The 72,089-nt window shown below is 37.4% G+C and overlaps 3 protein-coding genes across 4 annotated transcripts; all 3 read right to left on the bottom strand.

The window, feature by feature from the left end:
- Positions 1 to 30,828: 30,828 nt before the first annotated feature.
- LOC133802465 (uncharacterized) lies at positions 30,829 to 32,043 on the bottom strand. Its single transcript, XM_062240777.1, has 5 exons — positions 31,904 to 32,043; positions 31,472 to 31,521; positions 31,235 to 31,349; positions 31,073 to 31,135; positions 30,829 to 30,961 (listed from the first exon to the last, which is right to left on the bottom strand). The coding sequence occupies exons 1-4, from the start codon at positions 32,003 to 32,005 to the stop codon at positions 31,073 to 31,075; spliced, it is 330 nt and encodes a 109-aa protein (XP_062096761.1). The 5' UTR covers positions 32,006 to 32,043; the 3' UTR covers positions 30,829 to 30,961.
- An 8,713-nt stretch (positions 32,044 to 40,756) lies between these two features.
- On the bottom strand, positions 40,757 to 42,854 carry LOC133801112 (pentatricopeptide repeat-containing protein At4g21065-like). Its single transcript, XM_062239257.1, has one exon. It carries the CDS (start codon positions 42,742 to 42,744, stop codon positions 40,906 to 40,908), a length of 1,839 nt encoding a protein of 612 aa, XP_062095241.1. The 5' UTR covers positions 42,745 to 42,854; the 3' UTR covers positions 40,757 to 40,905.
- Positions 42,855 to 58,649: 15,795 nt separating this feature from the next.
- On the bottom strand, positions 58,650 to 61,251 carry LOC133801111 (uncharacterized). 2 transcript variants are annotated; one of them, XM_062239255.1, is made up of 5 exons: positions 61,101 to 61,251; positions 60,501 to 60,699; positions 60,300 to 60,372; positions 59,355 to 59,520; positions 58,650 to 58,924 (listed from the first exon to the last, which is right to left on the bottom strand). In XM_062239255.1, the coding sequence occupies exons 2-5, from the start codon at positions 60,652 to 60,654 to the stop codon at positions 58,817 to 58,819; spliced, it is 501 nt and encodes a 166-aa protein (XP_062095239.1). In that variant the 5' UTR covers positions 60,655 to 60,699; positions 61,101 to 61,251; the 3' UTR covers positions 58,650 to 58,816. The 2 variants fall into 2 exon arrangements, with proteins under 2 accessions (XP_062095239.1, XP_062095240.1); XM_062239256.1 differs by having other exon boundaries at positions 60,501 to 60,708; positions 61,101 to 61,211.
- Positions 61,252 to 72,089: the final 10,838 nt, after the last annotated feature.

The following is a 72,089-nucleotide window of genomic DNA, read 5'->3' as shown; positions in this document are numbered from 1 at the left end:
GGAACTTATGGTTTTTAATGTTTGGTTTTAGGAGTTTCCGATCCCGCAATTGTCTCCAATATCTCGAATTCGGTAAGGAAAATTAGGTAGTTTAGTTTATGACCTAGTTTATGTTTTGTATGACCTAACATTTTTGGTACAATAAAGGGGTAAGTGTGGCTGGACCTAAGATGTCCAATGATGTATGACAGACTTATGTTTGGTAGGATCGGTTGCCAAAATTTTATGACGGACCTAAGTTGATGTTCGGTGTATGATGGACTTATGTCCGGGGCTTAATTGCCACCCCTGTATAAGCACTTATCTTTTTATTATATCTGACTTGTTATTATGACCTATGACCTATTATTAGACTTATGATCTATGACCTATTATTAGGACTTATGATTTATGACTATGAACTATGATTTAGATTATGATTTATGATTATGCCTTAGGCTATGTTATGACCTAGGATTTTATGATGTTGTATAAATAAGTTCTGTTATGACTCTTGTGAAATTTATGATATGTGTTGATTATATGATTATATGACTAACTCTTGTTTGTATTTTCCTCACTCGGCTTAGAAGCTCACCCTTTATGATGTTGTTGATTCAGGCAATTAAAGATAGAAAGACTGGTGACGAGTGGGACCTAGGAGTTTTGTGATGTACTTGTGGGCAGAGGTGTAAATGTGGGCCGGCCCGACCCGACCCATTTTTGAAAGAGTAGGCCCAGCACGGCCCATGGGCCCAGCCCATGTCGTGCCGTGCTCGTGCCGTGTTGGGCCCAAGTCGGCCTGGCTCACTTTCTATATTCGGGCCCAAATTTGGGCCCACTTTATTATTGCCAAAAAATGTGAGGATGGAGAATTGAACCCTTCACCTCCTGTTTAACCATCAATGGACTTACCACAAAACCAAATACATTTACTTGTTTAAATTATAATTTTAGATATTTTTATATACTTTTTAACAATATTTTACACAAAATTATATCAAAGATAATTATTAGAATTTTAATACCTACTAATAAATGCTAACAAATTTAACTCACAAATCTTAAAATAAATTAATATAATTATAAAAATATAAACATTGAGAAAAATAAGACTTCTATTATCATTTTAATTTATTAATAATTTATAAATAAAAATTTATTATGATTATTAATGTCAAAATATCGGGTTTTTTATCGTGTCGTGCTTTCGGGCTAGTTTGTTCGTGCTTTTGTGTCGTGCCTTCGGGCTTGTCGTGTCGTGCCGTGCTCAGGCCCATGTCGTGCCGTGCCAATTTTCAATTCGTGTCGTGCCTGGCCCAGGCCCATATTTTTTCGTGTCGTGTCGTGCTCGTGCCTCCCGGGCTCGTGCCGGTTTCGTGTCGTGCTAGAAAGCCCGGCCCGTATTTATAGCTCTACTCGTGGGGACCATATAGCCAAGGATTGATCAAGCGGGCCTATTTTTATTAAAGCATGTTTTATTTTAAAAGTTTTATTTAATGTTGCTCATTTTAGTATGTTAAAGATAATTATTTTATTTTTGTAAAATCATGGATCCATTTACTTATTTTAGTTTACATTCAATAAAAGAGTAATGTTTATGTTTGTGATCCAACGCTGTGTTTTCGATAATTCATGAGAAATTAGGGCGTTACATTATTTCTTAAACAAATGTTAAATAAAAAATTAGAAAAAACCACAAAATAAAGAAAATAGAAGATTAGAAGAAAAGGGTGTCACCGCATCTCCCCAAACCTCTATTTTATATAAATATATAGATATATATATATATTATTAACCATAAATTAGAAAAAGTAAAATAAAAAATGATAAAGAATAGAGATAGAGTAGGATTAAAAAAAAGTAAGAAATTATCCGTTTGGAACCTTTATTTTTATAGATATTAATAATCATATAGATAGATATCGATATAGATTTTTATAGATATAGATTATTATTATTAACCATAAATTATAAAAAGTAAAATAAAAAATGATAAAAAATAGAGATAGAGTAGGATAAAAAAAAGTAAGAAATTATCTGTTTGGAACCTTTATTTTTATAGATATTAATAATCATATAGATAGATATCGATATAGATTTTTATAAAAAAAATCATTAATTAATAACCATAAATTAGAAAAAGTAGAGTAAAAAAAAGAGATAATAGAGATAGAGTGGTTTGAAATTTTTTTAAAGTGGCACATCACCTATTATTATAAGAATAATAGTACTATTATTTTCTATTAATTAATTATATTTATATATAAATATAGATAAATAATAACATTTGTTCAAAATATAATATAGAATTTATAAATTTAAATGATATAAAAATATATACTACAAAAGCTAAATGCGTAAAATATAAATTATAAATTTAAATTGATAAACACAAAAAAATATAACTATTCAGTATTTGGGTAAGATTGAGTTAAATCAATCACCCATATAAGAAAACAATACTAATGTTTGGACAAATCAAAGTAATCAAATGATACTTTATTTATAGACTAAATGTATAATACTGTAACACCCCAAACTCCAGGGACTGTTACGGTGTGCCTTATAAACAGTGCTAAACTCGCTAATCGAGTCATTTGGCCAAAATCGTGTAACTAAGTATGATTAGAGGTTTGGGGATTAATTTTTTTTTTTTGGTTAAGATGTAACGTTTCATTAGAACGTTTACTATATACATTGGGATCTCAAAAATATAATTTCAGAGTGTACTACAAGAAAATATTTACAACAGGCCGATCTAAGCGGTAAAACAGGGTTTAACCCTAGTTCCTCTTTCAACCCTCGGCCGTGGCGGTCGAGCAACCGCATATGTACACTTCGTCACCTAAGCTCTCCAACTTAAGGATGATCCAGCTTTCTTTTGCCTCTACCTGCACCACATAGCACCCGTGAGCCGAAGCCCAGCAAGAAAACTTAATATGCTCATGAACAGTAATAACATGTCATCAAATCATAAGGCACACGCCTAGCAGATATAGCTCTATACCAGTAGGCAAACGAATCCACGTAATGTTGAGTATAACACATCAACCAATGACCATAATAGTCATCTAGGACTTTTAGCCCCAAAATAGAAAAGTGACAGTTGTACTAGTCACTGAGGTGGGTTCCGTTCCCAATACCCATGTGACGATAGGGTCACCGGGGCTTATAGATAAGTGATCCTTTCACTAGCTTAGATAGGATAGGTGCATGATGACTAGTCACCAACATAACCTTCCTCATGACCATAGAGTCATAACCCTGGAACATTGTTCCCTAGCCATGTGACAAGCAGTCACCTAGGCCTTAGGGCTTGGCTCTGAGTAACTAGTCCTAGACTAGCCAAGCGCTTATAAGTTTCATGGACCTTAGGGTCGGTCCAGCATTAATACCCCATATGAGTCATTCAATGCTGATATCGATTAGATCTAATCTTCATTCGACCCCCCGTTCAGGATGCTTATGAAGTTTCTGACTCTTAGGTCAGTGTCCCTGACTGGTTAGTGCCATATACAAGTAAACAATGCCACCAAACATATATCACATATTCAATATCCGAATACAGGGCATTCAGCATGCTTACTTAGCAAATACTAGCACAATTAGGATCATGCATAAACACAGAGGATCAAGCTCTGAACAATATCATACTCAGTATACATAGCATGTCCTAATCACATGTTTCTCGTGCATTACATTTTAAACATCCAACATGCATCAAGAATAGCCATGCATGTCACATATACACAGGGTGCAGTTTTCTTACCTCCGGTTCGAGCGAGAATTAAAACAAGAACGACCCTTGAGAACGATTGATCCTTAATCCTTTAGCGATCACCTAGTCATAACCAAATACAATCTCTAATTAATGAAAATCAACCAAGATAGGGTCTTGACCTAAACCCCACTCTCGGGACCTCGAAACATGCCCGCATGGTGGGTAGATTAGATCCCGGGCCTTAGGGATTGAAACCCCGAACCAAAAACCCTTAAAAACACCCAAAACAGGGTTCTGAAGAAACAGGGTAGCGCTACAGCGCCACCCTCCTAGATCCCCAGCGCTATACTCAGAACCAAACCGCCCTAGCCTCCTCTGCAGGTAGCGCTGTAGCGCCCTACACTGGGCGCTGTAGCACTACCTTCAGCCAGCATCTGCCCAGAAATCTCTTCCTTCGATTCCACCATTTCTAACCCAAACCAAAAGCTTCCAAACATCAAATTAAGTCCCATATGAACCTAAATACCACCTCCACATGTCCTAGGCACCACAACCCTAAGAACCCTAGCCAAAACTCCAATCAATTCCCCACTTTCCAACCCAAAAACCAGCTGGAACTTAACTAAGAAAACAGAGAAAAACCAAAAGTTCTAATGGCTAAAAACTCACCTCAATCTCAGCAACACACCCTCTTCAATGGTGGAGCACAACCTTAGCTTATCCCAGCTTAGTTCCTTGGCTTGATCCCTCAAACAAAGCTTGAAAATCCAAAGAGAAAATGGAGGAAAAAGACCATCGGGAGAGAAGGAAGGCAACACTCTGTTTTCCTCTTCTTTCTACAACCTTAATGGCTTATATCAATCTCTAAGGGTGAAAAGACCTAAATGCCCTTAGGTCTAAAATAAAGCCTTAATAGCCACCAAGGGCAAAACCGTCCTTTCGCACGTATTTCGTTAATCATAATTAACACCCTCCAATTCCCACTATTCTCAATATCTCAAACACCAATAAATCATATCCCATTACCCTTTAATTCTCGGTAATGCTCTAATCATTAAAATCACCCCGAGACTCACCCCGAGCCTCGAACTTAAACCCGTTATGACTAGACCGAACACTTGCATTTCATGATCGTCTCATGCCGAAAGGCTCGAACAAATCCACATATAATGTGGTACCAATCATAACTCACCCACATGCACGAAAATACACAATTACGCCATCAACGGGCCAAATTACCAAAATGCCCTTATAATTATAAATACACCCATATGCATGCATTTATCATCATATTATAATATAATTCACATAAACAGTAATTAGCATCATAATTCAATTATGGCCCTCCCGGCCTCCTAATCAAGGTCCTAACCCTTATTAGGAAATTCAGGGCATTACAAATACCCACAATGACTTGTAAACCATGTAGGACTATAATGATTTTTTTAGTGGAAAGGATTCTATTACCCAATTTAGTAGAATTCGAGGTCCTTGAGACTAGGACTCGGTTTGGAAGTATTTATTTATTTGATATTGATGGATATCACTAATTATGGTTGTGACTAGGGTATCGCTAGGGCTCGGGACGGGATCGTGCTCGGGAGTCGTTGTTTATTATCTCGTGCTTGGATCAGAGGTAAGAAAGCTGCACCCAATACGTGATGTATATGATTAAGGCTTGACCCAATTGTTAAATATAGATATGATTAGGGCTCGGACCCCTGTGAATGAGCATGATTATGATTATGTTTGTGATTACTTGATTAAGTATGCTTGAATGCTCTGTATCTGGATAATTGTTAAATGATGTATGCTTATTTGCATTATTTTGACTGAAAAAGGGCTTGACTTATGAGTCAAGAACGTCAATAGCGCGCTGAGCGTTGGTCGAAGGCTTGACTTATGAGTCAAGGATGGCAATAGCGCGTTGAGTGCTGGTCGAAAGCATTGACTTATAAGTCAAGGGCGGCAATAGTGCGCTGAGCGCTGGTCGATATGGTTAGGCCTAATCAGGAGCGTGATATAGGCTTGACCAACCCTATGGTCGTTGGAAAATTAAAGCGCCAGGTACGGCGGGCTAGCTCTAAGGCTGGTTATATAGATGATAGGGCAATAGGCCCTGGGGTAACTTTATGGTCCTATATCCTAGGGAAACGGGCCCCAGTATGACTTAATAGTCATTTATTTAAGGCAACGGCCTCAGGGTGACTCTATGGTCACGTATTTAGGGCAACGAGCCCCGGTGTGATATTGTAGTCACTTATCTGAATAGAATGCATGCATGAGTAGGGTTATTAGTGCTAGACATGGTTATTATGATTCTATGATATGTTATTAACTGTTTATGAGCATGTTTAAGTTTTCTTGCCGAATCTTGGCTCACAGGTGCCACGTGGTGTAGGTAAGGGGAAAGGAAAGCTGGACCAACCATAAGTTTGGAAAGCTTTGGTGGCGACGTGTACATATCGGCCGCTCGACCACCACAATCGGGGGTTTCTCAGAGGAACTAGGGTCAAACCCTATTTTGCCGCTTAGGTCGGCTGGTTATAACTTTTGTACTGTAATTAGCCTTTTAACATTATTTTTGGGATCCCATGTATGAACGTAAATATTTTAAAGAAACGATTGTTCCTTTTTACCAAAAAATTTAACCCTAAATCGTTAATCATGTTTAGTTACACGTTTATGCCCAAAAGACTTGTTTAGAGAGTCTAACACTATTTAAAATACATAGTGTAATGATTTTGGTTATCTAGGGCGTTACAATATTTGACTAAAATAGTGTGGATCATAATATATAGTCTTTTATATTTAATTTATAAGCCATTTTATTATATATTTATATATGCATGCACATTTCATTTTAATGATAATATTTTTGAAAAAAAATCTCTCATTTAAAAAGACACTTATATATTTCTCATTTAAAATAGTTAATTAATTTATTATTATACATAGATAGATATTTAGAAACTAAAAATAAAATAAAATAGAGTTAATTACTATTTTTTTTTTAAAATAGAATAAAAATATATTTTTTATGGAGAAACTTGAATAAAAAAATGAGAAAATAGATAGAGTAATTTTAGAGTGCAACATCTTCTCCTTGAAAATAGAATAAAAATATATTTTTTTATAGAAAAAATTAATAAAAAATTTAGAAAATATAAGAAAATAGACAGAGTGATTTAGAGCAATTTTAGAGTGCCACATCATCTCATCGGTGCTCTCCTTTATATAAATATATAGATACTAGGTAGAAGCAACACGCAATGCATGTTTGCTTAGTTTTAAAGTTGTAAACATTTTCTATAATTTTAATAAAAAATGGTTCATTGTTTTAAAATATAGGGTTTATACATTTTTTGACCATGTGTTTTGTCCCATTACGTGTTTGGACCTTGTGTTTTGACAAATTACTTTTTGGACCCTATGTTTTGTAAAATGGTTCAAATAGAACCTAAACTTGATTTTGGTCAAAGTTTTCTCAACTGAAATCACAAATAATTTACCAAACTAACAATTCAGAACAAAAATAAAATCATTCTGCTTAAAAACTGTATTGTTATATTTAATTTTTTCTTCATTAAAATTGAGTTTAGGAGTCTATTTGAACAATTTTACAAAATATAGAGTTCAAACATGTAATTGAAAAAATACAGGGTCCAAAAAATTATATACCCTAATATATATATATATATATAATAGAATGAATTATAGTTCTATAGTATATATAAATATTTATCAATAATCTCTACATATATGACATCTAAACAACATTAACATAGATATATATTTACATGGTTACATGACATATATATATAAAATACAATAATATTTAAAAATAAATTAATAATAGAAATAAAATAAGAATATAAAAAGTCATAGTGTAGACAGTAGTATACATGTATCAACTATTTTTAGTTTCTAATGTATCTCACAATGTCTTTGGTGAATTTGATGAATAAAAATAACGTCAATCACTTGATAAAAAATAACTATCACACAAATTTATAAGATAAAAAAAATGATATGTATGTCAATATTATTTTTAAATAAATATGATTTAATTATTTAAATTATCATAAAATATCTTAAAAATATCCTATTTTAATTAATTAATTAATTTATTTTTATTTAAGTTTATGTTTGTTCTAGTTTTTGAATTTGGCAGTGACAACAAAAGATTATATATTATATGTTTAATATAATAGTAAGTTTAAGTTTAATTAAATTTTGTTTAAGTTATAAAATATATGGTTTTATTATTTTTAAATAATGATCATTGTAAAATATCTCAAAAATATCATATTTTAATTTATTTAATTATTTAAGTTTAAATCATGTTTACAATCTATCATTAAATATAAAAATATTCTGTAAAATATAAGAATATTCCATTAAAGTTAACGAAAAAAATAAAAAACTATTAAAATTAAGAATTTCCATTATCTACACACTTTTTATATAGAAGAGATATAGATTTTTTTTTTTAAATTAAGTAAAAAAAAAGAGTAAGCGTGTATGATATTTTTAATGATTAAGTAATTAATATATAAATACTTTATAAGGAGTAAACGTGTATGGTATTTTTTAATAATACATAATGACTTAAATTAATTAATATATTGTGTTTAATAATATATTTATTTTAATAATTGTTATGTACATATTAATTTTTAAAGTTCATTTTTTAACCGATTATTAATTACCATATTATTTATTAACCGATTATAGATAAATCATAAAATATATAATGATGACTTAAATTAATTAATATATTTATTTTTAATAATTGTTATGTACATATTATTTTTTTAAATTCATTTTTAACCGATTGTTAATTACCATAACATTCATTACCCGATTATAGATCATAAGATATATAATGACTTAAATTAATTAATATATTGTGTTTAATAATATATTTAATGTTAATAATTGATATGTACATATTAATTTAAATAATAATATCTTATTTAAATTTAAAAAATATGTAACTACATTTTTTTAACGTGTATGGTACATTTTTTTAAATTAAATTTATTTTTATTTTTTTAGTAATTTTTAGTGATTAAGTAGTTAAGAAGTAGAATTATAATTAATTACTATTATTATAAAAATAGATAGAATAATTTGAAGAGTTTTTAGAGTGCCATAATTTCTTTTGTGCTCTTCTTTTTATATATATATATATATATTTATAGATAGATGTTTAATAATATATTTATTAATCGATTATAGATCATAAAATATATAATGACTTAAATTAATTAATATATTGCATTTAATAATATATTTATTTTTAGTAATTGCTAAGTACATATTAATTTAAATAATAACATCTTGTAAATATCTTATTTAAATTAAAAAAAAACATGTAACGATTATAGATCATAAGATATATAATGATTCAAATGAATTAATATATTGTGTTTAATAATATATTTATTTTTAATAATTGTTATGTACATATTAATTTAAATAATAATATATTGTAAATATCTTATTTAAATTTTAAAAACATGTAACTATATTTTTTTTGAACGTGATGGTACATTTTTTTAAAATTTAAAATTAAATTGATTTTTTTAGTAATATTTAATGATTAAGTAGTTAAGAAGTAGGATTAGAATCAATTATTATTATTATAATCTATAAAATGAATAAAAAAGTCATATTAAAGGAGAAAATAGATAGAGTGGTTTGAAGACCTTTTAGAGTGCCACATCATTTCTTTGATGCTCTCCTTTATATATATATATATATATATACTAGATACAAACAACGTGCAATATGCACATTTGCTTAGTTTTATTTATAGAATTTATTTATTATTTTTATTAAATTTATATTAATGTCATATAAATTTTGAAATAAATATCTTATTTTAATTAAATAATTTATTTATTTTTGTTTAAGTTTATGTTTGTTCTAGTTTTTGAATTTGGGAGTGATAACAAGAGATTATATATTATATGTTTAATGTTGTTGATGCCGTTTTTCGTCAACTTAAATGTAGAGCACATAAACAGTAAAGAATTATGGCTAGAAAAACACGATAAAGCAAGGAGAGTTTTTTACGTGGTTCAGCAGTTAACTCTGCCTAGTCCACGAGTCTTTGTTATTAGAACTTAGGAAATTTATGGAAATCCTTCAGGGATGAATTCTCTAGAGTTTCTCTCAAGATCACAAAATTTCGGTCATTTACAAAGGTACATGACTTCTCTATTTATAGAGGAAGTCTCAGAATACTATCCCACACGTTCAGGGAAGTTATTCTGCATATTAATAAATTTAATGGCTTTAAATCCTGTAACTCTTATATACAAGGAAACGTCCCCTGAAGACTAGGGGGTGTGTAACCGACTAATAAATATCCCTTTATTGTCGGGAAGTTACAACAATAATATCTCTTGAATGCATGGACTGTGTCTCTTCAAGTTACCTATTAAGTCGTTCGAGGTCAGCAATCAGCACCATGTCCGTCTAAGTCTCTGAGCAAAGTACAAGTTGTCTTCTTCTCCCGAAATCAGTTCGGAGAGGGTAAGTACCACCAAGGCCGCCTTACCCCGAGCTCACACTTATGCCAAGCTCGGGCCACTTGATCCGAGGTCATCTGACAATGGATGTACTCCGATGTTCTGTCTTTCGAGCTTGCAAGAACTTCGAGGCTGCCACCTGCTTTGAAGGTTCGGTATCTAGGTTACGAGCATGTATTTTGACCATCTCGAACTCACCCCTGACGGATCCAGCTTTCGAGGTTACAACCTCAAGTCTCGAAATCTGGGTGTAACATTTTGCTCCCTCAAAAGTATTTGTTCGAATCCTATGAGAAGGAAACTTTTGAACTACTTTCTTTGGGAATCGCACCGTCACACATACTCGAGTGTGGACACGCGTCAGTTGAGTATTTCTTATTCAAGGAGTGCCTCGGTAATCAGCCCACGATCGTTCGCCTGCCACCTTTATGGCACCATCTTGTCTCCTATCCCTGACCGTTGGATTTGATACGGAATCTGGCCAATGGCGCAGATTACTCCTTCTATTATCATTTCTGATAGCCTATATATAAGACTTCAGTCGTCCTCTTCCTCTCATTTTCACGTTTACCAGAAGAGAAGAAAAAAGAGAAGAGAAACCCAGAGGCAAGCCCAGAAAGTGTTTGGTGTTACATGTTCTCTCGGCCAAAGAAACAAAGGACCACCAACTTGTTCGAGACCGTGAGATCATACCTGCAGCCTCTTCTTCAGTCATCTGTTTTTTTGCAACCACCATCTTCAGTGTGTAAGTATCTGATCTTAACTTTTATGTATATCTTCTTTTTTTTTTGCGCCAATTTCTGCCTTTGTTGCTTTTACATTTCTGGGAATGTGCTGGCTTATTCTTTAGTTTGATATACTAGGATACTTTGATCGATATATATTAGTTTAGGTTCCCCATTACTGGTTTTAAATCCAGTTCAGATGTAGGAAGGCCCATATATGGTCTTTTTTCTGGGTTTTCAAATTTTGGAGGACATATCTTGCACACCAAGATATCGGGTACAAAATCTTGATTTTAAAGAATACACGATACTCAAAGATACCATTTTTGAATAACCGCCACCTTTTTCCCTGATATTTCTGGATTCTCAAAAATTAAATCCACTTTTCCCTCCCTTTATCGTGAAGTACACGTCGTGACACTTAATCAGGTCTCCAGGATCGAACTCATCTTGTATCCAAGAATTTTCGAGCTTGACCCACCAAGATCGCTATTCTTGATTCCTTGCATGCATGGCCCTCACCACTTTTTTCTTTCTTGCTAGATGTCATAGAATCTGGAAAGACAGTGGGGGTCATTGCTTGCCATCCCGTATTCGCCAAAAACTCCAAGCCCGGAGTCGTTGTTTACCCGGAACCAACGTCTGATTCGTGAACACGAGCTAGCTCACGAACAAGAAGAAACCCGAGCTCATTATTGTCGTCAAATCGTCGAGGTTTAGAGAAGAAGAGAAAAAATCTTCGAGAGTCTCTTTATCCGGAATCTGACTCAGGACCCAGACCGATCCCCCTTGATCCCAAGCTGAAAGTGACAGTCGTGTACAACCCGGGAGATCTTCGATTCTCACTGATGGGGGAGCCCTCTACCTCACAGTCGAGGAGGGAATTTTTCGAGGTCGAGCACTATTGGAGCTCGGTTACCTCGCTAGGTCAGATAAACGATATCCTGGCCTTTCATGGTATAAGATTATCAGGCTCGCTAAGGTGTCGAGCCCCTACCTCCCACGAGCGAAGCTGCCACACTCCAGAAGATGGAAATCTTGACAACGAGCTGAGATATGTGGCTTGGAACAAGGAGCACATGAAGGCAGGAGCGATACTTCCTTTGAAGTGTTTCTTCAAGGACTTCACAGACTTCGTTGGGTTGGCTCCATTCCATCTCATCACTAATTCTTACAGGGTTCTGTCTGCCCTGAGGTTGCTATACCACGAGCTGAAGTGGGAAGGACCATCGCCAGAGGAGATCCTGTATCTTTTCTGCTTGAAAAGCAATCCCTCCCGAGCTCGGGGAGGAGACGACTTCTATTATCTCTCGAGCTACCCCAAGGAGAAAAAGATGTTTGAGGATCTTCCCAACCATCCTCCTGACTTTAAGAAGGCCTTCTTCTGGACAGATGGCCTAGCTCCGTCTCGATACTACTCGTTCAGACAGATCCGTAAGTATCCCAACCTCCTTCTTTTCTGTGCTCGGACTTTTGTCTATAGGCCCGTACTTAGTTGAAATGTATTTTATTTTCCAGCCAACTATCGTCGTCCTACTCCTACTGACGAGATGAAGGAGCATAGAGAGACTCTGCTCCAACTCCCTTATGGCAGGTGTAATGCCCCAAATTCTCCGATGTATTTAACGGCGTGAACAGTAGGCCGGGAGGGCCGTACTTGCTTAATTATGTTATTAATTGATAAAATGCATGTATATGTTGATTATATTATGATATGATGTGAAATGCATGCATGAGAGTCCATGTTTTTAATTACAGGGGTGTGATGGTAATTTGGCCCGTTGAGGGTAAATTGATTATTTGTTCGCATGTTGGTGATATGTTTGAAGGCCACATTATAATGTGGATTTTTTCGAGCTATTCGGCATGAGACGATCTTTAAGTGTTTAAGTAGCGGTTTAGTCATAACGGGAATAAGTTCGAGGCTCGGGGTGAGTCTCGGGATGTTTTAATGATTAGAACGTTGCTGGGAGTAAAAAGGGTAACGGGACATGAATTATTGGTGTTTGGGAATTTTGAGAGTAGCGGGAATCGGGAAGCGTTAATTATGATTAACGGTATAGGTTCGAAAGTACCAACTTTGCCCTTGGGAAGGCTTTAGAAACTTTTAAAGACCTAGGGGTATTTTAGTCATTTGGGTTTGGATTTATATGGCTTTGGATGGCTGTAGAAACAGAACAGAAAAACAGAGCAACTTCATCACCTTCCCGTACATCCATTTCTCTCTTTCTTCCTTTGAAGTTTTTGGTCTCAATTTGAAGATACAAGCCAGGAAATCAAAGCTTGGGAGTTGTAGACCCGGTTCACCCATTGAAAAGGACTTTAATTCCATTTGAGGTAAGGATTCATCCATGAAAAACAAGCCATACTCTGTTTTACTTTATAGTTTTCAGCTTATAGTTTTGGTGTGGATAGTTGGAATCAATGGGAGTTTTTGTGTAAGATTGATTGGGTTTTGATGAGGGTGTGATGTAGATGAGGTTTAGGGGTTGAATTGGGTGTTTGGTGAGGTTTTGGATTGGTTTGGAGGGTCTGGTTTCAAGAAAAATCGCAAAGAAGATGAACCAGAAAGTTTCTGGTCTGTTCTGGGCGCAGCAGCGCCACTTGGGGCGCAGCAGCGCTATTCAGGGCTCAGAGATGGGCTCTCTGACTTGGAAATAGGGCTGCAGCGCCATTTATTAGGGCTGCAGCGCCACTCACAGGGCTGCAGCCCCTTCTGATGGGGCTGCATCGCTAGTCCATTTTTCAGCAAGCACATTTAAGGGCTCGGAATGATCCTTAAGGTTCGGGGTTTGGTTCCTTTGCCCCGTTTGAGTATTTTAAGCATCCCAAGAGTGGGGGATTGATCCCGGGAGTGTGATTTTAGATTGTGAACCATTTATTAATTTATTTTATTAATGGATTATAATTGGTTATGATTAGGTAACCGCTAAGGAATCTAAAGGTTGATCGTTCTCAAGGGTCGTTCTTTTACTCATTCTAGCTTGAACCAGAGGTAAGAAAAATGCACCCCAAGTGTGACATGCATGGAGATTCATGAGGCATGTTGGTTGTGTTAATATGGACTTGGATTGAATAAAGAATGTTTAGCATATGTTGCTCACTTACGCATGGTACTGACTCATTAGTCAGATTTGGCAAAGGTGCTAGTATCAACTGTGAAGCTGTGACTTATTAGTCAGGTTCAGCAGTGGTATTGGGCACTGGTCACACTGCGCTGACTCATTAGTCAGGACGGCCTTAGCGTGTAACGCAAGCCAACAAAGATTGGATCTAATCAACTATTAGCATTGAATGGCTCAAAGAGCATTAATGCCAGACCGACCCCGAGGGTCGATGAATGAAATAAGCGCTTGGAGGCTAGTGGCTTACCTAGTAGCCACTCTCCCATTTGAAATAGTGACATGCTTGACAATCACTCAGTATGGTTTACCAGAACCTGTTGAAGGCTAGAGGCTTACCCAACAGCCACTCTTCCACTTGAATTAGTGACATGCTAGACAATCACTCAGTATGGTTTATCGGAACCTCATGTGATGTTCACTCATTTGTTTGAAAGCTTTATGCTCAGTGTGATTATAATGATAATCATTTGATAATGTTTATGCAAAGTGTTATGTTTTCTTGCTGGGCTATGGCTCATGGGTGCTATGTGGTGCAGGTAAAGGGAAATAGAAGCTCACCTAGCCTTGAGTGGAGAGCTGATGTGGTGATGTGTACATATGCGGCCGCTTGACCACCACGGCCAAGGAGTTCTCAGAGGAACTAGGGGGTTTACCCTATTTTTGCCGCTTAGGTCGGCGGGATTGTAAATTTTAAACAGTAGTGACCATTTTGTACTGAGAACAACTTGTAAATGTTTTATTTAGCTCTGCAGAGCAGTTTGTAATGAAAATCTCCATTTCCTTTTTACTGGTTTTATACCTTAACCTGTTAATTACACGTAGAGCACATTTTTGACCAAAGGACTCGGGTAGCGAGTCAAATTTCCGGTCCACCGTTCACCGTAACTGTTCTGGGGTAACCAGGGCGTTACAGCAGGAGATCCCTCTCATACCTTTTGCATGAAGGTAAGATCCAAGCTTGCGGGCTCTTGGGAAATGTCCAATCCACCTCGGATTGGTCCAATAAAAAGTATGACTGCTGGGAGCTCGTGCCTTTGCCAACAGGCATCCTCCCTCCAAGGAGAGAGGTGAGGCCCCCGCCTCCAGTTTGCCGAAGGCGTCCGCAATCAGGAAACGAGGCCAACGATGAAGCCTCGAGCTCGGGCTCAGATGATCAAGGTACAGTCATCCCAAGCTCGAAAATGTGGTCTCCCACCCTATTAAAACACAAACCCGATAGGTTAGTATTGTGCGAGGACGATAGAGACCATTTTTATGTATGGACTTGGGTAGATGAACGGGTTCATAGGTTCGATAGCTGGCTCGGGAAATACGACACTATGTATAGCCCGAACAAGGTATGGAACAGAATAGCCGTCCAATATGGGACCAATGACTATAGGGACCTTTCGAGGTTGACGTCCATCTATAGGGAAGGTACTCCCCCCGCCTCTTCTGAAGAAGGGGGAATTTCATGGTCTCCGAGCTCGAGCTCAGAGGAGAGTTCTAGTTAGGTTTTTCTCCACTTGTTTTTTTTTCATATCTTCTACGTTTGTTAGCACCATACTAAATCTTGATTGCAACTGTGTAGGTGCTATGGACTCTGACCTTGACGCCGTGCTCTACAGTGGCGAGGGGGCTCAAAAGAGTAAGCGCCCAAGTGGCTCGCGGAGGTCAGACCGACCCTCCAAAATCCTCAAGCGCACTGAGAAGACTCCGCCAGCTCCAACTACTGTGAGCACAACCGAGGACCCGACTGCCCAGGTCGGCGCATCCATCTCGGCCGCATTTGCCGCGCTTCCTCCGGCTACAATTTCTCCAGCACTCGGCCAACCCCCGAAAAAGCCCTCAACCTCCAAGTCACTCTTGTCGTCGGCCCGACCTCACGTTGATGAGTTCGTGCTTGATAGTGCCGCCAGGGCCCACAAAGCTGTAATTGGCTCGGATATCCTCTCTCGGGTGGGTCAGAGTCTTACGGGATTCGACGCTGAGCATTGGGAGTTTGTGAATAAGGCTCAAGACTGCAATACTCTTTATGATAAGAGTATTGAACTTACTGCCGCGGTAATTTTCGCAACTTATTTTTAATTGCTTATGTGCCTTGGCTTATGTTCTAATTCAATCTCTTTGTGTTTCAGGCTCTTGTCGTCTCGGCTTAGCTTAATTATAAGCTGACCAATGAGGTGCACTCGAGCATGTCTTTGGCCCAGGAGTTGAGGAATCTCCAGCTTAAAATGGTTGATGAGCTCAAGGACTCGAAGACAGAGCTTGAAAAGGCGAATGCTCGGCTTGCGGAGTTGGAGAAAACTAATGCCAAGCTTGAGGAAGAGAAGGCTGCCACTTTCGAGATAATCGAGAGTGAAAAGACTCGCCTCCTTACCGAGTACAAAGAGAAGATGGACAAGGCAGTCGATTAAGCCATGTACAGGATCTGGGCTAGCAACGCTGACCTTGATACTGGCTTCCTAGGCTCTTTCAAGGAAGGATTTGTGGCCAAATGGCAAGCTCGGCTTGACGCGGAGGAGGCTGCTTGGGAGACTGCTCAGAAGGATAGTCATGCTATTCGTCCTGGAGAGTCTAGTGCTACTGGTGCTGAGAAGGCCAAGGAGACTGCTCCTTCATAAATTTCACTTCGGGGCTCCGTCCCTTTATTTTTGTAATTGTTTTAATTTATGCCCGTAGGGCTGATACAATTTCTTTTTCTTATTGGCATTCTTTATATATGCTTTACATTTCTTGATTTGAAATATTTTGCACATTTTATATTAAAGAATCACGTATGCTTGTTTATTCGCACAAACATAGTTTGGATTTAGGCTCGAGGTTCAATGCATTCACGCACAGTTTGCTTGAATTATCCGCTTCCGATCTTGTTATTTGTCAAGGTCAGATATTACTTTAATCATGAACCCGAAAGTACTTGTATGGTGTGTAATGCAAACGGTTTAGTTATATCTTATTTTTTAGTAACTTTTTCTCGTCCTCGGTTATCTCTCCGAGGTTATGAGTTCGAAACTATTGTATTATAAGATACTCCAGCCTCGATCTCGACTTAACTCGAAGTGGGTTTACATTCCAACTTATCGTCGATTAGTTTTAGCTGGTTTGCTCCAAACCTATTAAGGTCGCGTTTGGTTTGTAATCCATACACTCATATTTTTAATCTAGTTCGTATATTTGGTTACATCCAAATATTTTTATCTTTTGATAATTTGGTTACGTCCAAACTATCTAAGCTCGCGCATCTGGTTACATCCAAACACTTGTATGTTTTTTTGATAAATCGGTTATATCCAAATTATCTTAGCTAGCGCATTTGGTTATATCCAAACACTTGTATGTATTTCGTATATGTTACTTTATTTTTCAAGCTGGTGGTATTTATATATACCAATGATGCCCCCTTAATATCCTATGAGTGCGACCATAGGTTATTAGATTAAGAGAGATTGCAAAAATAAACCATATTAGACGAAATGAATATTTATTTGATAAAATCCAAAAGCAGGCAAAACAGTACAGATAAACAAGCATGGTTACAGGCAACATCCTTCCTACACTATTGATAGTAAGGTCTTAGGTGTTCACCATTCCATGCTCGCAGTACTAGGCTCCCATCCAACCTCGCTAACTTATAGACACCGGGTCGGATGACTGGCTCGATCTGGTAGGGTCCTTCCCAATTTGGCCCGAGCACGCCAGCTGTTGGATCTCGCGTTGCCAAAAATACACGCCTCAGCACCAAATCTCCCACACCGAATTTTTGATCTCGAACCCTCTTGTTGAAGTACCTGGTAGCTCGCTGTTGGTACGCAGCGTTTCTTGGCAGAGCTTCATTTCTTCTTTCTTCGATCAGGTCTAAGGTTTCTTCGAGCTGAGTGTGGTTCGAGTCTTGGTCATAAGCGTGGGTTCGAATTGTAGGAATCTCGACCTCAACCGGCAACATAGCCTCGCAACCGTACTCTAGAGAGAACGGGGTATGTCCTGTTGATGTTCGGGTCGTAGTCCTATATCCCCATAGAACTTGGGGAAATTCTTCGGGCCATCGCCCTTTTACTTCCTCCAACTTTTTCTTCAGCGAACTCTTGAGAGTTTTGTTTATAGCTTCGACCTGGCCATTCGCTTGGGGATGAGCTACTGACAAAAAACTCTTTATTATTCACTTTTTTTTTCCAAAAGTTGGTGAACAATTTGCTATCGAACTGGGTTCCGTTGTCGGATACAATTTTCCTCGGCATCCCATATCGACATATAATGTTTTTCACTACAAAGTCAAGGAATTTTTTAGATGTTATTGTTGCTAAGGGTTCAACTTCTGTCCACTTCGTAAAGTAGTCTACGGCAACTACAGCATACTTCACTCCGCCCTTGCCAGTTGGGAGAGAGCCTATGAGGTGGATTCCCCATACCGCGAATGGCCATGGGGAGGTCATCATGGTCAGCTCGGACGGTGGAGCTCGAGGAATTGTGGCGAATCGCTGGCATTTATCACATTTCTTTACGTACTCAAAAGAGTCCGACTTGATAGTAGGCCAGAAATAACCTTGGCGTATGATTTTCTTGGACAAGCTATGCCCCCCAGTATGGTCTCCACAGAACCCTTCGTGAATTTGTTCAATGATTTTCTTGGCTTCGGGTGGAGTCACACACCGAAGTAATGGCATGGAATATCCCCTTCTATACAGCCTGCCATCCATGATGGTGTAATGGGGGATTTGATACATCAATTTTCGAGCCTGTTTCCGATCTTTTGGAAGGATGCCGATCTCGAGATATTCGACTATTGGAGTCATCCAGGTAGGCTCGGAGTTGATCATACACACGTCTTCTAGCTCTGGCTCATTAATACTAGGTGCCAAGAGATGTTCAATTGGCACCACATTTAGCTCATCATTCTCGGTGGAAGTAGTGAGCCGAGCTAAGGCATCTGCATTCGAGTTTTGTTCTCGGGGGACCTGTTCGATCGCGTAAAACTTGAAATGTTCCAACGCTAACTTTGCCTTTTCTAAGTAAGCTGCCATTTTCGTGCCACGAGCCTGGTACTCTCCCAAAATTTGGTTAACTACTAGTTGGGAGTCGCTGTAACAATGTATTGCTTTAGCATTGAGCTCCTTGGCTATACGAAGTCCAGCCAGTAAAGCCTCGTAATCGGCCTCGTTATTTGATGCGCTGAAGTCGAATCTTAAGGCAAAATGGAATCTACTTCCTGCGGGAGTGATTAAAATGACTCCTGCCCCCGATCCATTTTCATTAGATGACCCATCAACGTAAAGTTTCCACAGCTCGTGGGCCGGGGTTATAACTTCATCGTTGGTCATGCCAGTACATCCCACTATAAAGTCTACCAAAGTCTGTGCCCTGATGGTCGTCCTTGGGTGGTAGGTGATCTCGAATTTCCCGAGTTCAACCGCCCATTTAAGAAGTCGACCTGAAGCTTCCGACTTAGACAAGACTTGTCTCAGTGGTTGATCAGTTAATACATGGATGGGGTGCGCCTGAAAGTAGGGTTGAAGTTTTCGAGATGAATGAATTAAGCTGAGAGCTAGTTTTTCCATCAAAGGGTATCTCGACTTTGCCCCCAGTAATCTTTTGCTGACGTAATATACGGACCTCTGCACCTTTTCTTCCTCTCGCACGAGCACTGCGCTTATGGCGTGCTCGGTAGTGGCGAGATATAAATATAGCACTTCTCCCGTAATAGGTTTTGATAAGATGGGGGGTTCTGCGAGGTGCTTTTTAAGCTCCTGGAAGGCTAACTCGCATTCTTCCGTCCATTCGAATTTCTTGCCTCCCCTCAATAGGTTAAAAAACGGAAGACAACGGTCTGTAGATTTCGAGATAAACCTACTTAGTGCCACCATCCTGCCTGTCAAAATTTGGACATCTTTGTGTCTCCGAGGTGAGGGCATGTCGATTAGGGCCTAGATCTTGTCTGGGTTAGCCTCTATTCCACGAGCGTTTACAATGAAACCCAGGAATTTTCCTGAAGATACCCCAAAGGAGCATTTTTGAGGGTTAAGCTTCATGTTATACTTCCGGAGCATGGCAAAGCTGTAACACCCTACTACCTTAGAGCCGTTACTAGGTGAGTTTAAAAACGTGCTTTTAACTCGCTAATCAAGGTTTTAGGTCAAACAATGTAATTAAGCCATAAACAAAGGAAAAACATCAGAGATAGTAATCTTTCATAGTAAATCATAAAAGTTTGACACCTGGGATCCCAAAATACAGTTTAGAAATATTTACAACATAAAAACTGTACTAAGTCAGCTAAACGACAAAATTCAAGTTCATTTACAAGCATCTCCCCAAAATCCTCTGGCTGTGGCAGCCAGGCTGGCCAAACATGTACACGTCGCCTCACGCCAGCTGTACTCATGGTTGGTTGATCTTTTCCTTACCCTTACCTGCACCACAGAGCATCTGTGAGCCGAAGCCCAGCAAGAAAACCAACAAACAGATAACATATGCAATACATAAGTCAAGCATATAAACAGGCCACCAATGGCTAAACACATACGGCCTAGCCGTCCCAGGTGTTTACCAAGCCCTGGGTTCGCGGACCACGCCGTGAGGATATCCCAGGTATCCTTTTAGGGACCCGCCCTGGCAGTTCCCGCTCTACGTGCTCAACACTGCTCCCAGCCCTTTGTCGTTCTCGGTCTTGCACTCAACGTGCCTAACGTCGTTCCTGGCCACTCGCCGTTCTCGGTCTACACCGTTCCCGGCCCTTGTCGTTCACTCTTAGAATAACACACATAATATAACAAGAAAGTACAGAATTCCAGCATAAACAGATAAAGGGCTATGCCTTGCAGCTCTAACATATTGGGCCCGACCCTGCATATCAATTCCATTCAAACACATTGGGCTCAGCCCTGCACACAAGCTCTATGGGAACATGGGTTTTCTTACCTGAGTTCTGAGCTTTCTGAGCACCGATGCCCCGAGCACAGTCCTCTAACGTGAGCCTCGCCGAAACCCTAGTCACAACACATTAACAACGTCCATCCATCAAATTCCAATCCAATAAATAACTTTGAGCCATAACCCTAACCTCCGGGTCCTTGAATTCTATCAATCCGGGTGATAAAATCCATCCCAAGCCTTACCCCTTAAGTTCCCAAGCCTAAATACCCTTAAAAACTCAGATTGGCACTAAGGGCCACGACCCCACCCACAAGAGCCGCATCTAGCCTCGAAACAGAGACTAGCACCTCACTGACCCCCACACGGGTCGCGGACCGCACGAACCTCTCGGCCTCCCATGGCCGCGCGTGCACGCGGGCCGCGACGCTCTACACCGAACCCAGATTTTTACACCATTTTTCTAACCCTTTCCCCAAGACAATTCATCCTAAAACTTGACTAACATTCCCAGGTATCCAGCACAGTTATTCCAGCTTAGAAACAACATCAAGACCCCATTAAAATATGCTCCAAAACTTAGCTAGGACACCCAAGGATAAAACAAGCTTAGCTAACATGCAATCCCCTATAACCAGCAGAAATTTAAGACTAAACCTTAGTAATTAGAGCTTACCTTGCAGAGCTTAGTCCTTGAGTTTGATCCCCAATCCCCAAGCTTCAAGTTCCTAGAGTATCCCAGCTGAAATCCCTTTAATTCCTAGCCAATTCCTTTGAGTTCCCTTTGAGTTTTGCCTTAGAGAGTGAGAGAGAGAGAGAGAGAGAGACAAGAGCTATCTTCAGTTCAAAGGAAAATATGTGTCGGTTTCCTCAAGTTTCTAAACAATTCTCCCTTTTTGTTTTATTTGACTTAAGTCTAAAGGGTTACCTCAAGGCTTGGGGTACCAAAACGTCCCCGAGGGCAAAATGGTAAATTTCCCAAATATTCCCGCCTAGACATTCTATCCTTAAATATATCTCCAAATATTTATTTTCATGTGAGTTTAACCTCATAACTCATCTAATACCCAAATTACCCCTCGACTCGCCCTGAGTCCGAATCTCTACCCCGTTGTGACACTCTGGCTAACCGCTCCCCAGGACTGTCTCGGATCGTGCTGTACAGACATATCACATATATACAACATTTATCTCATTTATCACAATTATGCCCCTAATATCCAGACGGGGCCCACATGCACATTTTACTCAATTAAACATGCATCATAATCATATATACACATAAATACACATATAAACATATTAAACCACTTATTGCCCTCCAGGCACACTAATCAAGGCCCTAAGCCTGATTAGCAAATTCAGATCGTTATAAAAGCATTCTTCGAGATCATCAACATGGTTATCGTTAAGTTGGGACTTGACTAACATGTCATCAACATAAACTTCCATGTTGTTTCCTATTTTCTCCGAAAACATCATGTTTACGAGCCGCTGGTATGTGGCCCTAGCATTTTTGAGCCCGAATGGCATGACGTTATAACAATATAACCCCTTGTCCGTTATGAAGCTCGTATGTTCCTGGTCAGGGGCATGCATGCAATCTGGTTATATCCAGAATAGGCATCCATGAATGACATCAGTCCATGCCCTGTCGCGGCATCCACGAGTTGGTCAATCCGTGGTAAGGGAAAACAGTCTTTTGGACAGGCCTTATTGAGATCCGAATAGTTGATGCAGGTTCGCCATGTCCCATTGGGCTTCAGAAACAGTACCGGATTGGCTACCCAATCGGGGTAAAAAACATCCCTAATGAATCGGTTTGCTTTTAACCTGTTGACTTCCTCTTTCAGTGCCTTCTTTCTATCATCGTCCAGCTGTCTTCGCTTTTGTTGCTTCGGTGGGAAGCTTTTATCGATATTCAATGCGTGGCTCACAACATTTGGACTTATTCCTACCATGTACGAATGTGACCACGCGAAGACATTCTGGTTTCTCTTCAGAAAGCAAATTAATTGCTATTTAGTTTCTTTGCGTAGGTGTTTCCCGACCTTTACCGTTCTCGATGGATCTGACTCTTCGAGCCTGACACTTTCGAGCTCTTCTAATGGCTCGAGGTCAGCTCTTTCCTCCACTCTTGGGTCGATCTCTTCGTCTATCTCCAAGATCGTCCCGTCCTTATTCTGGATAACGACGAGTGTTTGTTCGCTCGCCTGTTTCTTTCCTCTTACAGAAATGCTATAACATTCCCTTCCGGCTAACTAATCTCCCTTCAGCGTCCCGATGCCACTAGAAGTAGGGAACTTGATGGCCAGATGCCTTACAGACGAGACTGCCCCCAGCCCTACTAGGGCGGGTCTCCCGAGCAGCACGTTGTAGGCTGATGGCAGGTCCACTACCACAAACTCCATCATCTTGGTCACCGAGACCAGGTAGTCTCCCAAGGTTACTGGGAGTTCGATGGACCCCATACATGCAATCCCCTCTCTTGAAAAGCTGTACAAAGTTGTTGCACACGCTTTTAGGTCTCGAAGCGCGAGTCCCATCTTTTATAGGGTGGCCTTATAGAGGATGTTCACGAAGCTCCCATTATCAATGAGAACTCGGTGAACTCTCTTGTTCGTGAGCTGGAGAGTGATGACCAGTGGATCATTGTGGGGGAACTGAACATGGGACGCATCGTCCTCAGTAAAGGTAATCGGTTGAGACTCAACTTTTTGGCATTTTGGAGCTCTAGGTTCGGGTTCATAAGGAGACCCGTCCCCAGTCTTTAGGTCGTTCACATATCGTTTTTGGGCATTCCTGCCCATACCTGCGAGGTGAGGTCCCCCCGAGATGGTTATCACGTCTTCTCCATCAATTGAAGGGGGCCTATCTTCTTCCCTGGCTCAGGAGTTGTGTTTTGTGCAGGTTGTGGCTCAGCTGCCCTCTGGCTTGTGGACGCCTGATTAGTATTCTGGTTTTTGACATACTGTCTAAAATAACCTCTCGAGATCAATCCTTCGATCTCGTCTTTCAACTGTCAGCACTCATCAGTAATGTGCCCGGTGTCTCTGTGAAATCGACAATATTTGCTGGAGTCCCTCTTGGACTTATGATTTCTCATGGGGTCTGGACACCTATAAAGGGCCTGGTTTTCATTAGCCAGGTATATATTCTCCCGAGACTCGTTGAGCTCGGTATACACTTTGTATACGGAGAAATATCTTTCCCCCTTCGGCCTCAGGGTTACTCCCTTCGTTCTTCTTTCTCTTGGAAGAGTTTTCCGCAGTAGGCTTTAAGGCTGGTGGGTCTGCCGAGGTTGAGGTTGAGGTAGAGTTTATCGTTGTAGTTACGGGCTGAGAGGTCATATTCAGTGTCGATCTCGTCTCTTCTACATTGACAAACCTCTGAGCTCGCTTATTAAACTGGGTTAGGGACCTCACCGATTTTCTCTGCATATCGTCCCAGAGAGCACTTCCTGGCATTACTCCAGCCTGGACAGCCATTAGATGACCGCTATCATCCACATTTCGAGCCCGGGCAACTTCCAAGTTGAACCTCGTAAGGTGACTTTTCAATGTTTCGCCTGGCTGCTGTCGTATGTTAGTCAGAGTTGATGCCTCAAGTCTAACCCCCATCATGGATCTGAACTGCTTCTTGAAGTCCTTTGATAGCTGATCCCAAGAAGTGATTGAATGCCTTTTATATTTCTCGAACCAGCTTTTGGCTGGTCCCGTAAGTGATGCTGGAAATAACATGCATCTGAGCTCGTATCCCACGTTACTCGCTCTCATTATGGTATTGAATGTACTCAAATGGCTGTATGGGTCAGAATTTCCCTCAAAAGTTGGGACATGAGGGATCCGAAATCCTTGAGGAAACGGAGTGTTGGAAATATGGGGAGCGAACGGTTCGAGCTCCTCGTCAGAATCCTCATGCCGACTCCGACCTTGCTCATTTTGCAAAAGTCTGAAGGCCTTTTCCAACTGATCAATTCTTTCCTGGACCGGGTCCGCGAGGGGTCTTGCCTGAAATTGGTTATCATCGATCACAATTCCAGGCTCGCGCCTTCGCAAGGGATCTTTACGCCCATTTAGGCGATCTCTTAGGTCCGAGTTTGACGGGTTAACATTACCCCGATTCTGATTCAAGTGTTCTCGCAGGTCGGAGCGGTTCCTGTGGTTCCCAGTATTCTTTCGGCCTCAATCATACATACTGACTGATCTAGTATCTCTTGAGTCGTCACTGGTAAGACTCGTCGCATGATTATTTCGAGATGGGTCTCTCTCATGCTGCCTCGTCTCTGTAGTGTGAGACCGGGACATTTGACTTCTTGTAGACTGGACGCCTCTCCGCTCCCTGAAGGCTTCTCTATTTCCTTGTTTCCTCCCTGTGCGCCTTTCCTCATCACCTCGAACTGGCTGAGCATTCCTGCGAGGCGGTGAAGGGTATCTTATAGGCGATGGAGGGAATCGTATGGATGATGGCGGCTGCCACCCATTTCGAGGCCTAGATGGTCCTGAGTTTGCTCCTGTGGGGCCGGTAACATTCTGTGTGCTACCAGGGATTTGAGTCTGAGCCTCTATAGGGGTTCGGTTATTCCCAGTTCCTGCTGGTAGCTCCGCAGTTGAATTAACTGAAGCCCTAGCTCGAGTACTTCTTTGGGGTCCCGAGGGAGCGGATGGTTCTGCTGGTGTCGGAGGTTGCTCTGGCCTCCTTGTGGCAGCATTTTTTTGAGGACGTCCACGAGGCCAGCGGGGAGGAACATGCACGTCCCTCGGAGGAGGAGCTTGGTTCTCACGCGGAGGTGGGGGCTGAGCCGCCTGAGCCTTTGCGGCTAACCTAGCCAACTCCTCATTCCGCTTATTGGCTTCAGCCAATTGTTTTTTCAGCTGTCGGTTTTCAAGTTCCACAATGGGGACGTACCATTCAGGATTGTAGTACATATCCTCATCCCTTGGGGCTGGAGGTGCTGGAGGTCCCCGAGAATCGGAGGACTCACTTCTCTCTTCAGTATTTGGGTTTACCATTGGCTGCTTCCCAGGGCGTCTTGGATAGTTTTCTTCAGGAATGTTTCGATCGTTTGCGGCCATAACTGTTCGGGGATCGTACTGCTTAAGGCTCTCAATGAAAGCACCAAAATGTTGACGCCGTTTTTCGTCAACTTAAATGTAGAGCACGTAAACAGTAAAGAATTATGGCTAGAAAAACACGATAAAGCAAGGAGAGTTTTTTATGTGGTTCAGCAGTTAACTCTGCCTAGTCCACGAGTCTTTGTTATTAGAACTTAAGAAATTTATGGAAATCCTTCAAGGATGAATTCTCCAGAGTTTCTCTCAAGATCACAAAATTTCGGTCCTTTACAAAGGTACATGACTTCTCTATTTATAGAGGAAGTCTCAGAATACTATCCCACACGTTCAGGGAAGTTATTCTGCATATTAATAAATTTAATGGCTTTAAAGCCTGTAACTCCCATATACAAGGAAACGTCCCCTGAAGACCAGGGGCGTGTAACCGACTAATAAATATCCCCTTATTGTCTGGAAGTTACAGCAATAATATCTCTTGAATGCATGAACTGTGTCTCTTCAAGTGACCTATTAAGCCGTTCGAGGTCAGCAATCAGCACCATGTCCATCTAAGTCTCTGAGCAAAGTACAAGTTGTCTTGTTCTCTCGAAATCAGTTCGGAGAGGGTAAGTACCACCAAGGCCGCCTTACCCCGAGCTCACACTTATGCCAAGCTCGGGCCACTTGATCCGAGGTCATCTGACAATGGATGTACTCCGATGTTCTGTCTTTCGAGCTTGCAAGAACTTCGAGGTTGCCACCTGCTTTGAAGGTTCGGTATCTAGGTTACGAGCATGTATTTTGACCATCTCGAACTCACCCCTGACGGATCCAGCTTTCGAGGTTACAACCTCAAGTCTCGAAATCTTGGTGTAACAAATGTAATATTAAATATTATACGTGAATTTTAAATTTAAGTTTCTTGCTAGTTTTAAAAAAAATAATTTGTTGCTAATTCACAGTGTATTATATTATTTGTTTAATATGATATTATTATAATACGTGAGTTTAAATTTAATTAAATTTTATTTAAGCTATAAAACGTATGTTTTTATTATTTTAAAATAATTATCATTGTAAAATATCATATTTTAATTTTTTAATTATTTATTATTTTAAAATAATTATCATGGTAAAATAACTTAAAAAATATCATATTTTAATTTGTTTAATTATTTATTATTTTTAAATAATTATTATTGTAAAATATCTCAAAAATATTCTATTTTAATTTTTTAATTATTTATTATATTTTATTTAAGTTTAAGTGTTTACCAACTACCGTTAAATATAAGAAAATTCTGATAAAGTTAACATTAAGAAAATAAAAGACCGTTAAAACCAATAATTTCTATTATCTACACACTTATTATATAGAAGAGATATATATAGGTAAAAGCAATGTGCAATACACATTTACTTAATTTATCTAGAAAAATGTATTAATTTATTTTTATTATATTTTTTAATTATCACATAAATTTTAAATAAATCAATAATGTCATATGTTATAAAATAATAACATAAACATATTAAAAAAATCCAAAATATTGTCTACAGTTTTAAAAAAATATAAAAAACTATTAAAGCAAGAATTCGTTAGATATACACGTTTTATTTATAAAGATAAGATGCATTCTAGATTTAGAATTAATTAATTTTTTTAAACTTTTTTTAGGAAAAATACTTATGAATTTTAATATAATAATATACTAAAAATTTCTAAATTAAAACTATGAATTTAAAAAGTTTATTTGATGAAATTTTAATGATTTAATTTAAAAAAATTTAAAGCCAACAAAAATGTATATAGAAATATATATTATAAAATTAATGACTAGAGCAATTAAAATAAGTAATTTCTCATTAAAAAAAATCTAAACGGCAAAATAAGAAAATATGTATATTTACGTCTTATTTCACTATTACATGTTGGATTAACAAAATACGGTGATAAAATAAATAATTAACAAAAGAAATGAAATAATAAATTTAAGCACATACATATTTTTCGATTATAGTTTTGAAAACATAATTAATAGATTAATTTAAATATTCTAATATGAAAATTTAAAATATGTTATGAGAATATATTATAACTCATTTATTACTTTTTTTTCAATTTATTTTACTTTATTTAGATGAATTTATTATTTTTTATTTTAAAAAAATTTATTTACCTTACTTAGATGACTTTAAAACTAACAGAGTTAGGAAATAAAAAAAATGTGTTAAATTTGACGGGAAAACAACAATTTTTGTTAAACCCACCTTTATAATATATAAAGATATATTTATATATAAAGACAATGACAAATAAATGACAAGACTATAATGAAATAAATAAATAATATATGTACTTACTCCTATTATATTTGGGAAATTAAAATTGAATCAATTTCAACTATTTTTTAATACCAATTGTTAGAGATATAAATATTGTCTTAATGGAAAAAGGAAATACTATTACAACTCTAAGCAAAAGAATACAAAAGACAAAGTGAATGATTAAATAAGTTACAACTCTATTACAAAAAATACATGTAAATATAGAAAGATGTAGATAAAGAGAATAATAGAAAATACAACTCTATAACAAAAGGATACAAATAATCTGAATGATGTAGAGAAAAAGATATAGATGGAAGTACAACTCTAATGCAAAAAGATACAACTAAATATAAAAGAAGAAATGAGAAGATGAAACAAAAAAAGTAAAAAAATAAGATTAGAGCAAGAACAAGAATAGAAACAACTCTATCACTCACATCGCCAAAGTGAAGAGCATTGATGATCACCAACTTGAACAAAGTTTACAATATTTTTCCAAAAGTTTATTTTCCCCTATCTCAAGTACTAAGAGAATTCTCATAATTGGAAATAACTTTCTGGAATAAACAAGCCTTTAGGTGAATTTCTAGTCAAGTGCTCTAATGGATATAAATTGATGTGTGTTACAAGTGAGCAATAAGCTCATATTTATAGAGTTTTGAGAAATCCTTTGAATTTCAAATTCTACAAACCCCCATGGCTATTACCAATGTTAAATTGGATGTTTATGGAATTAAAAAAGAGTTTTGGGAGTTACATGAGATGTTAGAACCGTTCAAGATGGAAAATGAGTGATGGAATTGGTTGCCAGTGTCCCAGGCCGCAGCCAGGGATGTTCCTGGCTGCAGCCGCTAGTCTCGGACACGCAGGCCGTGACCTGGAATACTCGTGGCTACGACCACCAGGCTTTTTTAGCAATGTCAACTTTGCATTTTCCAAAACGCCTCAATACCCTTCCCACATGATTTTGTAACTTCCATACACATTAAGAGAGTTAAAATCACATCTCCAAAATGAATTTGTTAAATTCAAACTCAAAATGTGTAACACACAATCTACACATTATTGGATAATATTTGGGAGTTACAAATTTGTAACTCTAAATATGTTATACATTTGGATATTCACACTATCCAAACAATGTAACTCTCATATATATTATGTTACAATATTTGACACACTTTGTCACATTATTTAATCTAAATAATATATTATATAAATAATATAACACCAATTGTTCAACATGGTAAGCTGTTGAACTTGAGATAACTTATAAATTAAGGTTATAATTATTTGTTCAACATACACTTACGTTAACACCATAATATAAGATTAGGGTTTAGTATTGCTCGAAAGGAAAAAGTGATAAAGAGAAATGTAATGACAGTGTGCTCCTTTTCTAAGGTTTGATGATGTTGAAACTAGATAAAATATGAGTAGTATTTATAATAATTTTATATTCATAACTTTTGTGAATTAGGTTTAGAAAGATATCTTATATAAAATTTAAATGTAGAACATGACAAAGTTCTTATTTTAATAATGTAGATGCTATAACAATGTTTTAATACTTCGAAAAGACTATAAATTAATATTTTTTAAAAAAAAGCCAAAAAGAGATTATGTTAATTGAAACTACAATATTTTAAATTTTTGGGAACTTTAGAGTCCACTAAAAGAGGAACAAATATGTGTTATAAAATTGTTTGGTCCCACAAAAACTTGGCCTGGCCTCATTTAAGGATTCAGAGAAAACATTCACACATAATCACATTTTTAGTTTCATAAGTTAGACAATTATTTTTTAATTTAAATTTTTGTTGCAAAACCAAAATTTATACTCACCACTAAAATTTTGTTGTTATTATTGGAAGATTTTAAAACAATAGTTGTTTTCATCAGTTATGTCAACTAGATTTTCAAGTGTGTCGAGAATTTATCTATTTTCATTTCATGTTAGAAATAATTTTGTAATATTGTCCAACTATCGTTTTCGTTAATATTTTATTTTTTTGTTTTTTAGTTTAAAGTTAATTATGTGTCTAGTTGTTTAGCCACATATGCTTTCGTGTAGTCATTATTATGTGACATGTGGGAATTTCATTACTTTTCTTTGGATTTTGTAATTTAAATCCGTATATGTGATGAATATGACTATTTAATTGGAATAATGCATTCACAACAAGTCAAATTTGTCAATTTTAATAAGTAACAGCCTATCATTTGGGCCGTTTATTATTCTTACCGTTTGGGAAAAAGAGCAAAGTATAATTATTTATTCTCTGTGAACAATATAAAACAACAAATTAATAGAAAATTTCCAAAAAGTTCTAATGGGCATTTTCATTCAAAATGATACTAGTTAAGAATGGTAATAAAACTTTCCATTTCATCTATATAATAGCAAAACATGATTATTGAACAATGTAATAATTGCATGTACCAATTCAAGATCACCAACTACTAAGAAAAATCAATACAATTAAATCCACAGAATATATATATATATATATATATATACAAATTAAAATAAAATCCCATTTCTTAAAACTTCATCACCACCAGTCTTATCTTTAAGCATTTTTATCAAGTTCTTTCAATCACAGCTGAACCCCAACACCTTGAACCTGCTCACCTATTTAAGCAAAACACAAATTAACTCAGTAAATATAATACATATTTTCTTATTTTGGGATGAAGAAGCTATAACAAATTGCTATGTAGTAGAGTTATACAAGTTTATTACCTAAGTTATAAAAATATATTTTCCTTCCTTGATTTTATGTTTGATGATATCAGGGACAGACTCCTGATAATTGATACAAAATATATATGATAAAAAAAATTAGTGAGTGTATATATATATATAAATATAAGTTGTTAAGAATATAATAAATAAGATTCTTACAATTTTCAATCCTAAAAGTGCAGCACAGCCAACACAAAATATCTCCATACAAGGTAGGGAAACCGCATCACTAATCTTAAGCTCTATTATTTTTCCATCCGTAAAAGTATTGACACTGACATTAATATTCAAAATGTATAATTATATTAATAACTCTATATATATATTCTCAATAATTAATAAAGCTAATTAGTTATATAATTAATAGAGTGGAAATGAAAATGGAAGAAAATTTACACTTCACTTAAAACTTGATAACCAACCATGGTGACTGGATTATAAAAGCTCTACAAAACAAACAAGGCAAAATATAAGATAGTATTAAATTGGATTACGAAAAATAATAATTAAAAAAATGAGTGAGTTAAATTATGTTTGTTTGCAATGAAAAAATAATTTAGATGTCTTATCATGATCATGATATTAATTATACCTATCAAATTAAGAATCATATATAATGAAGATCATATCTGAGTATGTACTCGATTATCGATAGATGAGAAATGAATTATGATCAGTATTAACTATCATCTAAGATTAATTAGCTGTAGTTATAATAAGTTTTCTTGAGTTCTTGAAATAAAAGAAAGAATTAATTATGAAAATGACATGACATGAATATCTAAACATATATATATATACTCAATTAACACAAAATCATATGTATACCTCATGAGGCAGGAAATATTGTAGGAGAGTATATTGGGTTTGACAGGCTTGGCAGACAAAAATATGTTCTCCTTCAAGAGTGACCGTAAAAGGCCTTCCCATGTTGTCCCAAAAACGACAAGAAAATCTTCGTCGTTTCTTTTGCTTCATCAAGAACAAACATTATTATTATTAGCCAAATAATACGAGTTTTGTATTATCCAAATAAGAAAGTAATGTACGTACGAAGCTGGGCAAGAAAATTATTAGAAAGAAAAGAGGATTATTAGGGTTGATATTATTACCTCTGCTCTGCTCTGCTCTGCTCTGCTCTGATGGAGTATCTATTAGTTCAAGAGAGAAGAACAAGTGATATGATCCACAAAGCGAACCTACAGCCTTTACTTTACTAGACTCCAACTACGTACGTTTCTGTACATGTATATATATGAATATAGTTTTCTTTTTCTTTCTTTAATTCGGTTTTCTGTTGAGGATAAAAAGAACCAGGCCCATTAAGTTTAGGCCCAACCAAAGAATACGAATATAGACCTCGCATGGCCCAATATTCAAGAAAAAAACTCCCACCTGAAATAATGGCAGGATCTAAATAATAAAATATCTAGCATGGAACACGTGTCGAATTATGATTATCTTAACTAGTATAATTATTATTATTAGTAAGGATATTAAATAATAAATGGTTTATGTATAGATTACTTATTAAAAAAATGTATAATTTCTTTTTCTCACATAAAGTTTCAACTCAAAATTCACAAAATCAAAATTGAAGATCATCTAAGTGGTGAGAAAATCACGAGTTTATACATTTTTGAATCTTGTGTATTGTCCAATTACCTGTTTGAACACCGTGTTTTGATAAATAACTTTTTGGACTTTGGTCAAAGTTTTCTGAGCAAAAATTACAAATAATTTATCAAACTAACAATTTAAAACAAAAACAAAATCATTTTACCTAATAACTGTGTTGTTATATTCAATTTTGCCTTCATCAAAATTGAGTTTATGAGTCTATTTGAATTATTTTATAAAACATAGGGTCCAAAAATGAATTTGTCAAAACACAGGATCTAAACATGTAATGTGACAAAATATAAGGTCCAAAAATGTATAAACCAAAAAATCAACCCTGTGATCACTTGATGGGCAAGCTCATATATATATATATACATAAAAATAAAAAGTTATGTATTTCATTGTTGACGCGGTTTTTCGTCAACTTAGAATTAAGAAATTCGTGAGAGTATTAAGCTTGCACAAAACTGTAATGAAAGAACACACACAATTTTACGTGACCAGTGGTTAAAATTCACCTAGTTTATGAGTTTGTATTATACTGTATTTTTCTCTCAAGAGAATTGTTTATGACAATTTCTCCATAGTTTCAGTATACAAGAATTTCAATCCCTTTTCCTGTCCATTCCCTCTTTTGATTATAGGGGATTAGTGGACAAGTTTGGGTAACTTACAAAATCGGATAATTTTCCATTATTATATTTAATACTTCATTGCTTGATATTATACATTTACTAGGCAATATTACAATATTCTAAATACAAATATAAATTCTGAGTCTTCAGGGATCCAAATCTGTGTATTCCGTATGTCAGTTGCGAGCTAAAGACTTACTACGCGAGTTAAAAGAATCCAAGAAAAGTCGATCTGCATACCAGGTTACTCGAGCTATGTTTATGCTACCTAGAAGTTTGGCTAAACAATCTCTTCGATCCTTTGTCGAACTACGCTTAGACCGACCTAAGCATTAGGGAGCTTATACCATGACCTTGAAACTGGAAAGAGCTTCATTAAATGATGCACAACTGTATTGCAAATAGGACACGTCAGCTTGTGTTTTTCAGGTACAACATTTGCCCCTAAGCCTCTACTCGTGTATAACCTCACCCATACATCTGACAAAGCACAGTAAAGGCTTTTCCACTTCTTCCTTGGGAAACATGCTCACCTACCCTCTTGAGTACTTTGACACATGTCTTGCTTTGATAGGCATCTGTTTGGGGTCCCAAGTACTATGAAAGTTATCTTTCCACCTTCTTTGACGCTATTTCGCCCATTTAATTATGGTCATTCGATCTAAAATTTCCTTGATCGAATGGTCCTAGATATCCCCTGTGCTTACTCTCTCTCTCTCTCTCTCTATATATATATATATATGTATATATGCCTTTTCTGGTCAACCCAATTTTCACCTATTCATTTCCCTTGCAAGAAAAAAACTTCCCCATTTTCTCTTTGACTATTTTGAAGCCTTCAAGCATCCATTTACTTGATTCAATAACTCGGTTCTTCCAGTTCTTCGAGTTTCAACTTCGATCACGTCCTTCTTCATAGGTTGTAAGTGCTCTTAATTCTTCGCTGCTAATTTATTTTTTTATTTATGTTAATTTTTCTTGAAATGCCTGTATTTTTTTTTACATTCTCATGTACTTTTTCCATTTTAGAGACTTGTTCGAACACATGTAGCACTTAAGTATCGCCTATTGGTGTGGTAGTATAAGGGATAGTAGGAAAATGCAATAGGTGAAATTTTAGGCATTTTTCTGGATTTTTGGGTTCTAATCAAGAACAATTTGGGCAAACTTTTAGGGTAAATTCTGGGTTAGAATATGAAAACTAGGTAGCGTGTAGGCTATGCTATTCGAATGGTTTTTTTGCATTAAAATCGCTTTCCAAATTAGGATTTCTGAGCCGCGATTTCTGAGGTGACAATACTTCCCGAGGATAGGGCACGTGAATTAGGAGTGTGCATGAATCCGCGTACACAGGTTCCATACTCACGTTAGCTCGTATATGATATTTTAGCTCGTAGGACTTAGATTTCCATTCAAAATATTTAAACTCACTCTTGGTTATCTACACGACCAATTTACTTAAATTTTTTAACCATACCTAGAGCCATATCCTTAGGTAACCCTTTAACAATTAACACTGATCTATACCCAGACAAACTAAATTATTTCTTCAAACCAAGTCAACATGAGTCATCAAACCCAAGTTGTAGCTGGTTTTTCTTCTCAAAACCATAACGCTGATGTGGCCCCAATTACCCACTTTAGGCCAGTGGTGAAAAGGGAGGTCGAGATGATTGCAGACAATTTTTACGAGGTGGAGCAGATCGTGTCTTGAATAACTTCAATGGTCCAAGTGAACACCATACTAAAGAGCCACGACATATAGACGCCCACCAAGTTTTATGCTCGCCCGACCCATCAAGGAGAGTAGAGCTGTAATCCTCTTGAAGACAGTTTCAGAGCTTGGAGCAACGAACACCTCAAGGGGCCTTCCTTACATTGAACTCGTACTTATCAAATTCCCTGAACTATGTGAAGCTCGCTCGTTCCAGCTCCCTCCAAATACCTACCGCCTTCTCCAGGGTTAAAATATCTGCTCCATAAGAACAGTTGGGAATGTCCCACCCCCGAGGACATTCTGTATTTTTTTTGCCTCAAGGCCAACCCCAATACAAAGACTAGAGGTGATGGAGTTATTCTCTCACTCGGTTCCCCAAGACTTCCCCATTCATCGAGCTCCTGAGTCATCCAAACGACTTCAAAGACTCGTTCTTCATGACAAATGGGTTCGTGACCTACGAACACCAGTATTTCAATTGACCTCGTAAGTTCTCTTCGACTTGGTTATAACATTGTTTTTTGTCTTTTTCGTCTACTTTACAATTCCATTAATCTGACTAAGTTAATTTTTTGTACAACTATCTACAGGAGGTCTGAGGCTTCCGACATCCGGAAGTTTCAATACACAGAGTTTGTTGCCCTTCCAGCCGAGGAGAAGGATTGGTGAGCTATTATGACAGATGCCAACATGAGGCTCGATAAGTTGATTGGAGATAGCCAGACCCTAGCCTTCCGTCCTCGAGGTGCTTCTAGGAAAATGACCTTTCCCAAAATTGAGGAGGTCGAGGAAGAAGAAGAGGTCGCGCCTTTAGTGCGTAGGCGTCCTTCCCAGAGCGTCGATCCAGATCGAGCTCAATCTAGGGAAGCCGCCATCACTTTTGGCCAAAGTAACCCTGGATCTGATATTAGCTGAGTTGCTGCCTGCGTCATGCTAAGACGACATGACCCGATCGAGGCAGATCATGACCAAGCACGCTGATCCATATATAAATGTCATTATCCAAGAGTGTGCAGACCTCTTAGTTCCCCGCTACGACTTCAGCCTTCCCTCTAGGACTATTATAGTAGATAATACCTTTAATTTTATGAGTGCACTATTCCAGTAGTATGGTACTTATATTCGTCCGGGTATCATCTTGTCTCCTGACTCGTTGTTTCTAGTTTTAGTGCACGCGAAATATGAGCAGAGCTCAGATGATGAGCTTGAGCCAGAAAATGTTCACCCTGTGCTTGAAATTGTTCCACCTGAGTCTCCTCTAAACCCGATTATCCTCGACCTAACCAACCCCAATCTAGCTAATTCAGTTCCTGATCCAATATTCATAGACTCCTCCACTACCTCGGAGGGTATAGTCATTATCTTTTTTATCAAGTTTTGTTAAAGTTTTTCTAACCCCATTTTTTTGTCTGCAGAAGAAGATATGAGTGACCTGGCTTCAGCTTTTGGTCCCTCAGGCCCAACGATCAAGAAATCTCAGGTCATTAAGAAGACCATTTCCTCAGAAGCTGGGGGTTCCTCCACTAGAACCCAGAGTAAGGGCAAGGAGATACCTACTTCATAGCCCGAGGTCTTGAGAAAGACCGTGCTCACTAGCTGGGATGTCCCTCCTCCAGCTCCTCTTGCAATCCCTACGCGATGATTTGAAACATGGTGTATTAAGTTTAATTTGAAAGCTAAGGCTAAAATGTAGCTCAAAATTCCAATCTGACCCAACACTGCATGACTACCCCAATACAAGAAAATGCAGCCCATATGCTACAATACTTGTTCAAACTAGTGCAAGAAAATGCACTCCTAGAAGGGCCAAGATGTGTGCACCTACTCCTGCAGTAAGATCACCCACCTGGAGGGCCAAGATTGCTGCTACCTAAGTTGTGCACACAAATATGAGACTAGAATTAAAAATCCAGTTTACAAAACAAAGTCAAGTTGAGGCACTTTCATGACCTACATATGATAGTGACTTAGAGTGGAAAGAATGGAGATATTACAATAAAGAGTAAGATGACACAGATGAAGGTGTATTTGATGATAGTGACAATTGAACTTGGTCAATATTATGACAGTGATGAAGCTAGACACAAAAATCTTAATTCTTCAACAAGAGAAAATGCAGTAGACCCTAACAACAACTTCTCTGATTCATAAACTAATGAGTTGTACATCAATAAGAAAGTTAAATTAAGATCATTTCTTAGGTTTATGGACCATATGCACTTTTCTCAGGTGTTGAAAGACTATGCAGTGCAAGAAGGGTTTGAGTTGCGAAAAGTGAAACAAGAAACAACTTGTGTCACATATTATTGGGGGTTAGACTATAAACCAAGCTTTCTATATTACAACTGAAGAGAATAAATAAGAATAATCTATACTCTAATGGAGGAATAACACAAAGAACATAACACAAATAAAACAAGAAATAGAATTGACCTTTGGTGTTGAAGAGCCTTGATACATAAAATAACAAGTCTATGATTTTATGTAAAACACAAAATGGAACAAGGCTTGACACAAATGAAGGTTTGTTGTCTAAAAATCTCTATTCCTAGCCTCCTTCTTGAGATTGCTTGAAGCTATTACTTTGGAATAAGATTAGGTTTCACAAGCCCTGAATCTTCATACAAGTCAAGCTTTCTTGATGAAGATCTTGGAGAAAACTAGTAATCTTGAGAGATAGATTTTAGAGAGAGAGAGAGAGAGGTGAGTGATCAATTCACCAAAAACTCAAATGACCCATTTAAATAGTATAGGAACCCTCGTTAGGCAAAACAATGAGATTAAAACATTTGTTTTGAATTTTGGAGAAAAAAATATGTCATTGTACAAACTTGTAGGATGGCCCAGGCGACGCGTCGCCTTCACCCATGCGATGCATCGCCACCATGGAGGAGATGCATTGCCTGTGTAGGGTTTTATAGGATCAGCGATGCATCGCCTTCCAGATGCGATGCAATGCAAGTCCCTCTGACTTGGCGCCCCAAAACTTGTTACAAAACATCCCCAAATGCCTCCAAACTTTTGGGTACTCTTATACACTCCAAAGAAACACTTTGGACCCAAAACGATGATTTATAAATGCCTATACCAAAAGACAACTTTCGCATGTGAAACTGTTACGATCTTTCTACCTCTTCGTGCCTAACAAATTTCACTTTGTATTTAACCAATCATAACATTCTCCTACTTGGTTAAATACATCCTTAATCCTATAGCCCGAACGATATTGGTGCATATAAAGTATCTTTTGGGTTTGAACTTTATCTTAGTGAAAACATGCAAAACTTTTATCGAAATGCTAAGGTATTCTTAAAATATTGAACCCAACATTCCTAGTGATAAAAACCGGTAATGTCTCATACACATCTACCTGATTACTCATGTATTTCCCACTTTTCACGTTTAGCACTTTTATAGCCTTATGCTCATCCATTCATGAATCATCCAAAGACAAAACTCCTACTCTCTTGAGAGGCGGCACCACCTACAGATTCACATAAGTGAAATTCTTACAACATCTTTGCTACCTTTAGAGATGATTTTTGCTCTTCAACTGAATTTCATTAAAAACCTATGGGTTAACCCTCATGCTCGGTAGCAACCAACATTAACTCATCCTAGACGGGACTCTTAAGTCGTTAATGTTGTAACTATTCCCTTATCAAAAACTTGTTCTTACCCATTGAACTCTACACTTGATGTATACAAGTTTTGAGTTGGGTTTTCATCATTGGGGAATCTATTGGTCAATGAGTTTTAGTCCTATCCCTCTATTTGTAGAACTCACCAAATTTCTGCCAAGAGGTTTGGTAAATAGATTCACCAAGTTTTCACGAGATTTGACATACGAAATTGATATGATACTCTTATTAATAAATTGTCTCACATAGTCATGTCTTAGACTTCCCATTGTATATTTTGTTGTAAGCTCTAATCAAAGTGGCTTGCTTATCACAATGTATCGAGATCGTCAATATATCCAACGCGATTTTCAGTATCTTCATCATGAGATCTCTTAGTCACTCGACATCTTTGCCGATTGCCGATTGCCGCTAGAGCTACAAACTCAGACTCCATGGTTGAGTGACATATACATGTTTGTTTCTTAAATCCCCAAGAAACGACACCCCCACCAAGGGTGAACACCCAGCTGGTTGTGGAGAGATTATCTCCTACACCAAATATCTAACTTGCGTCGAAATAACCTTCAAGTATCTTAGGAAACTGAGAATATTGGAGGCATAACTCTTTGGTCCTTTTAAGATATCAAAATACTCTTTCCACATCCTTCCAATTTTTGATACTTGGAATTCTAGTAAACCTACTAAGTTTACCAACCGCAAATGCAATATCCATTCTAGCACAATGTGTGGCATACATCAAACTTCCAATTGCACTTGCACTCTAGTTGGGCCACCGCTTTCCCTTCATTATTTTCAAGCTTTAAACTTGAATCAAAAGGTGTGTTTGCCTCTTTTGATATTAAGATGACCAAACTTGTCAAGCATCTTCTTAAATCTTAATATAATGAGCTTGACCTAAGATATATCCATCCATATTTCTTCTAACCTTGATACCTAGTATGATATCGACCTCTCTAAGGTCTTTCATTTTGAAAGCGGACGATGAAAACCTCCTCGTTTCTAATATGTCTTTCATGTCAATACTTAGTATCAACATATCATCAATATATATACAAACCAAGATAACATAGTCATGACAAGTCTTAGAATATAAGCACTTGTCCACATTGTTGTGTCTAAACTCACATAAAACAATGACTTCATCAAGTTTCTCATGTCATTGTTTTGGTGTTTGTTTTAAACTATATAATGATTTTACAAAGCTTACACACCTTATGTTCATTTCCCCTTAGAACAAACCCTTTCAGTTGTTCCATGTAAACCTCCTCATTGAGATTACCATTTAGGAATGTCGTTTTGACATCCACTTTATGAACATATAGGTTGTGTATTGATAATAAGGCAAACAACCATCTTATTGATGTTGTCCTTACTACTGGTGCATAGGTATCAAAATAATATGTCTTCTTTTTGTCTAAACCCTTTGGCCACCAACCTGCACTCCCCTGCACTCTCTATCCTTTCTAACCTATCCATCATTCCCTTTTTCCCTCCTTCCTAGCAAGCATAGCCTTAGTTTATGTATGGGAGACGGTGAAATGAAGCCTTTGTTTCACACCAAAAAATATATACATTCATTAATATTTATCTTTTATTGTGTATTAATCAATCCAATATCACTAAACATTTTTTACTTGGCAGACACAAGATCACCCAAATTTAAGAAAATAGTTATAAAATATATGATAATTTTACTTTTTAATTAGATTATTCTTAAATTTTATTATTTTTTTATTCTATTAATTAATATATATAATTTTAATTTTAAACATTTAAGATGTTTAATCTTTTAAAAAAATTAAAATTTTATAATTTAGGTAAGTGGGGTGTAATTATTAAAAGTTAAAATATATAAATGGAGTTCATATTTGTACATTTTAGTCATTTTATATTAGGATAGATTTGAACTTGATATTTTTTTTTAAAAGGGTGTATTTATAATAATTAGGGGTGTAAATATAACTGCCCAAATGATGCTTAGGGGACTTTTTTAGAAGGTTATTTTTATAATTTTGAGAAACTCGGGTCCATTATAGTATTTAGCAAAAATAGGAGGACCAAATTGAAATAAACCCTAATTTGTATAGAAAACAAGTTAGATGAGTTACAGAGATAAACGAATTTGGAATGGGATTTTATTTTATCATACTCTGATACTTGGACTGGGACCAGATCTTAAACTAACCCATCAAGAGGCACACAAGTATATGGTTACCAGTAGTCACCACAAGAGCAGTGACCATTCTCAAAATGGTGAAACCTATGCATGTCTCTTACAATGATGATCCTATTAACAATTGTTGAGATGATCTTAATGGCATTATGGCAGTCCCCACATATCCTCAGATTTTTAGTCACACGAATTGGCGTACCTGGACGAGTGTTGATGAGGCCAAAAGCAATGGCTAGTTTTTCACTATGGTAAAGAAGAGCTTCCTCTTTTGCTTCCTCTTCAATATCATGAAGCACAAAGTCTGTCAATGGTACATACCCCAGGCGCTTCATTGGAGCAGATAGTTCCTCAAGAAGATCATAGATTTTATGTGACTGAGGATGAGACCTGTCTCTCACCCCAAACTTATGAACAACATTGTTAAACTCAATCAAACTAAAGCCTTGAACTTTGTTGGTTCCTCTTCGAACCATCATCTTTCTTACTCTTTCAACCTCTTTCCATCTTGATTTTGTAGCGTAGATGTTGGAGAGCAGAACATGATAACCGGCATGAAAGGGATCGAGTTCAAATATGCGGTCTGCAATCCGTTCTGCTAAATCTAGATCACCATAAATTCGGCATGCGCCAAGCAAAGAACCCCATATGCTTGCATCAGCCTCTACTGGCATGTTCTCTATCAGTTTCTCTGCTTCAGATAGTTGCCCTGAACGGCTGAGAAGATCAACCATGCAAGCGTAATTGTTGAGCTGCGGTGGAATTGAGAAATCCTTTGCCATTGACTCGAAACATTTCTTGCCTTCTTCTAATAATCCTGAGTGGCTGCAAGCTGAGAGAATACAGGTGAACGTCACATGATTTGGTTTCACCTTTGCTCTTAACATGTCATTGAAAAGGTCCAGTGACTTCCTTCCCTGCCCATGAATCCCATAACTCGCAATCATAGCACTCCAACAAACGACATCTTTTCCTGGTGTGTCATCAAACAACCTGCGAGCCAAATCCAAACTCCCGCACTTGGTGTACATATCCATAATAGCAGTTGCAACAAGAATATCATACTCAAACCCAGTTTGGATCACATAACTATGAAGCCATTCACCTTTTCTCAAAGCTCCTAGATTGCCACAAGCTAAAAGAACACTCAAAATACTTACCCGGTTGGATCGAACACCCGAAGCACGCATCAAATCGAAGAACACCATTGTCTCGCTGTTACAACCGTTGTGGGCATAGCCAGAAATCATCGAAGTCCAAGAAACCACATCTCTCATGGACATTTTGTCAAACAGCAAGCGTGCAGCTTCAGTGTGGCCACATTTTGCATACATATCAAGCAAAGCCGCACTAACAAAAACATCATGACTGCATCCACAGCACACCAAATGCTGATGAACCAACTTACCCACATTCAAATCAGACAATCCAGCACAACACTTCAGAGCAAAAGGGAAAGTATACTTGTCAGGTTTTAGACCCTTTTGCATCATCTCCCAATAAAGTCCCAAACTTTGGCCAAAGAGACCATGAGTGGCATAACCCCTTATCAATATATTCCATAAGTAACTGCTTGGGTTACTCACAATCTCAAAAGCACACCTTGCAGCATCGACCCTTTCAAACGAAACATACAAAACAGCAATTTTAGTCCATAAACTGGTGTCGTACAGCCCATAAGCAAAGATTTTCGCATGGAGTTTCCTAAGAGTGGTTAGGCTAGTACATCTCTGTAACTCATCAGAAACAATGAGTAATGCAACATCATTTATGGGTTGTTTTGTGGAGCTTGACGAAGTAGATATCCGTTGAAGTTTTAAATTTGAAAAACAGTTGATAATAAGAACCAAATTAGTTCTTATACCAAATATGCGTCTCATTCACTTCTCTCTCAATGCTCTAACTTCTTCGATTCGTTGGAACTGAATTTCAACATTTGATATTAGGCACACTGTATATGACAACACTTGATCATTTAGTGTAAATCTGAATCCACTTGCATAGGTGTCTTAACAGCTTGAGTAACTATATTGTTAACAGCTTATGTTACTATATTGTAACAACTTCTTTACACTACCAATGATATTTATATCAAGAGTTTCAACGTAATAAGGTTGAGTTCTTTATTTTTACAAATCTCTTTTACATTCTTCTCTGAATTCAATTTTTTCTTCTTCTCTCAAGTGTTCAAACACTTGCATGGTATCAAAGTTCTTCTTGTCATGGCTGATGAAGGATATCAATAGATGCAGTCAACTTCTGCACATCCTTGCGACAATGCACCACTGCCGCCTCCACCACAACCTCAAGCTCCGGTCATTGCTCCAGCGCTGGCAATCGATCCTGCTAATCTTCCCAACAACAATCTTCTTCTGCTGAATCTACGGTTAGATCGCTCAAATTATTCATTCTAGAGAGCACTGGTGCTAGCAACTGTTCGTGCTTACAATCTCGACGACTATGTTCTTGGAACCACTCTATCTCCACCTCAATTTCTTACAGGTAATGTTCTCAACCCTGCTTATCTTCAATGGCTTCGCTTCGATCAGTTTCTAATGCATTGGTTAATGAACTCTGTCTCTAAGGCAATGCTTGGCCATATCATTCATTGTCGTTCATCCGCTGAGATCTGGAATCTTCTTGCTCAACTCCTTGCCAAGAAGTCTGAGCCTCGGATTCTGCAAGTCAAAGGTCTTCTTCAAGCAACCAAGAAAGGATCCATCTCCATTGATGATTACATTCTAAAAATGAAGCATTATGCAGATGCTCTTGCTGAAGCAGGGGAGCCAATTTCTGATGACAACCTTTGTCTCAACATCTTAGGAGGTCTTGGACCCGAGTATGAAGCTACGGTAGTAAATCTCACCAATCGAGCTGAGAATCTCACTCTCCAAGAACTTCGATTTAGCCTTCACAATCAAGAAATGCGAATCATTCAACAGACCAGCACTGCTTTTGAGAATATTCAAGCCAACTTTGCTAGTATGAATTTTCGTGGTGGCTATAGAGGTTCAGGACGTGGTGGAAATCGTGCACCCAACCGTGGTGGTAGATCCAACTCTGGTGGCCGTGGAGGATGAGGAAACATGCCTGTTTGCCAACTTTGTGGCCGTGCTAGTCATACAGTTCACATGTGCTATTATCGGTTTGATATCACCTTCAATGGTACTCAAACCACCTCTGATTCTTCCTCCACTTCGACTGGATCTGAATCCCCTTAGGTCTACATCATTGAATCTCCACTTGTTGATGACTCTCCTGGATCATGGTTCTTGGACAGTGGGGCCGCGCATCACATAACCACTGATGCTTAAAATCTCAACACCAAAGTAGATTAGAAAGGGAAAGCTAAAGTAATTGTTGGTAATGGTACCTCTATGCCCATACTTCTTAATACTAGAATTTCAAATCATTCTTTAGTCTTGAAAGATATTCTTCATGTTCCTAATGCTACCAAGAATTTACTTAGCATTTCTTAATTCACTAAAGATAGCAATGTTGTACTTGAGTTTGACTCGGTTTGCTGTCTTATAAAGGACAAGAGCACGAGACAAGTACTTCTTCGGGGTTCCCTCAATGATGGCCTGTACAAGCCTCAAGTCTCCACCCCAAATTCCAGTTCTATTTCTAGTTGTAACTCCAAACTTTCCACTTGTATTCCAACTGCTTTCAATTGTACAACCTCTAGTAACCCTATACATGATAAGTTAAAGATATCTTCTGTTTGGCACTGTCGACTTGGACACCCCTCCAAGTCTGTCCTAGCCAAAGTTTTATCTATTGTTTCTCCAAATGTAAGCAGCTACAATGTTGCTTTTTGTAATTCTTGTCAAATGGGCAAGCTCCATGAATTCAACTTTAAAAGATCAAGTAATAAAACTGTTGCACCATTTGACTTGATCTATTCTGATGTATGGGGTCTTTTTTTTTTACCCCTCTACAGATGGTTACAAATACTATCTTAGTTTTGTTGATGATTTTACTCGGTTTGTTTGGATTTTTCCTATGCAAGCTAAGTCTGAAGTCCAAACTCTTTTTAAACAATTTCTTGCTTATGTTGAAAGAAACTTTTAGTCAAAAATTACATCCATTCAAACAGATCTTGGCCTAGAGTACCAGCCACTTTATAATCTTTTCAAAGATTTAGGAATCACCAGGAGAAACTCTTGTCCTCACACACATCAACAACAAGGCTGTGTTGAGAGAAAACACAAACATGTTTTTTATCTTGGTTTAACACTCCTAGCTCAGGTAGCTATGCCGCTAAAGTATTGGCGGGAAGCTTATCTCTCTGCAGCTTACTTGATTAATCGACTTACCACTCCCACTTTGAATTTTGTTTCTCCATTTGAAAAGTTGTTTAAGCTCAAACCAGACTATAACCTTCTCAAAATTTTTGGATGTTCCTGCTTTCCCCTACTTCGACCTTACCAGCCTCATAAGGTTAGTTTCAGGTCATCTAAATGCCTATTTCTAGGCTATAGTCTTACTCATCATGGTTATAAATGCTTGCACCCAAGTGGTAGACTCTATATAGCTAGGAGTGTCACATTTAATGAAAGTGAATTTCCGTATACCACTCTCTTCACTCAATCAAATTCGTGTGTTGCCTCGACTTCTTCCTTTGTTGATGTTAACTCGTACAGAGTTCCCTTTCCTTCTATACCAAATTCCTCTTCTCCAAGACAAACTCCTTCAGTTCCTTCCTCTACTCAACATTTCCTAAACAATTCCCCAAGTCCATCCCTTCCTAGTGTTTCCCACCAAACTACTCCAAACACCACTCCAGTTCAGTCTACTGAGTCTTCTTTCTTTCCTGAAGTCCCTTCTTGTGTTCCCATTTCTGATATACACATTGACCTTCCTCTTCCTCCTCAACCATGAAACACTCATACTATGGTTATCAGGTCCAAAAATGGTGTGTTTAAGCCTAAAGCTTTTCTTACTAATGCTAGTAACACTGATCTAGAACCATTAAATGTGAAGTCTTCTCTTGCTAATCCAGCGTGGCAACAAGCTATGCAAATTGAATTTCAGGCTTTACTAGACAACAATACTTGGACTCTGGTGCCATTCTCACCTGATATGACTGTTGTGAGCAACAAATGGGTGTTTCGCATCAAATATCATCCAAATGGGAGGTGGACAGGCACACGGCCTGGCTAGTTGTAAAAGGCTTTCAACAAACCCCAAGTTTGGATTTCTTTGAGACCTACAGTCCAGTTATTAAGCATTGTACCATAAGGGTAATTTTCACTCTTGTTGTTACTTATGGTTAGGACATTCCGGAAGTAGATGTGAACAATGCGTTCTTGAATGGTGATTTGCAAGAAACCGTGTTTATGCAACAACCTCCGGGCTTCATCAGTAAAGAGTTTCCTCACCATGTATGTAAGCTTAACAAAGCTCTATACGGACTCAAACAGGCCCCTAGATCCTGGTTTGACAAGCTCAAAAACTCTTTGCTCAAGTGGGGTTTCACAAATTCAAAGGCCGATATTAGTTTTTTCTTCACCATAAAACATGACAAGTTGTTAATTGTATTGGTCTATGTTGATGATATATTGTAGGATCTTGGAATTTAAATCTAGTGCATGCTTCCTATTATTTTTCCAAATACATAATAGAAACATAGAATAACATGACATACATATGAACATTAGATTCGTAAATTAACATAAATACAATGATGTCGAAACTTACGAATACACAACGGAACTAGAACAACTCCTTCCTTCAATCTCTCTAACCCTTGATTCCTATCAGTAGCAGAGTATTATCAAGAGATTGAACTAGATCAGCAACACAGTCTTTCTCACCAAGTCTTTAATCAACCTAGAACTAGTGTGGGCTGGTTCTCAACACATGAGATAGAGATCTAGAAAAGAAGAAGAGATAGTGGCTGAGAAAGGATTAGAGTGTCTAAGTCTTCACTTACCAAATGAATCAACTGAGAATGACTTATGAAAACCCTAGATATTATATTCCTTATATAGACAACTTAATGGGCTTTATTTAAATTTAAATTTTGAATTAATTAAAGTAATAAAGAAAAAGATAAAAGCCTTGGGCTCCCACAAATGGACTTGGGCCCAATACCTTTATTTTGAATTTAAATCCCAATTGGGCCTAAATTCAAAACCTTTTATTTATTTTAATTAATTAATTAAATCATTATTCAAATTAACTAATTATAATTTGAAACTTGATTTAATTTAATTTATTTATATTGACACCAATTTATCAATATTAATAAATTTACCCAAAGATTCTCTTTTATTATCTAAATCTCACATCTATATAAATTTTCCAAAATTGACCTAGTCAACTTTAAAAAATCCTAATTGGTAATTAAATCAATTAATTGAGACATTCTAGATGATTTACTCAAAGATGATGTGGGGACCATGGATCCATGAAATCAAGCTCCAATAAGTTACCGTGAATTTATTTACGAATAATTTCACTACCTTATTAATTTCACCTGACTCCACTATAGACTTGGAATTGAACTCTTGAATTCATAGAACGTATTTTCCAAACCATAAATACGTTATCCATTGTTATAACCATTACAGTTAGTCAATTGATGCGTGTCGTATGCCGTATCAAATTTAAATATATATATTTTTTTCACTTACACCAGCTACTTCAGTATAGCGGTAAATAATGGTCGAACCCACGAGGACTATGATCAAATTATTATTCAAAATAATATTAGACTGAAATTAAAAAAGGGTTTTAGTTTTAATAGTTGAAAACATAAAATGAAATAAATATCAACAATTGAATAACTAAGGATATAACGATATTAAAGAAATAGTCAAGAATTACTCTCCACCTTCAACAATTAATCTATCAACAATGATGAATAATATTCCCTATTTTCAATTAAACTATTAACCCCGCAGATAACACTTAAGCAGTCAATTATCCCAGTTTCCCTAAAATAATCAATTAAAGTTAAGCACTCTTAATTAACCATTTTTACCCCGCAATAAACTCATTAACATGCAATCTATTTAACATAGTAAAAGCATTACACTTTGTGGAAACAAGTTAATCTAGGCGACAAATTCATTAAGCATGCAATTCATTTAACCTACGTTCTATTTCTCATCACAATTAAAATACCTGTCACAATACCTTAATTGCAATTTATCACTTTACTTAGAATCCTAAACTATTAGGTGAATAGAAATCCTAAGATGATAGTAGAACAATGCAAAACCTTAATTAGTGGCCATCTAAACAAGATTTTACAAGATCCATGACATTCAAATAGAAAAATAGAAGCAATTTAATATAAGGGAATAAAAGGAATAAAATTCATCAATGCATTCAAGATCTCATGTCTAAGGTTTTGAAATAACCCTTAACTATAAAGAAAACTACTCCATAATCATATTCATAAACATAAATATTCAATGAAAATAAAAGAGTTTTGAGAAGAAAGAAAAACTAGATTGAAGAATATAGATGATGATGTTTTTTCCTCCTCCTCTGCTGCTCTAGCCTCTAAAAATCGCAATCCAAAGTTATAATAAAATTGAACCCTAATCCCTTTTATAGCCCCCCAAAAATTACATTTAAAAATTGAAATTTAAGAAAAAAATCGATCGCCGGCCGCGGCCACTAGAAAAATGTATTTTCCAGAAAATCGGGCTCCGGCCGCGGCCTGGGACATTACTGGCTGCGGCCACTACGTTCTGTCCCCCGTGTCGCGGCCTGGAATAAGGCTGGCCGCGGCCGTAGCAAGTTTTCCCTTTTTTTGGTTTTTTTTTGCTGCAGTGATCGAAAGTATTTTAAGTATAACTTCATCGATATAACTCGGAATTGGACGATGCAAAAATCTATAGAAAGCTAAGAAAAAGATCTAAAACTTTTATGTCTAGGTATATTTCCAAAACAGTATCAGAAAGTTATCAAAATTAAGTGTGAAGTGTCAGATTTGTAATTCCGAGCTTAACCATTGCTTGTCAAACATCCCAAATTCATTCACTTTCACCAAAATGTCTTGAAAATCCTAAAAACACAAAATAAACTAATTAAACATATATAAATAAATAATCAAGTGCATAATTATAGAAGAATAATGAATTAAAAATAGACAAATTCGGTACTTATCAAATTCCCCCACACTTGACATTTGCTCGTCCTCGAGCAAACAAAATAAAATCTAAACACATAAGCAAATAAAAACATAAACAATGGTTTTGTCAAAAGCGTTTGTTGTCATAAAGATTGATCAACTAAATACGTTACAAGAAAAATTTGAATTCCACATTCCTCAGAATTTCAACTCAATGTCTAGTAACGACTTAAACTCGATCTATTTATGATTATGCACAATTAAACCTACCAAAACACAATCATTTGAATCAATTTATACATGCCATAATATGTTTTAAAGTCTCTTCTATAATAATATTTTGATGAAAAACATCCACTCCATAGATATTAACCAATTGTTTTCCACTAATGTAAACACACATAATCAAGAATCAAAAGGTCTTTAAAAGCTTGTAATGTGAGGCTAAGGTTAGAGGTAGATGAAAAATAATGAATATTTAAGCTTAAATCACACCATAGCCTATAATTTTCTTTTTTCAATACTCTAGATCTTCCCACAAATTTCTCATACAATTCAAGAAAATACATAATCTTTCCATTTTTTCTTTCCACATTGATCTTACTACTTCCCCCACACTTATACTTTTGCAATACTTTTTTTTTTTTTTTTCATATTTCTCAATGCAGATTTTTTTCTGTTTTTTTTTCTTTTTCAATTCAACGCATTGGAAGAAATAGTGGATCATATTCTTTCACATTATAATCCAACAAACTAATACAACTTTACATTCTTACAATCCATAATCCAACCCACCAAATCAAACAATCATATAAAACTATGGTGTAATGGGTCACAAAAAGGATAAAAATTTTAAGCTGCAAAAGGTTTAGATATTGGCTTATAAAAGAAAAAGATTAGTCATTACGGCTCAAAAATGGGAAACTAGGATATTCAATTTCATAGGTAAGCTTGAAAGGCTCAAACAATGCAAATAACATGCCTTAATCATCTTCCTAATCATGTGTACTTAGGATTTCGCCTCAAACAATTAATCAATGGTTTCTAGAGTGGTCGAGACTATATATATAGATGATATCATGCATAAATATCTCCAAACAATAGTGAAAAAGTAAATCTAATTGAACACATTATGTTTAAAAGTTAAAGATCAAGCTTAAGTAACAACTAGACAAGAGTTAAGCACACAATTCATGCAGAATTCATCAATTTCCTAAACATATTCTTACCTCAATCAGAAGTTTTATCATTGACCGACAACTTTCGACATAACCATGCTTATAACAACCTATTTTTTTTTTTAAATGACACTATAAACAACACAAACACAAAAAACAACTAAAGAAATGACAAATAAAAATTGAACAGAAAATTTTCCCTCCCCCCACACTTAATTTATGCATTGTCCTCAAGGCATATACTAAATAAAAAAATCAATGCAAAATAAAAAGATAAAGGTAAGTAAAACTCCCGCAAGTTTGCTTTGTTTAATGTCGTTAGCTCGACTGAATGATGTGGTCATGATTGTCATGGTGGGTCATTTAACATAACCTTCTTCTTCTTGTACTTCTCAATAGAATTCAACATATCAAACTGTATAACTTCACCATTAAATTTCATTGTAAGTGCCCATACTTTGGCATCCAGCTTTGTACTCCTAATAAGTCGGAATAGGCTACCAAATTGAACCTGTACCAAAACATCTTCAACTACCCTTAGGGGATAAGCATTAGTGTGATCAGCTAATTAAATAATAACGCTAGTTTCTTTTAACAACCCTAGATTTAAAGAAGCAAAAATAGAATAAGACATAACATCAATACGTGCTCCTAAATCTATCATACAATGATCAAACCTGCTTTTATTGATAGTATATGGATTTATGAACATCCCAAGGTCTTGACACTTGGGTAGTGTTATCCCCAAAATTTGAAAATGATGATGTGGCAATAGAAATGGCAAGTGGCATGGAGTAGTTGGGTGATCTGGCTTAGCAGCAGCCCAGTGCATCAGTGAAGAGTTTGGATTGCTTGAGAGGTGGCATGTCCAAGCCAAGTGCACCCGAGGAGAGTACTTGGGCTAGGGTGTGCCCGGTCGGACTTTGGTACGGGGAGCACTCCAAAGTCATGGTCGGACCTTGGTCCGAGGAGAGCCCAAGGGCATGGTCGGACCTTGGTCCGAGGAGAGCCCAAGGTGGAGTGGTCGAACCTTGGTCCGAGGAGTAGTCCAAGATGTGGTCGGACTCTGGTCCGAAGAGAGGAGAGTGTCATGTTAGAGGAGAGATATGGCATGCTAGAGGAGAGTGCCATGTTAGGGGAGAGGAGTGCATGTCCTACCAGCATGCACATGTCCTACCAGCAAGTGTATGTCCTACCAGCACTTGCATATGTCCAGCATGCATGTGTCCGACCAGCACTTGCATGAGTGGCCAGTAGGAGATATGGATCGACCAGATAGAGGAGGACTAAGTCAAGATTCCCAGAAACGGCTTCAACAAGAACCGGTCTTGGCACACGCGGGAATATCTCATTTTTCCCACAATTTGGGGGGTTTTGTTATATTTTGAATGTTTTTTGTAATTTAAATATAATAAAATATCTCGATTCTAGGGGATATCATATCTATGATCCTAAGCCTATAAATACATGGCTTATGAGATCAGAAAGGGGGGCTCCTTCTTTTGGGACTTTTGGGAAATTTTGGGTCTGAGTTTTCTAGAGAGAGAAAGTGCTTGTATCTAGAAAAATTCTTGTATTCTTGTAATCTATACTGAAGAAACTCAGTTGGCTCAGTTCATCTGATCTTGAGTACAGATCTATAAATCACAACTCTAAGTGGATTAGGCTATTACCAACATATTGGGGCTGAACCACTATAAAAATTGCTGTGTTATTTACTTTCTGTTCAAAAACCGTCTGTGTCGTTTTATTTCTCTTGAAGGTTTTTCGTTTTTGACGTTCTCACGCCGTTGGTCAAAAACGCGGTCAACAGGTAGCAACTTCATTCGAAGAATAACAGAAACATTCTCCCCCACACTCATCTTTTTATCACCTTTCAACTTCCTTTTATTTGTGGACAACTCCTTAGGAAGCTTAGCATGTGGTGGTACTTGCTTAATGGTTGTATGGAGAGAAATATTGATTTTAAGGATCACCTTATTTTCCTCCTCATTCTTAAATTTTTTCAATCTGCTCGGAAAAGGAGGATTATGGACATAAGATCTGACAGTTGGTTTGTGTAGCATGTTCTTTGATGATGGACCAACTAACGTGAAAGTTTCAATCTCCGGTGGAGAAGATGCATCTGGGGTTGAATTGTTGACTTCTTGAGTTGGAATTAGATCAAATGTTATGTTTGGATAAGGTGGAATGTCAAGTTGTGGACCACTTTGAAGAGTTAGGGTACTATCATTCTCTATTGGATTACTCTCTAATTCTGTGGGTAATTCTCCAATATTCTTAACCTCGCGATTATTCAATGATGTAACAATTTGTCCCATAGTACTCTCCAAATTCTTGAGGGACGCTTCTGTACTCTGAAGAATAACTTGGGTCTGCACAGTTGAAGCCAGCAATATTTTTAGCATATCTGAAATTGGTGGCTCTTGATCTTGTGATATTCCTGTTGGAGATTGTTGAGGAAAAGGCCCATAAGCCTACTCTGACATCTGTTGAAGTTGGAGAGTGCTGGCATTCAATGCATTGATGAGATCTCCAATTGATGGATCTGAATATTGTGGCGTGAACTCATTATATTCTGGTTGAGAGTAGTAATTTGGCTCAACATATTGATTTCCACCACAGAAAGTATTAGGATATTCCTCCCATTGTGAATTGTAATTATTAGAATAAGGGTCATATCTATTCATTTGAGGATCATAATAGTGTTGATAGTACATTTCCATGTCTCAAACCAAGTTCAATGCAAGCCCTCAAAACATCAACCACAACTAATAGAACAAGTTAGTAAAAGGAGAAAAAAAATGAATAACAAATTAAATAAAATAGTCCCCGGCAACGGCGCCAAAAATTTGATGCGTGGTGTATCAACGATTGAATAACTAAGGATATAACGATATTAAAGAAATAGTCAAGAATTACTCTCCACCTTCAACAATCAATCTATCAACAATGATGAATAATATTCTCTATTCCCAATTAAACTATTAACTCCGCAGATAACACTTAAGCAGTCAATTATCCCAGTTTCCCTAAAATAATTAATTAAAGCTAAGCGCTCTTAATTAACCATTTTTACCCCGCAATAAACCCATTAACATGCAATCTATTTAACATAGTAAAAGCATTACACTTTGTGGAAATAGGTTAATCTAGGCAACAAATTCATTAAGCATGCAATTCATTTAACCTAGGTTCTATTTCTCATCACAATTAAAATACCTGTCACAATACCTTAATTGCAATTTATCACTTTACTTAGAATCCTAAACTATTAGGTAAATAGAAATCCTAAGATGATAGTAGAACAATGCAAAACCTTAATTAGTGGCCATCTAAACAAGATTTTACAAGATCCATGACATTCAAATAGAAAAATAGAAGCAATTTAATATAAGGGAATAAAAGGAATGAAATTCATCAATGCATTCAAGATCTCATGTCTAAGGTTTTGAAATAACCCTTAACTATAAAGAAAACTACTCCATATTCATATTCATAAACATAAATATTCAATGAAAATAAAAGAGTTTTGAGAAGAAAGAAAAACTAGATTGAAGAATATAAATGATGATGTTTTTTCCTCCTTCTCTGCTGCTCTAGCCTCTAAAAATCGCAATCCAAAGTTATAATAATAGTTAACCCTAATCCCTTTTATAGCCTCCCAAAAATTACATTTAAAAATTGAAATTTAAGAAAAAAATTGATTGCCGGCAACGACCAATGATTCTTGGTGGCCGCGGCCACTAGAAAAATGTATTTTCCAGAAAATCGGGCTGCGGCTGCGGCTTGGGACATTGCTAGCTGCGGCCACTACGTTCTGTCCCCCAGGCCGCGGCCTGGAATAAGGCTGGCCGCGACCGTAGCAAGTTTTCCCGTTTTTCGGTTTTCTTCTACTGCAGTGATCGAAAGTATTTTAAGCATAACTTCATTGATATAAATAGGAATTGGACGATTCAAAAATATATAGAAAGCTAAGAAAAAGATCTAAAACTTTTATTTCTAGGTATATTTCCAAAACAGTATCGAAAAGTTATCAAAATTAAGTGTGAAGTGTCAGACTTGTAATTCCGAGCTTAACCATTGCTTGTCAAACATCCCAAATTCATTCACTTTCACCCAAATGTCTTTAAAATCCTAAAAACACACAATAAACTAATTAAACATATATAAATAAATAATCAAGTGCATAATAATAGAAGAATAATAAATTAAAAATAGACAAATTCGGTACTTATCATCAATCCTCTATCGATGACTTACTAACAAGCTGGGTGAAAATTACCGTTTTACCCCTCATCAGTATTTTATCCTTAACTCCCACTAAATTCCTTATAAATGATATTTTTGTGAACTCAATCACAGAAATGAGATCTCAATCATTTAACGTTTTGAACAAAGCAATTAAGGAAATCATATTTTCACTTCTCATACAGAAGTTATAGATTTCATATCTATGAATAATACTCCCACTCAATTACATTACTAAATCTCCAAGATGTAAGTATGGGCTAGACCGTAGGATAAGCTGGTAACGAACAAGTCAAAAGATTTAAATAATATAATTAGCAGAATATTATCACTCATAATTAAGATCGACTTAACCTAAGGTCAACGTTGTGACATTGATTAGATTCGATAACAACGATACTTATTTATCAATCATTAAATAATATCGGTCCTAGTCCGATGTAACCAAATACATCCGATCATATCTTCTTGGTCAATGCCTTGGACAAGACATCACACTCCTAATGTGTAAGTAGATCATATCGTAGATTTCCTAATCAGTGAAAATCCAATGCACTGATCTAATTTAGGACTCATTCTTTTGAACATATAATTACAACTATAATCCACTGTGACCTATTCACTATAATTGTAACTATCCATATGTTCATGATTTTATGAATGTTTGTATTAATTGAATAAACATTTAATAAAACAAGCGAACAATGCAATTGAATAAACAAAACGATTTCTACTTCTTTTATTGATAATAATAACATGTTACATAAGAAATATGGTTTTATTAAGGGCATAAAACCCAACAGATATACTCATCACTGGTGAAGACAAAGCTCAGATTCACAGGCTCATTACTGATTTGCATTTACAGTTGCACTTAAGGTCCTTGGTTCAGTGCAATACTTCTTGGGCTTTGAGGTTTTTCGAGACTCATCTGGTTTATATCTCAGTCAAAGAAAGTATATTAAAGATTTATTGCATAAGGTCAATCTCTCATATGCTAAGCCTCAGCCTACTCCCATGTGCTCCTAGTCCAAATTATCGCTCAACTCTGACACTCATCTAGCTGATCCTAAGATGTATCATAGTGTCATTGGGGCATTTCAGTACCTTACCATGACCAGATCTGATAAAGCTTTTGCTATAAATCATTTAAGTCAATTTCTCAGGGCTCCCACAACTACTCACTGGGCTGCCTGCAAAAGGATCCTTCGATATCTGGTTGGTACTCAAGAACTTGGTCTTTGCTTCAAACCTTCCACTCATCTTGATCTCCAAGGCTTCACTGATGCTGACTGGGTAGGATGCCTTGATGATCGTTGATCTACTTCGGGCTACTGAGTGTTTCTTGGTGGAAATTTAATTAGTTGGTGTTCAAAGAAACAATAAGTTGTATCCAGATCAAGTATTGAAGCAGAGTACAGGTCCTTGACCTTGGCAACAACCGAGTTGATTTGGCTACAATCACTACTATATGAGCTTGAGGTTCGATTGTTTCAGTGTCCTATACTATGGTGTGACAATTTAGAAGCTGGTTCTTTGGCTTCAAATCCGGTCTTTCATGCCCGTACGTAACACATAGAAATCGACCTTCATTTTGTACGTGATCGTGTTATAGCCAATTACTTGGATGTTAGATATGTTGACTCATCTTAGACGTCTTCACAAAGCCTTTGCCTATTCCACAGTTCAATTTTCTTAGTTCCAAGTTGACACTTAGTGCTTCATTGTGTCACTTGAGGGAGCACACTGTATATGATGAGCTAGACAACACTTGATCATTTAGTGTAAATCTGTTTTGTAACAGAATTCAGTTCAACTGCTGTCTCAACGTGATAAGGTTGAGCTCTTCATTTTTACAAATCTTTTTTACATTCTTCTCTGATTTCAATTTTTTCTTTTTCTCTCAAGTGTTCAAACCCTTGCACTTGATCATCAAAGACAGAAGAAATTGATCGAATATATGCATGTATTTTTTGAATACATGAGTAAATGATTCAATGAGAACAAAGATTTTACTTTGGTAGTTGAGCTGGTAGAAAGATATACTGACAATTAAGTGAAAAAAATATTTATGAAATTAATATTATTTGGGAGGCAGTTTTGTTTGAATGATTGGATTTATCTGTTGAAGTTCCACATATAATCAATAATTAATTATTCAAGAAAATACTTTACTTCTAAAAACTCTTACAAAAATAGTTATAGTTACAAAACTGAAGCTAAATTTACAAATTATTTATTTTAACAATAATAATAATATAACATTAAAACTCTCTAAATATGTTTTTTCTAATAATAATACTAAACTATAGAATGAATAAGTACTTTCGTACCAAAGCCATGCGTTTTTTTTTATATACATTTTTCAATCATGTTTTTTTGTCCAATTAACTGTTTGGATCTTGTGTTTTGACAAATGATTTTTTGGATCTTGTGTTTTGTAAAATGATTCAAATAGAATCCTAAACTTGATTTTAGTAAAAATTTTCTGAGCTAAAATTATAAATAATTCAACAAGCTAACAATTTAAAACAAAAACAATTTTTTTTTTGCCTAACAACTGTATTGTAATATTCAATTTTTTCTTCATCAAAATTGAGTTTATGAGTCTATTTGAACTATTTTACAAAACACATGATCCAAAAAGAATTTGTCAAAATACAGAGTCCAAACATTTGATAGAACAAAATACAGGTTCCAAAAATATATAATTTTTTTTAATTGTAAATTAAATAATAAAACTAAAAATTCCTGAGTCAGCCTATTCCAAGTATTCTCTAATTTACACTTCACTGAATATAACTTAATTAACTACCTTTCTCTTACTATATATCACTCTGATTTTAACTTCTTCTTTTCGAAGTCTCTCTCATTTCTTCTTCTTGTTGATATCAACAATGGCAAACCAAGTTTCGTTACTGGTGAAATCGGTGGAATCAATTGCAAGTGAATTGACTAACTCTATTCAAACCATGGACACCATGATTCAAGAGCTCAATTACCTGACCCTGACTGATGGTGATCAGTATCATAAAGATCAAGAACGTGTCAAAAGAAGTTTTAATCAGTTACTAACTGAGTGCTTTTCTTCATATCCTGGAAATGGCAACAATGACTCCAAGTTTGAGATTTCACAGAAACTGAAGTCAAACAATGCCATTCTCTTCGATTTGATGTTCGAATTAAAAAGGTTGAAGGAAGAAGAAGAGTGCTTGAAGAAGAAGCTGACCACTTTGTTGGAAAAGAAAAAGAAATTCCAAGAAGATAGTGATACTGATACTGATACTGATGAAGAGGATGAGGATTTTTGCTCTGACTTATCTGTTAAGTTGCTTTATAATCAATAATTATTCAAGAAAAAACTGTACTATATATATATTTATATCATTTCTTCTAATTATTCATCTTGATATCGACAATGGCAAACAAAGTTTCGGTTTTGGTGGGATCAATAGCAAGCGAATTAGCTGACTCCATTCAAAACATTGACGGTATGATTAAAGAGCTGAAGTGCCTAAATGGTGATGATTATCACAAGGATCAAGAACTTGTCAAAAGACAGTTTTATTAATTACTAACTGAGTGCTTTTCTTCATATCTTAGGAACAATGACTCCAAGTTAAAGATTTCAGAGAAACGCAAGTTAAACAAGTCAATTCTTCTTCGTTTGAAGTTAAATTCGAAAGGTTGAAGGGAGAAAAGAGGACTTGAAGTGGAAGTTGAGCGCTTTGGGATCCAACTTCCAGGTTTGGATTGAAACATTGTTCGGATAAAGAACTCACTAGAATCAGTTGGCGTACCAAGGAGTGAAAGAAGAAGAGGATTTGAGCAAGATGACTATGATCAATGGAAGTTTGTTGTGCTGTGAGGAGAGTAGTGAGTATAATATAGGTAGCATTGTGGTGAGTGTGAGAAGTATCTGATTTTGTATATTGAGCTTTGCTCTTCCTGTATAGACTATCTCAATAATAATCCCACCATTGCATTTCACTCTTACTTACCTGTTTACATAGCTCTAGTCTTTCTATCTCACAACCAACCAATGAATGAGAACACTGGTGATGATGATGATCATTAATTACATGGCGAAATCCAATCTTTTTAATAAAAAATTGTTACAAATTACCATTCTTTAATTATATTTTTCGATAATTTTCTTATATAGAGCAAAACCATTCTTCTTAGTTTCCAAATACCAAAACCCGGTCAATGATTCTGATACAAAGCAAACCATATGCTTGCTTGATACTAAATCCTTAAGATGTGAGAAGAAAAAAGGAAAATGTTTTAACTTTGCATAAATAAATGATTCAACAAAAGAATTGGAACTCAGCCAAAACATGTATGAGGTGTAAGGAATCTCAATAATGGTAAAATTTATTTCCCATGCAAAAAAAAATGGGACCTTAACTGAAAAATAAAAAAATCCGGCTAGGACGAAGAAAGTCTCCCTTCAGGCAATCTTCTCTCCACAGCACCTAGTCTCTGAGGAGGCCACACAATGTGGGTCACCCTTCCTTGTACTAAACCTAGAGGAACCTGTCAACCACAGTTGGTTCTGGTTTAGCACAGTTTTTATAAAGGTGCATTCACAAGAATATAATGCAATTAAGTCAGTTGAAAGATTAACTATTTGCAAGGCTTTTCAAAAAGTCCAAAATGTAGCTTTTGCAGCCTAGTTTGTCTTTTGATTGCCATAGCATTAAAATTGTGAAAAAGATAAAGGATGTGCCTAAAAGTATGCCTGAATTGCAACAAAATTTAAAACTTAATGGCAAATATTAAATTATAACAAACTTTATGCCAAGCTCCATTCAATACTGTTTAGCTACTAACATAAAAGAGCATAGTGTGTGCTACCGTATAATTCACAGGATTTTCATGTGAAATTTTCAAGACATAAGAAGATAATAAGAGAAACTATGCTTTTGTTAAAGTGTCTCTTCATTGAGTAGTAAAATCAACTTACCGGGCCAAAATAATTTGAATCCATGCTGGAACCAGAATTGTCTCCCTCAACCCAACAATGTCCTTGTGGAATTTTGATGACATCTGAAGAATGACGAATCCCAACCCAATCACCAGGCAAGCCAATTATTCTCTTTATGTGCCTCTCCTTGTGACTCTGTGGTGAACTGCAGATGTTGCAACTATATTAGTATTGTTTTTCAACATCGCAATCTTGGTGTCAATAGAGCGTGAATACAAGCTTAAGTCAATAATATTTTTTTTTAAAAAAAAGCCAAAGTTTAAATTTGATCAGTTCTTAACTATCTGATTCAAAAAGAAAAAAGAGCAAGTTGGAGCACCATTAGTCCATCAAATATGCAGGGTTGTATTGTACTTTAAGCTGAAATTGAAAAGGCACATGCAAAATAAAACCCTCTTCCTTTCATTCATTCATTCCTTCTCACAATAGTCTTTTGGATCATTAGAAGTGAACTTTAAAGCCTAAATTACCTTCACCCTTATATATCCAAGACAAGACCAAGAGAAGGATGGTTCACTCAATGCCCCACTGGTAACAACAACATAAGAGGCTTCTATAATGGAAGGGAAACAATATGAAAAAGGGCAACCTCCCACAACCACATACAAGGCTGCATTGCTTGCAGCTTAGAAAACTACCCACCAATGTAACATGAATTCCAATTAGGTCATTCCTAAGTAATATTGCAACAGGGGTTACTGGATTGCTACAATTTATTCTTTGTTTTACTGGTGAACAGTTTCCTTGAGCCCCTAAAAAAGATATGATGCCGCCATTATCTTAAAATGTCTCATAAATAGTTCATTATGCTTGGTAATAAAATGGAAGGAATTAGTCATACTTGAATGAATACTACAAGTTTTGACATTCAAAAGATGATTAATCTGACAGAATTGATATCCAAACAGAAATACAGAAAATTACCTGAAAACAACTACATCACCATGTGAAAATTTGTACCTCTCGAGACAAAACTTCTCCACCAAAACATAGTCATCTGCAATCAAATCCGTAATCAGGCAACAAAATACACTATAAAAAAAATCTACAATCAGGCAGCCAAATCTGTGAATGGAAAGCATTATTTAAACATTCTGAAATAATTCACAAGTTTCCTTTTCATACCCAGCAAAGTACCAGAGCTGGGGTTAAATGTGGGAGACATAGAAGCACCCCGAACCGCAGCAACACTTGCATATCTATCAGAAATGGTGAGTCCTATGAGCCCAAATGTGAACATCCTCTTGGAATAATTCCACAAAATATTCTGAGTTCCCATGTCTATGTTTTCTCACAGTTGCATACAGATGCAAAACAGAATCATCTGAATAAACTATCAGTAAGTTACTAAGTATAAGCCTCTCTATTCATCAAAGTAAAAACACCCCAATTCAAAATTAGCATTAAATGAGTACCCCAACTATCTTGAACTACAAAAAAAATCAAAATCTAAGAATTTACTCCCCTTTGAAATATATTAAGGAAAGAAAAAACTGAAGCAATGCGAAAAGGAAATAAGGAAAAGAAAAAACATAAACAGCGGAACATAATTAATTGACAAGAAATTCATGAAAGATATTAATCAAAGGCCGTTCATATACTAGTTTCTCCCAGACAAATAATCAAACACATTGTAAACAAAAAACTTTTATACAGTGCTACCGAATTGTTAAGGAGAAACTAGAGTGAAGTGAACTAAGTAAATCGTAAATTGAATAATCTTACTCGAATTGAAGAAGAAGAAGAATGAGACTGACTCTAAGTATAATCAAGAAGCGAAAAATTTACAAGTGAGAGAAAAAGACTCGCCGGAGTTATGAAATGAACCGGTAATCATTTCGGTTAGCTTCGTTTAAATATATGACACTTCTTGACCCAACAAGAAAATTTAGTCTCTTACCAAAATGCCCTCAAACTCATTTAATAGAGTTGGGATTTTGTTTAGTTTTTTTTTTTTTAATTTTATTGTAGGGATAGAGTTAAGAAAAATTTAGTTCCCTTTGAAAAAAAAAAAGAAGTTAGGTATTATGTACAAGTAAAAAAAAAAAAGAAAAAGCTTCTCATTCAACTTAAATAGATATTACGAACTGAGTTAGCATAATATAATGTATAAACTGAGATTTTACTTGTCCGAAAATAATTACAAAGTCTAATAAAAATTACACTTGCATTGTGCTAGAGCTGTAAATATGGGTCAGACTTTCTAGCACGGCACGAGCCCGAGAGGCACAAGTACGACACAATATGAAAAAATATAGGTTTGGGTTAGGCACGACAAGAATTGAAAATTAGCACGGCACGACATGGGCCTGAGCACGACACGACACGACAAGCCTGAAGGCACGACATGAAAGCACGAACAAACTAGCTCAAAAGTACGACACGATAAAAAGCCCAATATTTTGACATTAATAATAATAATTGTTATACCCAAAAATTGGAGATCAATAACGTGGCAATAGAGGTGACAAATGACAGTACATGGTCCGTAAAAGACACATTAAATAGTCAATAAATACATTGACTTCTCAGAGTTGTGATAAAGTGACCCGGTAGACTGACGAAGAATTTGGACTGCTTGAAAGATGCCATAACCAAGCCAAGTGCACCTTGGTCCTAGGAGGCTAAGGAGAATGCATCCTAGGAGAGCTAAGGAGAGTGCATCCTAGGAGGCTAAGGAGAATGCATCCTAGTAGAGCTAAGGAGAGTGCATCCTAGGAGAGCTAAGGAGAGTGCATCCCAGGAGAACCCAAGAGAGTGGTCCTAGGAGACCCCAAGGATGTGGTCCGAAGAGAGACCAAGGGACCTTGGATCGAGGAGAAGTCCAAGGAGATTGCCTCGGACCACCTTGGTCCGAGGAGAGCCATGCATGCATAACCTTGAGCTAAGGAAAGCCTAGAGGAGTGCATGTCCTACCACCATGCATGTCCTACCACCATGCACGTCCGACCAACAAATGTTTGTCCTACCACCATGCACATGTTCGACCAGCACTTGCATGGGTGGTCAGTAGGAGGTGGATCAACTAGCTAGAGGAGACTAAGTCAAGATCCCCAGAGACAACTCCAACAAGATATGCGAGAATCTCTCATTCTTCCACAAATGGGGGGTTTGTTACATTTTGAATTTTGAATGTTTCTTTGTAATTTAAATGTAATAAATATAATAAAATATCCCGATTCTAAGAGATATCAGTTGTATGACCCTAAGCCTATAAATAGAGGGCTGATGGGATGAGAGAGGGGTTTCTTCTGCTTCTTCTTTCTAGAGAGAGAAATTTGGGTCTGAGTATTCTAGAGAGAGAAAGTGCTGGCAAAGAGAGAATTCTTGTATTTTCGCAATCTGTACTGAAGAAACTCTGTTGGCTCAGTCCATCTGATCTTGAGTACGGATCTATTAATCACAACTCTAAGTGGATTAGGCTATTACCGACAATCGGGGCTGAACCACTATAAAAATCTCCAGTATTCTTTATTTTCTTTATTAAACCGTCTGTGTCGTTTAAATTCTCTTGAAGGCTTGTCGTATTTGACGTTCTCACGTCGTTGGCTAAAAACGCAGTCAACAATAATAATAAATTTTTATTTGTCAATTATCTATAAATTAAAATGATAATAAAAATCTATTATTTTTCTCAATGTTTATAATTTTATAATTATATTAATTTATTTTAAGATTTATGAGTAAATTTTTTTAGCATTTATTAGTAGGTATTCAAATTCTAATAATTATTTTTGATATAATTTTGTGTAAAGTATTGTTGAAAAGTATATAAAAATGTTACACCCAAATTTTGATAATAGAAATTTTTGATCTCGAAAGTCAGGCTTGTAAAGTGTAAGCTCGAAATATGCAAACTGCCCATGAGATCAGCATTAATGAGAATCTAGTTTGACAGTTTCCTTCAATATTAAAACGACGACGTCGTAATTGGTAAGCTCGGAACCACGTAATCTCGAAAGTGTTTCGAGGTTACGAGAAAAGCTCGAAGCTACAGTGACAAGGGTTCAACACTTGTTACATTTTCCTGGTCTATTTGTATTAGCATCAGTCAAATAGGTATGGGCCTGGGCATTGCAAGTAGGGCTGACAATTCGTGTAAACGTGTCAGATTTGTGTCGACACGATTATGACACGACACGATTAAGGTAAACACGAACACGACACGATTATTAAACGGGTCAACACGACACGAACACGATAACACGATTATGACACGATTAATCATAACTATACGAAAAAAATCATAAAACCTATGTAAAGTATTCGTGTTATCGTGTCTGACACGACACGATTATTAAATGGGTTAACACGATTATGACACGACACGATTAAGGTAAACACGAACACGACACAATTATTAAACGTGTCAAAAACTCAAAATCAAACACGAACACGACACGATTATTAAATGTGTCGTGTTCGTGTTTACCTTAATCGTGTCGTGTCGTGTCGTGACCCAAATTTCCACCCCTAATTGCAAGCTCGGAGGAGACGACCTCGATAAAGTTACTTAATAAGACCGAGGGAAGCCGAGATAGCAAGCTCGTTATGATTTGCCGATCCCGAAGATATGTAAGTCGAACGTTCGAGATCGATAGCCAAATGTGGACGCGGTTACTGTTTAAGAATCCCAATATTTACGGGTTTGGTTGTAATCTGTTAATAAATCCCTTATATCAGGGGATTTATATGCGTATTATATATTTATATACATTTAATTGTATTTATATTGAGATTCTTGAATCACGACTCCCCAAAATGTGAGGGGAGATATTTTGTAAACCAATCTATAAATAGATTGGAGAAATTCATTTATAGATACATTGAAAGGGGGGACTAGGAATACTCTGCCGAATTGTTTCCAAAAAGCCTTGAGAAACATCCACAGTTGGATAACATTGACTCGTGGACTAGGCTTTTAACTGCTGAACCACGTAAAAAATCGTGTTTTTCTGTCATTTGTTTTTTTGATTCTGTGTTTAGTGCTCTTCATTTCTAAGTTGACGAAAAATGGGGTCAACAGTTTGGTGCTTTCATTGAGAGCCATTAAACAAGACGTTAGCCTGTTTAATCAGAAAACCTCCCGAGTTATCAATGGCCGCCGCAAAAAATCCCAGCACTGGTGGGCGACCATTTCCCCAAATACCAGAGGAACAAACTCCTCGCACCGAAGACTTTCCATGACGACCTGGAAAGCAACCCATGGCTGACCCAGGCCCTGAAGAGTGGAGTGATTCATCCAATTCTCAGGGGTCACCTGCTCCCACACCTGATGAAGATCTATACTACAATCCTGAAAGATATGTTCCTATCGTGGAACTTGAAAATCGCCAACTACGCAAACAGTTGGCAGAGGCGACAAGGTATAATGAGGAATTAGCCAGGCAGACTGCTGAAGCCCAGGCACCTCCCCGGAGGCCGAGAGGACATCCTCGAGGGAGCACGACCGCTAGGAGGGCAGAACAAGCATCGCAGCAGCATCAGCCAAGACCCCGGAGGAACACCCGGGCTGAGGCCACTGACAACCCAACTGTAGAGGTGTCAACAGGGATGTGTAATAACTGAGCTCCTCCAGTAGCTCAGAACTCGAATCTCGAGGCTGCAAGAAACAACCCGGAACCTGTCTGGGCAAGCTCTGGGCCGTCTAGGACCAACAACAGGAGACAAACACCGTCACCTATAAGGCATCCACCGTTACCAATAAGGCACCCCTCACCAGTCCGAGAGGTCCCACGACCTGCACCACGGAGACTGTCTCGCAGTGGTAGTCGGGATGGAAACCGACAGGCCAGGACTGGACAAGGAAATGAAAGGGAGGCTACCCGAGAGCACAAAGCTCCTCAACCTTCGGGGAGCCAAATGTGAAGGTCACAATCTACTGGGGTAAGGAGACCAGCAGAGGACCCACCTCGTAATCATTGAGCCTCATAGCCAGAAAGGGCCGCAAGCTTTGCAAGCAGGAGCTCAGATTACACTCTCTCCGTGAGCATTTATAATACTGAGCCTAGACATACAAGAAATCGGGGGAATCATCCTGATTTGCAGGATCACCTGAACCATAACCGGGAACGAGATAATCCCCCGAACCTTGATTTGCGAGACCATCTGAACGGTCGTAAACAGTCGACATATAACCCTATATGTCGAGACAAGGGACTGGAGTTGTAATTAATGATAACCAGCTCCCTTAAGCTCAAGCTCAAGCTCGACCCCCAGTGTTCTGGTCCAGGAAAGGATAGATCAGTTGGAAAGGGCATTCAGACTCCTGCAAGACGAGCAGAGTAAAGATAAGGCTGAAGAGTCCGATGAAGAGCTTGAGCCTTTTGCCTCACATATTTCTAACACCCCATTTCCACAAGGATTTAGAATACCTCACATAGCACCATTCGATGGAAACTCAGACTCGTACAATCATCTAAGCCCCTTTAATACCATCATGCGAGCTAGCAATATTGGCTACGAGCTCAGATGTATGCTGTTTCCAACTACTCTTACGGGACCAGCAAAAAACTAGTTTGAAAAGTTTCAAAGACATTCGATCTCGTCCTGGGATCAATTAGCAAGAGAATTTAAAAAGCAATTTGAGGCTATGGTTGGTGTCAGGCCCGAAGCCTCAGCCCTGACCAATGTTAGACAACAAGAGGATGAGTCCTAAAGAGTTACCTTACAAGGTTTAACATAGAAGTAACTCGAGCCCAAAATGTTGATGATAGTGGCCACTTGATGGCCATTAGAGCTGGTATTTTACCAGGGAGTCCCCTTTGGGAAGATTTTCAGAGAAAACCCATTAGGTCACTAACCGAGTTCAATCGAAGTGCTTAGAGGTTTGTCAATGTAAAAGAGGCAAGATCAGCATTAAACCTGACCTCTCAGCCCATAACTACAACGACAAATGTTAAATCTGCCTCGAACTCGGCGGCCCCATCAACTTCGAAACCCTCCTGGGATAACCCTTCTAAAAGAAAGAAGAATGAAGGGAATAACCCCGATGCTGATGGAGGGAAGAAGAAAAAGGGAGATAAATACTTCTCCGTTTACACAGTGTATTCCGAGCTCAACGAGACTCGGGAAAACATATTCATAGCCAATGAAAGTTAGGTCCTGTTCAGACGACCTGATCCCATGCGGAATCAGAAGGCGAAAAGGGACTCAAAATAAATATTGTAGATTCCACGACATCGGACACACAACCGATGAATGTTGACAATTGAAGGACAAGATCGAAGGCTTGATCTCGAGGGGATATCTCGGACAATATGTTAGAAATTGAAATTCCAATCAAGCCTCAACAAGTTAAAGGGCAGCAGTTGCATAACCTGCCCAAAATAATAACTCCCGAGTATGTAGTAACCATCTCGGGGGGACCTCATATTGCAGGTTCAGGCAAGAATGCCCAAAAGAGATATGTAAACAAACTCAAAACTGGAGATGGTTCTCCTTACGAACCCGAACCACAAGCTCCAAAGCAGCAGGGAGTTGAGACTCAGCCCATTACATTTACTGAAGAAGACACGTCACACGTCCAATTTCCTCACAACAACTCCTTAGTCATTACTCTCCAGCTCGCGAACAAGAAGGTACACCGAGTCTTGATTGATAACGGAAGCTCAGTGAATATAATTTACAAAGCCACTCTAGAAAAGATGGGACTCGCGCTTCGCGATTTGAAAGCGTGTGCAACAACGTTGTACGATTTTCAGGAGAAGAGATTGCCTGTACAGGATCCATTGAACTCCTCGTGACCTTGGGAGACTATCCAGTCTCGGTAACTAAGATGATGGAGTTCGTGATAGTGGACACCCCGTCGGCCTACAACATACTGCTCGGAAGACCAGCCCTGATTGGGCTGGAGGCAGTATCATCTGTCAGGCACCTGGCCATCAAGTTCCCGACTTCTAGTAGCATCAGGACGATGAAGGGAGACCAGCTCGCAGGAAGGGAGTGCTACAACATTTCCATGAGAGGAAAAAATCAAACAAGTGCACAGACACTTATAGTTGTTCAGGAAACGGATGGACCCATCTTTGAGATAGATGAGGAGATTGACCCCAGAGTGGAAGAAAGGGCCGATCTCGAACCTCTCGAAGAGCTCGAGGAAATGACACTCGAAGAAATGGATGCCACAAAGGTGGGTAAGAATCTTTCTGACAAGGCAAAATAACAATTAATTTGCTTCCTGAAAGAAAACTAGGACGTGTTCGCATGGTCACATTCGGACATGGTAGGAATCAGTACAAATGTCATAAGCCATGCACTAAACATTGACAAGAGCTTCCCCTCAAAGCAGCAAAAACGAAGGCTCTTGGACGATGACAGAAAGATGGCCCTCAAAGAAGAAGTCGATAGGTTAAAAGCAAATCGATTCATACGAGATGCCTTTTATTTGGATCGGATCGCCAATCCAGTGTTAGTCCCAAAACCCAACAGCAAAAGGCGAACCTGTGTCGACTACTCAAATCTTAATAAGGCATGCCCTAAAGACTGTTTCCCCTTACCTCAGATAGATCAGCTCGTAGACGCCACTGCAGGTCACGACATCATATCATTCATGGACGCGTATTTTGGATATAACCAGATTGCCATGCATACGTCGGACTAAGAACATACGAGCTTCGTAACCGATAAAGGGTTCTACTGCTACAACATCATGCCTTTTGGGCTAAAAAATGCTGGAGCCACATACCAAAGGCTGGTAAATAGGATGTTTGCTAAACAGATAGGAAATAACATGGAAGTTTATGTGGAAGATATGTTAGTCAAATCTAAACATAACGATAACCACGTGGATGATCTCGCTGAGCGTTTTACTGTACTTCGGAAATATAACATGAAACTTAACCCAAAAAAGTGCTCATTTGGAGTGTCTTCGGGAAAGTTCATTGGATTTATAGTAAATGCACAGGGAATAGAGGTTAATCCAGACAAGATTAAGGCATTAATCGATATTCCCTCACCTCAAAAACATAAGGATGTCTAGAGCCTAACTGGATGAATGGTGACTTTAAGTATGTTTATCTCGAAATCTACGGATTGGTGCCTTCCATTCTTTAATCTTTTGAGAGGGGGCAAAAAATTTGAGTGGGCAGAGGAGTGCGAGCTCGCGTTTCAGAATCTTAAGAAACACCTCGTCAAACCACCAATCTTGTCCAAACCGATCACATGAGAGGTTTTGTATATATACCTTGCTACAACTGAGCACGCCATTAGTGCGGTACTAGTGTGAGAATAGGAAAAAAATACAAAAAACCTGTTTACTACGTCAGCAAAAGGTTACTGGGGGCAGAATTGAGATACCCATTAATGGAAAAATTGGCTCTAAGCCTGATACACGCAACTCGAAAGCTCTGACCTTACTTCCAAGCACACCCTATTCACGTGCTGACCGACTAGCCATTGCGACAAGTTTTGTCCAAGCCAGAAGCGTCCGGAAGATTATTTAAGTGGGATGTCGAGCTAAGGCAATTTGAGATCACATACCACCCAAGAACAACTATCAAAGGACAGGCCCTGGCGGATTTCATTGTCGAATGTACTGGGATCTCAAACGACGAATTGTAACCCTAGCCCACGAGCTGTGGAAACTTTATGTCGACGGATCCTCTAATGAAAATGAATCGGGAGCATGTGTCATATTAATTACCCCAGCGGGAAACCGATTCCAATCGGCCTTGAGGTTCGGCTTCGAAGCGTCAAACAACGAAGCTGAATATGAGGCATTACTAGCAGGACTTCAAATAGCCAGAGAGCTCAAAGCAAAGGCTATACATTGCTATAGTGACTCGCAGCTAGTGGTTAACTAAGTTTTGGCTGAATATCAGGCTCGAGGCATACAAATGGTTGCGTACCTAGAAAAAGCGAAAGCTGCACTCGGACAGTTTGAATTCTACACTGTGAAGCAGGTCCCCTGAGAACAAAAGTTAAATGCAGACGCATTGGCCAGGCTCGCCACAACTAACGAGGCCGATACACTAAATGTGGTCCCAGTGGAGTTTCTTTCGACCCCGAGTATTAACGAGACTAATGAAGAAGATGAATGCATGATTGATTCGCAACCAACCTAGATGACCCTAATAGTTGACTACCTCGAAACCGGAAATCTCCCAACAGATCGGAACGAGGCTATAAAGTTGATCTATCAGATCCCAAGATACACTATTGTGGAAGGAAGGTTGTATAGAAGAGGGTACTCTACGCCATTACTTCGAAGTGTCACTCCACCCAAGGCAAAGAAAATTTTGGAAGAAATCTATTAAGGATTTTGTGGAGACCACACTGGGGGACATAGTCTATCCAAAAAGGTGATAAGACAGGGGTATTTCTGGCTCACAGTCAAGGCAGACCCGTTTGAATATGTCAAACGATGTGATAAATGTCAATAGTTTGCCTCAGTTCCATCAGCTCCACCAACCGAACTCAACATGATGAGCTCCCCATGGCCATTTGCAGTTTAGGGAGTTGACCTCATAGGTTCATTGCCAATTGGAAAGGGTGGAGTAAGGTACGCTGTGGTCGCCATCAACTATTTCACAAAATGGACCGAAGCTGAACCATTGGCCACTATTACCTCAAAAAAAGTCTTAGACTTTGTTGTAAAAAATATCGTCTGTTGATTTGGGATGCCTAGAAAAATAGTATCAGACAATGGAACCTAGTTCGACAGTGATCTTTTTACCCATTTCTGTGAGAAAAATGGGATAATAAAAATTTTCTCCTCTGTGGCCCATCCCCAGTCAAATGGACAGGTCGAAGGAGTCTATAAAACCTTAAAGAGCTCCATAAAGAAAATGTTAGAGGAGGCAAATGGGAAGTGGCCTGAAGAGTTGACTCAAGTCTTGTGGGCTTATTGAACCACAACACAGACTTCAACGAGACATACTCCCTTCTCCCTAGCTTATGGATGCAAGACCATGTTGCCTATTAAGGTCGAAATCCCTACAATATGGAGCCTTGCATACAATCAGACCTCGAACCAATCCCAGCTCGAAGAATGTTTAGACCTTATTGAAGAAAGATGAGATGAAGCGCAATTCAAAAATGCTGCATACTAGCAACGCGCTACTAGATACTTCAACAAGAGGGTTCGAGATAGAAAGTTCGGGTTGGGAGATCTGGTGCTAAGGCCTGTATTTTTAGCTACACGGGACCCGTCCGCCGAGGTACTTGGACATAATTGGGAAGAACCTTACTAGATCGAGTCTATCATTCGACCTGGAGTGTACAAACTGGCACGATTAAACAGAGAGTTGGTTCCACGAGCTTGGAATGGCAAACATCTACGACCTTATTATCAATAATGTAGGAATGATGTTTTCATTGTAACCAAGCATGTTTGTTTTTTCTGCTTTTTATAAATAAAATCCTAAGTTTTGTTCTCTTTTAATGTTGTATTTTTTCAAACCATCTTAATTTAATAACCTATGATCACACTCGTAGGATATTAAGGGGGTCATAAGTGGTATATGATCATATGATCATACTATAGGTTTGAAAAAATAAATAACACGAGCTAAAACTGTCTGGATGTCAACCCGACATTAAAATTTTCAAGTGTATGGATCACTAACCAAACACGAGCTAAGTTAGTTTGGAACAAACCAACCTAATCGATAGTAAAAAAGTTGGGATTTAAGATAAACCAACTACGAACTAAGTCGATTCCAAGGCGGGAGAGTTTTGCAAATAAGTCTCGACCTCGTAACCCCGAGGACATACTCGAGGATGAGAAAAAGGGACTAGGAAAGCAAGATATAACTAAACTACTAAAATTACATACCAATTAAGTACTTTCGAGTACATGGTGAAAGTAAGTTTCGACCTTGACAATAACGAAGTTGAACATGGATACTTCGAATAAACTATGCATGATTGCATTGAAATTCAAGCTTAAATCCAATAGATGTATTTGTGCAAATAAACAAATATAAAAACAAGTCTTTAATATAACATGCTCGAAATATTTTGACCCAGTAAATGTAAAGCATAATATTAAGGCAAAATAGTTGAAAATAAAATCAAATGCACAAGATTTTTGAGCTATAAAATTGTATGCATAAAGATTAAAGTTACTATTTAATAAAAATAGCTCTAAATCGAGCTATGTATTGTCTTCGCCCAAGGGCACATATAAAATAAATAATTGATTAAGTTACAAAAGAATAATGGGATGCAACCCATGATCTCATCTTCACGAGGCAGAAGCCTCCCCACCAGCAGCCTCCCCACCAGCAGCGTCGGGTGCCTCCGCCGTCTTCTCGGCCTCAAACTTGTCCTCCTCTTCTTCAAGTCGAGCTTGTCACCTGTCAACAAACTCAGCCTCTAAGTTGTCTAAGAAGCTGGTATCGAGGTCGGGGTTGTTGACCCAGATTCGATACATCGCCATGTCTACGACATGATCTTTCTTGGTCTTGAACTCTTCAAGAAGGTGGGCCTTCTCACCTTCAATTATCTCAAAGGTTGCTCTCTTTTCCTCCCTCCAACTTGGCGTTTAGCTCCTGAAGTTCCTTAATTTTGGAGTCCTTATCCTTGATCTCGGAATTCTTGGCTTTGACTTCTTTCAAAGTCACTGCCATAGTTGACTCAAGGTCAAACACTCTCTAGGCAGTCTCCAGGGCAGCCTCCAGTTTCAGTTCAAGTTCAGACACCTTGAGAATGGATGCCTCCCCAGCCACCGCCTCCAACTTTGCTGCTTTGAGCTCATCTGTGAGCTTTATC

This window comes from Humulus lupulus, chromosome 9, assembly GCF_963169125.1.
Source record: "Humulus lupulus chromosome 9, drHumLupu1.1, whole genome shotgun sequence".
Lineage (NCBI taxonomy): Eukaryota > Viridiplantae > Streptophyta > Magnoliopsida > Rosales > Cannabaceae > Humulus > Humulus lupulus.
This window is presented reverse-complemented; position numbering and strand designations above follow the sequence as displayed.

Excerpts from the sequence above, each read along its gene's own strand:
- LOC133802465 (XM_062240777.1), bottom strand. The coding sequence starts at position 32,005 with ATGGGAAGGCCTTTTACGGTCACTCTTGAAGGAGAACATATTTTTGTC. Across the intron at positions 31,522-31,903 it reads AATATTTCCTGCCTCATGAG|AGCTTTTATAATCCAGTCAC; the intron begins GTATACATATGA and ends TTTGTTTTGTAG. Across the intron at positions 31,136-31,234 it reads CACTTTTAGGATTGAAAATT|GAGTCTGTCCCTGATATCAT; the intron begins GTAAGAATCTTA and ends ATCAATTATCAG.
- LOC133801112 (XM_062239257.1), bottom strand. The coding sequence starts at position 42,744 with ATGAGACGCATATTTGGTATAAGAACTAATTTGGTTCTTATTATCAAC.
- LOC133801111 (XM_062239255.1), bottom strand. The coding sequence starts at position 60,654 with ATGGGAACTCAGAATATTTTGTGGAATTATTCCAAGAGGATGTTCACA. Across the intron at positions 60,373-60,500 it reads CAGCTCTGGTACTTTGCTGG|ATGACTATGTTTTGGTGGAG; the intron begins GTATGAAAAGGA and ends ATTTGATTGCAG. Across the intron at positions 58,925-59,354 it reads ATTCAAATTATTTTGGCCCG|GTTCCTCTAGGTTTAGTACA; the intron begins GTAAGTTGATTT and ends TGTGGTTGACAG.